At 36.2% G+C, this 72089-nt stretch overlaps 3 protein-coding genes and 1 long non-coding RNA gene across 4 annotated transcripts; all 4 read right to left on the reverse strand.

Annotated features, from left to right (window-relative positions):
• Positions 1–27995: 27995 nt before the first annotated feature.
• Positions 27996–30200, reverse strand: LOC133882458 (L-type lectin-domain containing receptor kinase IX.1-like). Its single transcript, XM_062321643.1, has one exon. The coding sequence runs from the start codon at positions 30159–30161 to the stop codon at positions 28119–28121; it is 2043 nt and encodes a 680-aa protein (XP_062177627.1). The 5' UTR covers positions 30162–30200; the 3' UTR covers positions 27996–28118.
• A 1992-nt stretch (positions 30201–32192) lies between these two features.
• Positions 32193–40213, reverse strand: LOC133881192 (uncharacterized). The gene is made up of 3 exons (XM_062320138.1): positions 39829–40213; positions 33488–34117; positions 32193–33298 (listed from the first exon to the last, which is right to left on the reverse strand). The coding sequence occupies exons 1-3, from the start codon at positions 40211–40213 to the stop codon at positions 32193–32195; spliced, it is 2121 nt and encodes a 706-aa protein (XP_062176122.1).
• A 4611-nt stretch (positions 40214–44824) lies between these two features.
• LOC133881434 (uncharacterized) lies at positions 44825–48619 on the reverse strand. The gene is made up of 3 exons (XR_009902511.1): positions 48404–48619; positions 48124–48231; positions 44825–45083 (listed from the first exon to the last, which is right to left on the reverse strand). It is a non-coding gene; the product is annotated as an uncharacterized LOC133881434 (long non-coding RNA).
• Positions 48620–65910: 17291 nt separating this feature from the next.
• On the reverse strand, positions 65911–68571 carry LOC133882113 (L-type lectin-domain containing receptor kinase IX.1-like). The gene has a single exon (XM_062321215.1). The coding sequence runs from the start codon at positions 68354–68356 to the stop codon at positions 66239–66241; it is 2118 nt and encodes a 705-aa protein (XP_062177199.1). The 5' UTR covers positions 68357–68571; the 3' UTR covers positions 65911–66238.
• Between the last annotated feature and the right edge of the window lie 3518 nt (positions 68572–72089).

Here is a 72089-nt window from a genome sequence, read left to right on the forward strand (position 1 = left end):
TTTTTTTTTTTGACATGTCCACACAAGAGGGGGAGGGGGGATTCTAACTACTGAGCTCCGCTTCATGAAGTATGATCCCCAACTGATTGAATTACCCCTTGGAGACTGCTTTATATCACATCTATCACTTCTTACTACTACTCCCAACTAACACTCCCTTACCAAACAATGCCATATCTTTTTTCTTTTTCTTTTTTTATCACAAATTCAATATGGGTGTTTCTTGATTTCACACAAGGGTTTTAAATAATATTAATTATAGTAATAGTAATAACTTAAATCCTAGAATTTTAATGTAGTAGCAAGCCAAATAAATGAAAATATCTCAATGAGTTATTGTTCATAAAGAAATTAAATGATTATATGGTTTTGTAAGAAATATAAGCGGTAGGTCACTTGTAGGTATATATATATATATCGTAGTATATTTTTTGCATTAATTTCCAAACGTTTTGCATTATAAATATTTTACAGTTTCATATGAGATAATTTGACTATCTAGCAAGAATTTCTAAAGGACTGAAATTTATAAGTTAATAATATGGCAGATTGATTTCAAATATCTCATGAGTCCATTCTCAACTAACTAGTAAGCCTAACTCGTAGTTGTACTAGTATGCTTTCTTAGTTGTGAGTACGAGGGTAGTAATTTGTTTAAACATATACTCAGATGACTAGCTAGCTATCAAGGATTTGTCATAGCTAGCTGCATTCAAAGAAGTAAGTAGATCATCTGCCCCTTCTAAAATTATTTCATGTCATATTATTTTATCCCCTATTGTTTCTAGTGCTATAGGTATTTTGATGTGAATAATTGTTTATTTAATGTAGTGCGAAGTTACCTTGCTTTCATAAAAGGTCTCCAAACAGATTTTGAAAATATAAGGTTGTTTATGGAAAAATTATATCATCGAAAAATAAATATTTGTTTTAGAAAGTTATTACCGAGAAATACTTTCTAAACATATTAAACTTCTAATTTTGTTAAGTTCCTGATTTGGGAAAGTTTTATTTTAGAAATTGATAATTATGAGAAGTATAAGATGAGAAACACTACACGTCGCCCTAAAGATACCGAGAGAAGTAAAAGAGATGAAAAAAGTTTATAAGATGAGGGCATGTGTGGAGGGGATACTTTTGGCCCAAGAGAATTAATTGAAAACACGGCTCTGTAACGCTGGGATGGAGGCGCAACCACTAAAGGAGGCTTCGCCAGAAGGTGTTATTCTATCAACAGTCACGCTAAGTGCACTTTGATTGATTAGTTGCCAGACAGGTCTGCGGCCACAGTCATTGTCATGGCCGGTTACAAGGACCACGCAACCATAGTGCACAGGACGTAACTGTGTACATAAACCCTATTATGAAAAATTAGTTATAAACATATATGTATATTTATATGTTTCAAATAAAAGAATATGCTTAATTAACTTAGCTTTATTGAAAACTATATCTTATTTAATTAATAATATGAGATAAAGATGTCTTGAAGGGATTTCAAGAAATTAAGTTTTAAAAGAAAGATTTTAAAGAAAAACAAATTTAACCCAACTGTTTTATGGTTGAGGATTTACTTATTGGACTTTTCGGTTCATTCAGTTTACTTTTTGCTTTCAGGTCTTGAGCAATGACTAGGTGGCCGGGATGTAGGGCAAGGATTTCCATAGGGAGCATATCATGAACGATTTTTCTTCAAATCAAATAAGTGCAGTGGCACATGAACATTTTAATTATGAACTTGTTACTATAATTTTAGAAGTTTTGGTCAAACATTTCTGCACTTAAATAAATTTTTAATTACTATCATGTTTTTTCTTATTTTACCATGCATTTATTATCTTATTTAGTTAATTAATTGTTATGGTATGCCTTATAATTCTTTGTGCCTCTGAATGGAGAAGTTAACGAACCTACCCCTTTTCGAGCTGTTAATGTTACAGATAACTTCGACCCCCTTCCTGTCGAGTATTTCTAGAAGTCCCTCATGTGTCACTCTTATATCCCCTAAAAAATGAAGTGATTTTTTAAATCACCATTTGATCAAACTTCAATAGTGATAATTAATCACAAGTCCAACGGTGATTTTGAAAGCCACCTCATTTTTTAAGGGGCATAAAAGTAATACAAGAGAGACTTCTAGCATTACTCTTTTCTGCCACATAAGTGTCATGCTAGAAACTTAGAAATGGTTGGTCACTTACTCTTTTTTTTTTTTTTTTTTTTGAAGAAAATGAAAAAATTTAGGACGGCCAAACTTTTTTTAAAAACCTAGTTTTTAGTTTTTTAATTTTTTTTTAATTCTATCTTTTTAAATTAATGAATTTATTTTTGTCTTATTAAAAAATTTAAAATTGTTTTGATCTTTTCGTTAACTTCGAGAACAAATTAACAATTTTTAATGATATAAAGGGGACATCAATATATATATGGACGTCATCGAGATCAACACTATGTGTGAGAGCCCATATAACAGTTTATTAAATAGCATTACTCTTTCTAATTAATAAATTTTGCATTGCAATTACATGGGTTTCTATAGAAAATACCTTCAAATTAACATCAATAACCAATGAATGAATAGTAAAAGTAAAACACCATATTACAATTCTCCCATAATTCAATTCGCACAAAACACTCTGAAGATTCGGACCAGACCTCACATTTACTAAGGAATCGAAGTCCAAATAAAACTCTAATGGCACTCTTAGGTTAAGAAGAAGTAGGAAACCAAATTCAAGTTGACCTCTACCTCTTTGGCTATAAATAAGCTCATACACCTAGTATAAACGATAGACATAATATATTATGCATAAAACATACTTTTGTCTTAGAAGCTATTTAGGCATCGAAGGGAGACCCCGTAAAGGTCTCTTAATTTTAGTAATTTTGCAGTATTCTAGGAGAGCGTGAAAAACATAAAAAAACGCACCGTTCATACCGTATTGAAAACTATCCTAACAATATATATGAACTCGAGATTGAATTGTCTAAAATCATGTTAATTTATTTAATTAAATCAAATGACAAAATCTTAAAAATAATTAATTAACTATGGATTAGTATTAAAAAAAAAAAAAAAAAAAACCCTTGAAACTTAAACATTCAATATTTATCTCCACTCAATTCCATGAAAGCCCTATCCAAAAAACCAACCTACCATATTGACTACCGACAAGCCCTATCGTTGTCGAGGTTGATCCACAGTATGAGTCAGAGTTGCGGTCGCCCTTTTGGTCTTATTTTATGGTTTTTTTTGTTGGTAACATATTTTTATGGTTTTTGTGTTGTCGCATTAGAGAAATATAGGGCACTCAGGAGCAAAATCGTTTTTTTTGTTTTTTCTTTTTATCCATTACCGTGGTTGTCTGGTTGACCGGCCAGCCTGAACCGACAAAAGTTACGGACTGTTGATTTACTCCTTTAACTATCATCTTTTTTTTTTTTTTTTTTTTTTTTTTTTTTCATTAAGATACATGAAGAAATTACACTAGGAAAAGAAAACAAACAACAAAATAACGTGTGGACAACTTAAAATTAAACTAGAAATAGAAATACGCGAAAGCAATGCTTCCAAAGATGCAGACCTACAGATTCATAACATAGATGTCAAGAATCGGGGCCAATTAAAGTGGTTCGGTATTGGTAAAGAGCCCAGAGGACCCAAACACAATAACAGAGATGAACAAGGGGAAGGAATAAAGAAGCACATAAATAAATAAGAAATAACAAAAACAGAAAGATAAACAGTAGTTATTCGACTGAACGAGATGGAGTGGGAGCCTTCCCTGATGGCGCATGGGTCCCACACGCTATCAAGGGGAGGCCTCTCAGCAACAGGAATTGTTGGTTTTGCCCGGCTCCACCGGTGGCCGAAGCGGAGGAAGGCAGGGGGAGCGAGCGCCGGTGAGAGCGAAGAACTCTTGGGCGTGTGCGGGCTACACGCTGGTGAGCAGGCGGTGGTGGAGAGAACGGCGACCGTCAGTGGAAGCCGGGGATGCCGAAGAACCCATTGGTGAGGTGCATGTCTCGTAATAGTTGGTGGAGGAGCGTAGATCTACATCCAAAAATTTCAGTTATAACATCTTGCCAAAAATTACAAAGAACTCAGTGGAGGATGCATTAAAATGGTGAGAAAACCTCATAAGAGGTGAAATAGATTATGGGAGTTTATGGCTTATCTTCCAAGACCGTAGAAGCTGTGAAGGAAGTGGTTGGATGAGTAGGTAGAAAACGGAAGGTGGGACGAAGTTCGGTGAGGAGATCTCATAAGTTAGCTTCCCTCCCATGTCGGTATACACAAGAGAAGATTCAGGGGTTAGAGGAGAGAGAACGGAGAAAAAAAAGAAAAGAAAAGAGAAAATGATGATTTTAATCACTTACTCCTTTAACTATCATCATTTATATATTGTTTAGAAAGAAAAAAAATCATATGTAGAACTTAAATTTTCATATTTCAAAAATAAGGTTTTTATATTTTGCCCAAGTTTTAAATTGATCATTTTATTACATTACCGTCAAAATTAACGATTTTTCATTTGTTACATGTGTTTTATTTGATACTCTAGGGTTCATAGTAGCACCCAATAGGCCAATACAATGTCAATGTCCTTGCATCAAAGTTAACGATCTTTCATCTAATATTACAAATCTAAAAGATTAAGATGATGAAGAAGATAGTTTTTGTTTTTAGAGTTTGATCTTCTTCTTCTTCTTCTTTTTCCTTTGAATGACTAGGCGCTTAATGATGTGGTATTGATATTAGGTGTTGATATGGACACTGATGTGTTAATTGAGACACACATAAAATATAACAAACTACTAATTTTGAGGAAAAAAATGACAAAGAAACCTATTTAAAATTTGTGCAAAACTTAAGGAGTATATTCTTGAAATTAAAAATTCAAAGGCTAAATTCGAATAAGATAAAAATCTAAGGACTAAATATGATTTTTCTCTATTTATTAACAACCCGTTGAAGTACTAATGTTGACCAAAACCCTTCTATTAGCCCACCGTGTTAAATCAAATAGAAAAAGACATATGTGACATGCATGAGCTTATGTTTACCTGAAATAATGAAAATGCCGTTCTAGTAAAAAAAAAAGGGGGCTGACTCAATTTTTTTTAAGAAAAATCTTCTAAAAAACTTGTCAAGGTGAAGGTATTTTCAGAAGATTTTGGACAAATTTGATTTTTTCTATCCATTTTATCGTTCAATCCTAACAGAGTGACCTTTTTGCCACAAAATTATAGTTTGATGTATCTAAGTGTCAGATGTGTCGGTTTGTGGGGCTTTTATAAAAATAATTAATAGTTTAGAGGACTTAAGTGTATTTAACCCTAATAGGAAAATGAGGCAATTTTGGCATTTTGAGAGAAGGATTTTTAATCAAGGAAAAAAAATTAAATTAGGTTGAAAAATATTGGTGTCCAAACAAGCCCTAAGCGGTTCATATATATATATATATATATATTGAATAAGGCAAGGGAATCACGGCTCATTTATAACAAAAGGTCATCTAGTCACCTATGGGTACAATCGGAGCGGTTATTAACTACTAATGATCGGATAACCACATACTAGATTATAATGAGCTAAATGATCTTGCAATTAGGCGCTTATTCAAACTTGATAGTATAAGAAATTGCTAAAAGAGACCCAAATTGGCCTATTACTTAAAAGCAATGGCGGTTAATAACTAGCATTCAATAACTATATAATCGTGCATTACGATTAACCGCTAACCAGCCTAGCAGTTGTTATATTTATTTAAAAATTATAATCGCCTAAACTAATTACGGTTGCAGTTAGTAGCGAGCAATCATAACTGCTTGTACACTCCCTATGGCCACCTAAGTTTTTTCAAAACTAAAAATAAAATAAAATAAAAACAAAAACACTTGTCCTTGCTATGCATAAAAATAGGATATTCCAACTTGTAAAAGAAAAAGAGAAATGATCCCTACACTCATTTCTTACAACAACCACACAACAAGCTGACGTGGCTGGTAATATTTTATTATTTTTTTGTTTTGTTTTCATTTCTTTTTGTAAAAAAATAATAAAATATTACCATCCACATCAACTTGTTGTGGGGCTATTGTGAGAAATGAGTGTAGGGATCATTTCTCTAAGAAAAAAGAAAAAAGGGAGTTGCATAAAGTAGTGTTTCACGCACATCTCCTCTCCCATTTATTTTCAGGATTAAATGCTTTGTAATTCTTTATTAATACCAATGATTTGAGTCGAAATTAAACGAATTCCTCAGTTTCAAAAAATGTGTTTCGTTCAATATCTTAATTGCGTTCCATGCCAAGCTAATAATTAACTTGTCAGATGACTTATAAGTCTCATTAATATTATTAAAAAAATTAAAACAAAAACAAACACAAAAAAAAAAAAAAAAAAAAATTAAAAATCTGAAGTGGCTCGAGCCACCCCTATTTATGGAAAGGGACACCTGTCACATTGTAAGTGAATTTGAAGTGACAGCCGCTAAATAATTGGAGGGAACTTAAACAAAAGTACCAACTGTGTTTATATAACCCTTCACAATAGTTTTTAAAATTGAGACATATGTTTGATTTCAAGTCATTAAAACAAAAGAAAGGCAGTTGTGGTTTAATGACCTTAAACCTTGATATGGAAAAGGCATTCAACTTTATAGAATGACATTTTCTCTTCAAAATTTTGAAATTGCTCGGTTTTAACTCAATTTGGATACATTGGATTCGATAATGTTTATCCACGATTTCTTTCTCTATTTTGATGGAAGGTTCCCATTTGGAAAATTCTCTCCAAATTGTGGTTGAAGGAAAGATGATCCTTTACCACCTTACCTTTTTATCATAGGATCGGAAACACTCTCTAGGCTCATCCTTAGAGAAGAAAAACGGGGAAAGAAATCATAACATAAAAATTTCAAGGTTTGATAGAGGAAGCTTAACTTTTATCAAGAGTTGTCCTAATACCTATTGTATTTGGTGAGGGAAAAGGTCAATTTTGCAAAATTTGGTATCTTGTTGAGCAAAAATTGCAACCCCTCAATTCAAGCATCCATTATTTCTACCATCTTTTTATCCATAGAAAAAAAAAAAAAAAAAAAAAAGTGTTGCATTTGAGGATCTAAAATCCAAGATATCTAACCGCATTTCTGGTTGGAAATCTAAGTTGCTTTCTCAAGCTGGGTAGAACCGTAGAACAACATTGATCAAAACTGTGGCTAATGCAATTCCTACATACACAAATTACAATGACCTTGTTCTTTTTCCTAAATCCTTTTGTCTTGAGCTTGATTGGAAATTTTGGTGGGACTTCCCACCAAAAAAAGAATAAGAATCTCACTCTCGTCTTAGAAAAGCATTCACTACAGAAAATTTTGGATTTCTAGACGGTTTCAAACGGTCTAGAAATGGAAAAAAAACCGTCTGGAACAATGTCCAGACGGTTTTTTCTTGACTGTTTTAAACCGTCCAGGACAATCTGTTGCTAATTCGGGTTGTGGACCAAACCGTTCGGAATTCTAGACGGACGATTTAGGCAAAACCGTCCTGAATTAATAATATATATATATATATATCCATGCCATTAATTTATTTTTCAGTCTCGATTTTTCTGTCCAGATAATGAAACGTCGATGGCCAGCGGAGAGGACAGTGTGTCCTTAGGGGCACCGAACTTGTTGACTGAATCGTTCAATCTAGGGTTTTCGAAGCCCGATGGGACCGTTGATTTCTTGTCCATGGCCATCGGATCAGTGGCTAGGGTTCGCCAAGTCGTCGACCTCGCTCGCCATTACTCTAGCTGCTACTGGGAGCTCTCCAAGGCTCGGCTCAGGTACTGATTCCTCAAAGTTTTCCATTTTTTTGTTTCCTCAAGGCTCGGCGACGGAGAGGATGACGTCGATGGCCAACGGAGCGAGGAGAGTGGAGTATTGACTGACAACCTTGCTGTTAAGGGAGGTGCTAGCAGACTTGACGTGAGAGTCGCAGTCAGAGAGCTTGATGGGGACGACCATGGTCTTGAGGACCTCAACGACCTTGGTGGTTGCCTTGTGGAGTTGCCATCGCCGGCGGCGGAGTCTTGGGACTTGGATAGCTCGACGAGCATCTTGGCGGCCGGCTGGATCGAGGACATCCATCTTGTTGTGCAAATGGACCTCCATATTCCATTTAATTAATTTTGGCTGGGAAATTTTTTTGGCTGTCAAAAGAAATGGATGGTTGTGATTTTGGTTGGGAAAAAAATCAGATGGATGTGGTGAAATCTGGGGGCATCACGCAGATTGATGACATGGTGTAGGTAAAAAAAAATTCAGATGGTTTCAAAAGAAACCGTTTGGAACTGAAATTTTATGGGCTGTTTGATAAAAACCGTCCATAAAATTACAGATGGTTTTTATAAAACCGTATGGAATTTTATGGACAGTTTAATCAAACCATCCATAATAAATCTTTTACAGACGGTTTAGAAAAAAAGGCATTTAAAGTTTTTTGGATTCCCCCATCAAAATTGGTTCCTCTTGGCTTTGGAAGGGCATTCTCAAAAATTGGCCTGTGATTGAGAAAGAGGAATATTGTTGGGCTGTTTCCAGGGGTTTAGGTCTCAAAATTTGGTATTCCCGTTGTGTCAGAACTTTAAATGGTTTTATATAAGCCCTCCCCAGTCCCTAAACACTTGCTTTTCTCCCACTCCTGATCTCAATGTTTCGGATCTCATTGAAGATAATTCGATTTCTTGGAATTCATCTCTCATCCATAACATTTTTTACCCCATTTCTGCCACCCAAATCCTTAACATCCACCTACCTCTCTTCCCAAGAGATGATAGATTAGTTTGGGCCCCTTCCCATGAATTGTTTATCCAATCCTAAAACTACACAACTTCTCCTTTAGACAACTCGGATTGGACCCTTCTTTGGACCTAAACACTCCAACATGGACACAAGCAGCTCCTTTGGAAAATCAGTTGAAATTATTTTTCAGCTATTTGCTCATTTAAAAAAAAAAAAACATTAAAAATTGCACATGCAATTGATTTTTAATTATTAGTCAATAAAATATTTTATTTTTTTTACTGTTTGTGTTTAACACAATATAGTTTTCATACGTTTAGGACCCTCTGAATTTAAGACAAGTTACCATTTGACTAAAAGGAAATCTTGTTTCATAATTACTTTTATTACCGTTTGACTTTATGGTCATGTGCCTAATTAGAAGGAAAATTAACTTGCTTTAACCCCTTTTACGGCTCTGAAAGTTGGACCTTATCAAGCTTTCTAGTATTTTATATATGGTTTGATCTTCTAACCATTTGGTCATTGTAACTTCTTTGTGGTAGTTAGAAAACCATTGTATGAAAAAAGAAAAGAAAAGTAGTAGTTAGAATTGTGCAAAAATTGTGTAAGAGTTGTGCAAGAAACATTACTCTTCACACAATAAACAAAAAAAGTGAGTATATTATAGCACACCAAAAATAGCACTATAATGAGATATATTTTCATATATATATATATATATATATTCCATTCAATTTTTGTTTTTTTTTTTGGTATGGTTATTCAGTTTTACTTAATTCTATTCACCTTATTTATCTTTAGTGCGGTTAAAAGCTTCTCGTATATACCACATCGTTCCATACTTTCTCTCTTCTTCTTTTTTATTTTTTCTTTTTTATTTTAACATTATTATAGTTTTTGTAATATGTGGGGATTGTTATTGTGTGTTACAAACTATTGCTTCAAGAATGGTTTGGTCGTTCCTCAAAATCAGAAGCAACATGGGACATTGAGAGTTACATTGAATTTCTATTCACCAGGACAATATTCAATGGGGCTTCGAAATCGGAAACAATAATTTTTTGCCTCAGATAAATCAGGACTACTCGAATTATCGCAAATCATTACACATAGCAAATCTATATTGTCTCTATTTTTTTTTTTAGGAAAAATTGCACTATTAGTCTCTATGGTTTGCTTAAATTACAAATCACTTCTTGTAATATCAAAATTAATTCTGATATCCATGTGGTTTACCTAATTTACAAATCGCTATTTGGAGTCTAATTCCGTTAAAATTTTTAAAAGATTCCGTTAGGCGCCACATCAACACCACTAAGATGGCGACACGTGTCACTCTTAATAAAAAATAAAAAAATATAAATAAAACTTAAAAAATTATTTTTTTAAAAATAAAATAAAAACTGGAAAAGGAAAGAATGGCCACGCACCACTCCAGAGGTGGCCGGCTATGGGTGGTGTGCAGCCATCCCTTACGCCACACCTTTGATGATGTTGAACCTTTGCTCCCAGATTAGGATTGCTTTAGGCTCTTCAAAGAGGTACTTCTCCAAGCTTCGATCCATTCTTCAAGTCCGCTTCAGTTGGCCGGGGCCATGGGGCTTACTTGATGTGAACAGTATATGCTCAGACCCTCAAACAATTAACTCTTCGTCTTTCTTCTGATTTTTCTAAAACAAACGCTGTTTATTTTGTCCCGCGCGTCATGTCATTTGAATAAAATTAAATCTTGACCGTTCAAATTTTTAACAGCAGATGCCCGGTTATTTATTTACCGCATACAAGCTGAAATTAGGATTCCTTACAAATTCATTGAAATCGTAGACTTTCAAATTACGTTAATTTATATCCTTCTTTTTTTCTTTTTTCTTTTTTTGCATCGAATGGCTATTAAAAATTGGACACGTTACCAAGGCATTCAAAAAAAAAAAAATCATTTCAAAAGGTTTTTTTTCTTCACTTTTGAAGAGACGCTTCTTTAGTAAATCAAAAGACAATTTTTTGCTCAAAACTGCTCTACGACGTAAAGTGCAATAACCTAATAAAAATATATAATTAGTAATATTTCTCATTTTTAATAAGTAGCATTTTTACATTATTCGATGCAAAAAATGGCATGAATTTACGTAATTTGAAAATTTACAATTTCTATGGGAGATCCTGAGCCAATCAACTTACTATTGGCTGGCTGTTATATGTAGCATATGATATTCTTATGATTATGATGTTCAATCTATCACAAGGTTCACAATTTGGGACTGTTATGTTGTGTATATACGTATAGTACGAAATTTATATTTAAGGTAGAAAACACATTAAAATGTATATCATTTACACTTTAAAACATTTTGAGCATTGCTTAAACATAAAAGTGATAATGTAGGAGAAAAATTGAATACCTAATCAAACAATAAGAATCTCGAGTTAAGTGTACCTCTGACAAATTTGGCAAGTATGCAAAAGCGATGCGGATGGAGGAGCTACATCGTATGGGGTAGACAAGGAAGAATTGGTGTAACTATTTCTTAAATATGGATTCTTTAAAGAGAGTAATCTATCCGAGCTCGTCAAGATCATTAGGGCCCAACCTATTCAACCGACCCGGATAGCCAGTGGCACCCACGCCTGCATATATCTCGAAAGTACCTAGGATCTATAGGACACGACGCACGATACAAAACTAGATCGTGCGCCTAGAGATGCACCCATGATATGACACATAAGATCATGCGCTCGGGATAAGCGGTCGTGAAGCTCGAAATATCCGTGCCCCCAACACCAGGCTTCCTTCAACTACCGATTCCCGAATATTCAGGGAATCAATTGATTGCTCCTCAAACTCTATAAATACCAGAGACCCTTCAGATATTAAGGTACGCTGATTAATCTCTCTAACATAACTCTGCACATTTACTCTCAAACAATACACTTACTTAAGCATCGAAGAGGGATTGTCGGCATCACCCTGACGCAGCTTACTCTTGCAGGGACTTGAATAAGGAGCATACGGGCGAAATACTGATCGACACATTACCTACCAGAATCTGTCTCAACAGATTGGCGTCGTCTGTGGGAACGACTTGTATCGTTTTTATACTAAAAATCCGCTATGGTGAACACTAGATCATAAGCGAACAGAGTGTCCCGAGATGACTGAAATGCCTAGGAGGAAGGAAACTCCAACAACCCCTAACTTACTCACCTGAATGAACGAATGGAACAGATGGCCAAAAGCATAGAGGATTTGGCTACTATGAATGCCATCCTCTAGGCTTGGGTTTCGGAACTTCATCGGATAGTCACAAATCCAGAAAATCGAGAGGTCCGCAATAGTCACATCGGAGAGCATCGGGAGGAAGGAAGAAATGAAGGCAGCCGAGTTGAGGGGTCCGGAGAGCGAAATGACCGTGAGGAAGAAATCCCCGGAAATCTTCCCCCTCCTCAAACCGAGGCCGAAAGGGTGGTGCAAGGCATGATCGCCCGGTTAGAAAGAGGTGCAACATTCTAACCACAGCTATCCAACGAAACGACAAGGGAAAAACTTCCCTAGTCGAAAATCTTTTACAAAAAACTACCTCTCCAGTCACCGAGGATGTGGCCAACATTCTACTTCCCGAGAAGTTCAAAATTCTGAAGATTTCGTTCTATACAGGCCTTGAAGATCCTGCGGAGCATCTGGATAATTTTCGTGCCCACATGGACCTACACCGAACACCCAAGATGGTGGCCTGCCGAGCCTTCCCACTTACACTCTCGAGCAATGCTCGTGATTGGTTTAGGAAACTTCCACCAAACTCCATCTGTCACTTCAAAGACCTCGAAAGGACACAATTCATGGCCAGGAGGGTCAGAAGGAAGCCGTCTGGATCCTTGATGTCATTGCACCAAGGACCCGAGGAGTCTCTCAGAAACTTTTTCATGAGATTCAACCAGGCGAGGCTCGAAGCTGAGACAGCAACCGACGACTTCATATATGGAGCCCTCTTCCAGGAAATTCGAAAAGATGATGCTCTTATGGCTGATATAGCCCGAAAGCCTCCACAGAATCTAGACGGCTTCATAAATAAAGCCGAGAAGTACATCAACCAAGAGGAGACGCTTTGAGCCTTGCTAGGATCCGAGCAAACTCACCCATCCACCTCCGAAAACAAAAAAAAAAAGAAGAAAAAGGATCCTCGAAAAGAAGAACGTAAGCACGTTCCAGAAGAAGAGGAGGCCAGGCCAAAGCGAGATCGGGAGTCGCTCAGAGGTCACAACTGGACCCCCGTCAATGCTCCCATCATGGATGTTCTCCTGGAGATAAAGCGAGACCCTATGTACTGAAAGCCCAGGCCAGTACTCGTAAACCCGAACTCACCATATGCAGACCAGTATTATGCTTTCTATGATACCACCAGGCATCACACCGAAGCTTGTATTTCCTTGAGAATCCTGATAGAACGTTTCATAGAGATTGGAAAGCTTGTCCGATTCCTTGCAAATCAAAGAATTCTACCGGACCAAGGGCACGGTAACCGCCCCCAGGAAAATTACAATCGGATCCACCAAAATCAAAATAATCCCTGGAATGACCGAGGAAGAGATCAGGAAAGGGGCAGGGAACCAGAATGCAGGCTAGATCCTCAGGTCTCACGAGAAAGGAGTAGGAACCGAGCTAGACCAGCACCACAGGAAAACCTTCCGGAGATACAGACGATTTCGGGGGATTTTAGAGGAGGAGGAAAGTCCAGTTCGGCTCGGAAGGCATATGCAAGGCAGATAAGGGATTTTGAGGTATACTCGGTGTAGAACCTCCAAAATCCCAAAAACAAGTCGCCCAGATGATCGGGTTCTCGGATGATGATTATGCAGGGGTATCTCTCCCGCATGCTGACGCTTTGGTATTAAGCTTAGCTATTGCCAACCACAAGATTCACCGCATCCTACGACACTGGAAGCTCAGCTGACATCCTCTATAGGTCAGCCTTTGAGCTCATGAAGATCGATCGAAGAAAAGTGATCCTAGTTAGGCATTCGCTAGTGGGATTCACAGGAGAACAGGTGCTCCCGCTCGGGTCGATCGAGCTCACGGTCATGGCCGAATCATACCCAAGGCAAATGACTATAATGGTCCGGTTCTTAATAATAGATCGACCCACAGCTTACAATGCCGTTCTCGGAAGAACGACACTCAATGATCTCCAAGCCGTAACCTCAACCCCCACCTGTGCATGAAATTCCCCACCGAGGAAGGGGTCGGCATTGAAAAGGGAAATCAACGGATGGCCCGAGAATGCTACCACATAAGCTTAAAAAAGCTCCTTGAAGCCATGGGACTCGGAGAGAAGACCAAAGACGATGGAAAGTAGCAATCACAGTTGGGGGAGCCGGTTGAGGAATTGGAAAATTTCGAGCTCGGCGACTCGAAGAAGAAGATCCGAGTAGGCTCGCAGCTTTCCCCTGAAATAAAGAAGGCCTTGGTAGCATTCCTGAGACAAAATGAAGACGTTTTTGCATGGAGCCATGAGGATATGCCAAGGATACCTCCTTCTGTGATTGTCCACAGGCTAATGGTCGACCCGAGTCATCAACCGGTCAAACAGCGAAGAAGAAGTTTTGCTCCTGAGCGAAATCAGGCCGTAGCCGAGGAGGTGCAGAAGCTCTTGGAGGCCGGGTTCATCCGAGAAGTAGACTACCCGGAGTGGTTGGCCAACGTGGTTTTAGTCAAAAAAGCTACCAGAAAATGGAGAATGTGCGTTGATTTCACCGACCTCAATAGAGAGTGCCCCAAAGATAGCTTCCCCTTGCCTCAAATCGATATGTAGGTAGATTCTACATCCGGTCATGAACTCCTCACATTCATGGACGCCTTCTGGGGATACAACCAGATACACATGGACGAAACCGACCAAGAGAAAACATCCTTCATCACCGACCGGGGCTTATATTGTTATAAGATGATGCCATTCGGTCTAAAAATGGCTGGGGCCACATATCAGAGGTTAGTTAACAAAATGGTCCGAGGTCAGATCGAACGAAACGTTGAAGTTTATGTTGACGATATGCTTGTCAAGAGCATCCGAGCCGCCGGCCACATAGCAGATCTGAAGGAGACCTTCGAGACGCTGAGGAGTCACAAGATGAAGCTCAATCCGACCAAGTGCGCTTTCGGCGTCTCCTCCGGGAAGTTCTTGAGATTTATGGTCTCCCAAAAAGGAATCGAGGCAAATCCCGAGAAGGTGAGTGCAGTCCTAAGCATGCAATCGCCTCAGACCACCAAGCAACAACAGTAGCTTACCGGGAGAATAGAGGCCTTAAATCGATTCATCTCCCGATCCACAGATAAATGTCTCCCATTTTTCAAGATTTTGAAAAAAGCATTCGAATGGACTAGCGAGTGTGAGGAAGCCTTTGGGAAATTAAAAGAATATTTAACTAATCCGCCACTCTTGAGCCGCCCGGATGAAGGGGAAATACTCTATCTCTACCTAGCAGTATCTCCTTCGGTTGTCAGCTCAGCTTTAGTCCGAGAAGACTCTAGTATCCAAAAACCAGTGTATTATACCAGCAAAGCACTCCATGGAGCCGAGGAGAGGTACCCTCGGATTGAAAAATTGGCCTTCGTTTTAATCGTCTCGGCACAGAGACTAAGGCCATACTTTCAAGCACATGCTATACTGGTGTTGACCGAGTATCCCATGAAGAAGATATTACAAAAGCCAGACCTCTCTGGTAGGTTGGTAAACTGGTCGGTAAAGCTGGGGCAATTTGTCGTAGAATTCCATCCTCAAACTTCCATTAAGGGTCAGGTCCTACTTGACTTTCTCCTGGAGTTCAGTGATATACCCGAGAGCGAAGAACTGCCCAAGAATGAGACTTTGGTGGCATATGTAGACAGTTTCTCAACTAACCGAAAAAGTTGAGTCGGTGTCGTCCTTGCAAGGCCGGATGGTGAAAAATTTCAATATGCGATCAAGTTGAACTTCGTTACCACCAACAATGAAGTCAAATATGAGGTCGTGTTGGCCGGGCTCTCTATAGCCCGGGAGATGGAGCAAAGAACGTAGAAGTCAGAAGCGATTCTCAAGTAGTGGTAAGCCATGTTCAGGGACTTGCCGAGGCTTAAGGTGAAAAGATGATCCAATATCTCAGCAAGGTACGTGAATATCAGTCTAACTTTGACAGGACTGCTATGACAAAAATTCCACGGAAGGAAAATGTCCAAGCTGATGCCCTTTCCAAGATGGTCTTTGGGACCGGGCCCGATGTCAAAACATCTACCAACGAAGTGGTGGTGCAGACCGAACCTTCAATCATCCCGAAGTTAGATATGATGGAAGTTGGAGAAAGATCAACCAACCCCGAGTGGGCCACTGATGTTGTTCAGTACCTCCGGAATGGATCCTTACCCGAGGACAAGCTGTTGTCTCGTAAGGTAAAAATGCACTCAGCTCGATATGTGCTTGTTGGAGGAGTACTCTACCGGAGAGGGTATACTGAGCCACTTCTCAAATGTCTCACAAACTCGAAGGTGGAATATGTGCTCAAGAAAATACACGAAGGGGTCTACGAGAACCATTCAGGCTCTCGGATGCTAGCACACAAGGCAATGAGAGCCGGGTATTACTGGCCAAAAATGAACAAGGACTCAGTCAGGCTGGTCCAGCAATGCGACAAGTGTCAAAGGTTTGCTCAGGTAATGAGGAACCCCCCTGAAAAACTCAGTCCGATCACTTCGCCCTGGCCATTCGCAAAATGGGGTGTTGACATAGTCGGGCCCATGCCTTCGAGTAAGGGAAAGCGGAAATTCCTTCTTGTCGCAGTAGACTATTTCACCAAGTGGGCTGAAGCCGAGGCATTCACCACCATCACCACCGACAACGTGATAAAATTTCTTTGGAGCTCGGTCATATGTCAATTCAGCATCCCACATGCTTTTGTTACTGACAACGGAAAGCAGTTTGACTACGGACCCCATTTCGTAAATGGTGCGCTGAACTTCGGATTCGAAATTATTATTCCACTCCGATTCACCACCCGGCAAATGGGCAAGTGGAAGCCACGAACAAAACACTCCTCAAAACACTGAAGAAGAAGCTCGGCAGGAAGAAGGGAGTTTGGGCCGAGTATGTCCCCGAGGTACTTTGGGCCTACCATACCACGACACGCACTCCCACTGGTGCTACTCCATTCTCTTTAACATACAGTTCCGAGGTGGTCATTCCTGCTGAAGTCGGATCACCAAGCTTCCGGGTATCACACTACAATCTGGAACTTAATGATGAAGGAATGAAGCTCAATATGGACTTGTTACAAGAAAGAAGAGATGAAGCACAGGTCACATGGGCAACATACCAGGACTGAGCTGCCCGATACTTCAATAAGACGGTAAACCCATGGAAGTTCCAACTCGGTGATTGGGTCTTGAGGAAGGTAAGCCCGATTACCAAAGATCCAACTAAAGGAAAACTCGGAGCTCAATGGGAAGGACCCTACGAAGTGATACGGTGTCATGAAAAAGGGGCATACCACCTGATCGATACATCCGACAAAAAACTATCGAGGGCATGGAATGCCAAGTATCTGAAGAAATACTTTATGTGAATCACCTGTAACAGTTTATGCTTTCAGTAAATTCAATTATTCCAGAATTTGTACAGATTGTATTATTAAAACTATTGTCTCGGTTCAAATCAAACCGGCTCAAATCAAGTCAAATCAAATCAGGTGGTGTTCCTCAGTTTGAAACACAACCAACTCGGAGCACACAAATCGGTCATATTCCTTGGTAATGACTCAAACATTTTTAAATTTGTCTAAGTCATTAGGGGATGAATCGATTCAAGTTGAACCAGATCAAATCAAACCAGCTCAAATCAAATCAAGTGTTGTGTTCCTCGGTTTGGAACACAACCGACTCGGAGCACGCGCACCAGTCATGTTTCTCGGTAATGACTCAGACAAATTCGGCAATTTGCCTAAGTCATTAGGGGTGACTCGGTTCAAGTCAAACCAACTCAAATCAAATCAAATCAAATCAAATCAAGTATTGTGTTCCTCGGTTTGAAACACAACCGACTCGGAGCACGCGTAGCAATCATGTTCCTCGGTAATGACTCAGAAAAATTCGGCAATTTGTCTAAGTCATTAGGGGGTGACTCGGTTCAAGTCAAACCAGATCAAATCAAACCGGCTCAAATCAAATCAAATCAAAATCAAGTGTTGTGTTTCTCGCTTTGAAACGCAATTGACTCGGAGCACGCACACCGGTCATTGGTGATCTTGACACATTTAAAGTCAGACTAGATCAAATCAACTCAACTCGACAGTTATTCAACAAGCAACTATTCAACACATTAAATTAAAACAGTAATTTTAATTGCACAATAGTAACTTTGGTTACAAGTTAATTGGGTTGTAAAACTTTGAAATCTTACTTCAAATTACAAAAAAATAATAATAAAAAAAATTACAAAATAGGGCTCCCAGCTGAGTCCCTTTCATCCTCAGCTTCAACCTCCCCGGTTTCTTCATTCCCGGGAGTACATTCAGAGACTGAAGGCCCAAATGTCAAATCATCTAAAAAAGGATTTGGAGCGTCCTCGATCCAATCCGTCACGTCCGGAAAGAACTCCATGCCCAAGGTTTGAAGCTTGTTGGTAGTAGTCTCCGGCATCCCGATAAGATTGGGAGTCACAGTCTCCGGATCGACCTTGAAAACTTCCGGGTGAAGAAGCATAGTCCTCAAGCTCTCAAATCCCCAGTTTGATCCTTGGCCCTAGCTGAGGCCTCGGAGCCAGGGAACCAAGTCGAGTTGCTTCTTCAAGCTCTTGGATTTGGACTTGTAATGATGGCTCTTCTTCCGAAGCTTCTTGTGCCTGGCATGAGCCTCATTTTGCTTCTCAGTTAGAGCCTGCTTATCGGATGCTAGTGAGTCCCTCTCCATCTGCACCTCTTGTACCCAAGCAGTCAGAGCTGTCTTCGCTTCATTAGCCTCGGTCAGGTTGGTCAACACCTGATCGAGGGTCTTTTCAGTTTCTAGAGCTTGGGCACGAGCCTCTTCTACCTACTTCCGAGCTAAAACCAGATCCTGGTCCCGAGCCTCAATAGTCCGATCTCGGATCTGAATTTCCTTTTTTAAGGCCTCAATCTCAAACTCTAAATCCTCAATCTAAGAGATCTCAAATTCCAGCTCCTGAATCCAGAACTGCATCTCGGCAACCTTGGCCTTCAAAGAAAGTTGACTCTCGGTGATCTCGCCACAAAGCAACCGACCTTATTATGCCCTAAAGAAAAAAAAAAATGTGGGTGTGTAAGCAGAAAAATAATAAGTGTAAAGTTATTTTCGCCTCATGAAGCTTACTTGAAGTTGGGCATGAAGGAGTGCCTCCGCAAGTTCCCCCGAGGACTCGGTCCCGGACATAGATGAAGACTCCTCCGGGAGTATCTCCAGCAGGGCCTCTAAGGGACAGGCCAGTAAGCCCTCCCTCAATGAAGCTATCAATGCTCCCTGTCGGGACGTGCTGGCTTCCCCGCGGCTGGGCAAGGGGTTTTGATCCTCAGGCTGAGGTTCCTCAAGGTCCTCGGCTCTTGGGGGGTCTATCACCAGGTTGGGATCAAAGCTTTCTCTGATCGGCTCCTACAAATCTGCCACCCCGGATTCTAGATGATCTTCGGGTTCCATCACCATACAGTCCCCGGATGTCAATGCCGCCTCAAGCTCCAAGAGAGTCTTGATGTCTCCAATCGTGGATTGACTTAAAGGCTCCCCAGTGTTTGGCGCCGCTAAAGTAGAGGAGTCCAGAAGAAAGCATTTTGTCGGGATCTCCTGTATGGCCAAAACGGTTGGCAGTATAAAGCGTGTGGGACAGAAGAGGAGTTCCACTTCACTTGCTAGAGTAAGCGCATACAGTTCTGGATCCGAGGCGAAGTGGTTCCTCTTCAGTGACTCATGCACCTTTTCCTTTCCTTTGCGCTTGACCGACTCTCGAACCTCCTCCTCTGATTCTTCGTGTTCATCTTCTATTTGGATCACATTAAGGGCGGGTGCCTGAGTAATCCCTGTCGAGCGATCCCCGGGTGAATCAGCCCGAGTCTCCTCCTCTGCCAAGGCGGGGGCAGTGGGAGGCTCTTCCTCGAAAGCCTCAGTCGATTCTTTCCCAGGTTCAATTACTTTGGCAAGGGTGGCCAAAGCAGAAGTTGTGGAAATCTCCTTCTCGGAAGACTCCGTTAGCTCGGTCGCAAGTTCACTCACTTTGTAAGAAATGGCCATGGTAGAAACCCTGACCGGTCGACCCTCAGATATAACCACCCCTTTTGGGATGGTTGCTGATTTGTTGACCATCTTCAGCTTAGAAGAACCTATCATCGGTTTCGTGCTCCTCTTCGGCCCAGGAGCAACTTCCGAGGCCTTGGCCCGGGGGGTAGCTGCTGCTTCGTTCCCGGATTTCCTCACCATAGTTTTTCCTTTCTGGTCATACCAAACTTTGCCGGTGGGGATTTGGTATTTGAGAACTTTCTGCATGTTCTCTTTAGTGACAATATTGTCGTAGTCTATCTTCACAGCATTCCCCGGGGTTTGGGAGAACGTCAACATAGTTGCAACCCTCCTCCTCCCAGTTACATTCAAGGTTGGAGCCTCCCTCAAATCGGCTTGGATGGGTCTCCATTCTCGAGGCATCCTCTGGTTGTCTAGCAGGGGTACGACCGACTCCCAGTCACCCGAGACCCTGAAGAACTCGGATCTCCACCCTCGGTTGTTGGAGTAATTTGGGAAAGGGTAGATAAAGATTGGGTTGTTCCTAACGGTGAACTCTACGACCCCCTCTCTTTTGTAAGTAACCCTGTACACATTGAAGAATTTCGGAATCGTCATCCGAGCTTCAAGTACCGAGTGCCATAGAATGAAGGATGCGAAGAGATATCTCCACGCATTCGGTTTTATCTGACTCGGGCAAATGCCAAGGAACAACACCAACTCCCGGGTGATATCTAGAAATGGGAACTGAACTCCCGCCAGCAGCATCCGTTCGTAAAGAACAACGTCACCACCTTGGATCTCCTTACTAACCGGATTCTGAAAATATAGCAGAACCGAGGGGAGGATGTCATAGTTATTCCGAAGACGGAACTCGTCCCCAACCGAAACCTTGACGACCCCGTGGTGGTCAAGAGGCACTAGAGCCCGAGGAGCCGCATCGCCGGGAGCCGGTTCATCGTCTTGATCGGCGACGTCTTCGTTTTAAGAGAAGACCTCCTCTTCTTCAAGTTCCCGAACGTCGACCCTTTGAAACTCTTCCATGTCAAAAATTTTGTAAGAAAGTGAAGAAAGAATGTTGGGAAAAGTCTAAAAGGAATCGAGAGAAAGAGTTTCGAAAATTCAAGAAAAGTTCAGTGAGAAACACTAAATGCGGAGGAATAGGTATTTATACAGGGGAATGACCCGGGACAGCCGGTTACCAATAACCGAGAGCTCGAGGGACTAGCACTATTTCCATCCTTCAAAACCGGCAGCCGAAAGGACTCCAGTTTCTCGCCTGACAGCCTTAGTGCACCTCAAAAGCTGAATCGGCGTCGAGTCGCATTAAATGCGCCTGTCGCCTGCGTCAGCAAGCTCTGACACCCGAGATCTTTGATATGAAGTTTAAAATTCAAATTTCAAAAAGTACGGGATTGTCCTGAAAAGCGCGGGATTTTCAAAAATGACGCCAAAGGCTTTCGGGTCAATATTACTCGGTTGAAGCAGCAAATAAAGTGAACGTCCAGTTACACCACCGGCTCAGTGTAGAAATATATAAAAGGCCCGTCGACTATTCTCGGCGGTATGCTTCTGGCCTAGTCTCGAAATATAAAGCAAGTTACGATTGGTTGATGGTTCTTAAATGCTATTAAAGCACAAAATATAAGAGAATTGGGGGGTAACTGTTGGGGATAGTATAGGCCTTCTCGGGTGTCAAGCCCAACCCGAATGCCAGGCCCAGTGGGTCCACCCGACCAAGTTAATACAGTTCAAGAGAGTAATATATCCGAGCCCGTCAAGATCATTAGGGCCCAACCTGTTCAACCGACCCGGTTATCCGACTCGGATAGCCAGTGGCACCCACGTCCGCGTATATCTCGAAAGTACCCGGGATATGACACATAAGATCATGCACTCGGGATAAGCAGTCGTGAAGCCCGAAATATCCGTGCCCCCGAAACCACGCTTCCTTCAACTACCGATTCCCGAATATTTAGGGAATCAATTAACTGCTCCTCAAACTCTATAAATACCAGAGACCTTTCAGATATTAAGGTACACTATTAAATCTCTCTAACATTACTTTGCACATTTACTACCAAACAATACACTTACTTAAGCATCGGAGCGGGATTGTCAGCATCCCCCCGACACAGCTTACTCTTACAGGGACTTGAATAAGGAGCATACGGGCGAATTACTGATCGACACATCACCTACCGGAATCTGTCTCAACAACAATGTCAATGTCCCCCCCAAACTACTAATTGTGTCAATATCCACCTAATGACAAAAACACCCTTCATAAAATTATTAAAATAAAATAAAAAATAAAAAAAAAATTATTAAAAAAAAAATTAACAAAAATTTATTCAGAAATAATAAAAATTAAAATTGGTTTTTCTTTTTTCTTTTTCGTTTGTTTTTTTTTTTTTAAAATGTTTTTATAAAAAACAAATTAAAATTAAAATTGTCTTTTTTTAAAAAAAAAAAAAAAAAAAGGGTCGGGTGATCGTCTTTTGCCTCTCATCACTTTTCTTCCTTTTTTCGGTTCAAAGAGTGGTAGGGGTAGACTTTTCTTCCTTCTTTATCTTTTCATTTTACTTTATTTTATTTTTTATTTTTTAAACATAAAGCTCTACTTCTTCATTGATAGGATAAAAATTGATCCCAACATTACAACAAAATTAGGATCTAAGGACTTGAAGGTCCCTAGTAATAATCCCCAAAATACAAGGAGGAATTTCTTCTAACCAAACATCATCAACAACATTAGTCATTGCAGTCTTAGTCAAAATATGAGCAGCTTCATTCAATCCTCTACTACATAAACAAAAGAATATGTTCTAAAAAAACCCACCTCATTTCCAATGTCTTCAACCAAATGACCAACGCTAGAAAGAAAAGATGGATTAGAATTCACCTCTTTAATAACATTCAATGAATCTCCTTCAAAAATCACTTCAAAAAGTCCTACTTTCTTCCTAAATGTTACTGCATATGTTGCTGCGCGCCATTATTTCTGCTGTATGAGGATCCGTGGATATAGGATAGAAAAACGTTTAGCACCCAACAAGTGGCCCATGGAGTCCCTTCTTTGTCTTCCTAGTTGCATTAACGGAAATTGTTTGTCGAAATGCCTTTTACGCAGCTTATTTTAGACTTTCTGTTTCTCTTCCTCTTTTTTCCTTTTTTTTTTTTTTTTTGACCTTTTTGTAGTAATAATGCTTATTTCACCCGACCTTACCACTTTCTTTCGGGAAAATATTAGATTTACAACACCAATACAACAACTGTACAACAATCCCTCACATGAGGATGGGTCCCACATACTGGGGCCCACCCTCATGTGAGGGGTTGTTGTACAGTTGTTGTATTGGTGTTGTACAAGAATTAAATCTCTTTCTTTCGTCTTTTGTGATATGGTGGACCTTCATACCATGATGGGAATGCACACTTTTGAAAGCCAACATCCTTTGCTTTTTTTTCTTTTCTTTTAGCCATTGTTTTCTTTTCCTTTCTTTTTCTTTTACTAAAGCTCTATTTATTTACTAAATTTCAACTGATTGCACTATCACTAGCACACTGCCCCGGATTTTATTTTTATTTTTTTTAGAAAAATCCATTGGTATTTCATAAACATAACGTTTTGGTTGAAACATAATTTGTTTTTTCCATTTCTTTTGTATCATACGTTTTATCCATGCCCAAACATGTTTATAAAAGTGTAGTAATTAATTATATTGTTTTGATCACAAATTCAATATGGGTGTTTCTTGATTTCGCACAAGGGTTTTAAATAATATTAATAATAATAGTAATAACTTAAATCCTAGAATTTTAATGTAGTAGCAGGCCAAAAAAATGAAAATATCTCACAATGAGTTACTGTTCATAAAGACATTAAATGATTATAGGGCTTATTTGGCAACAGAATTAAAATTCTCCCTTCCCCTCTTCACTAATCCCAAAAACAATCAATTTCAAAACATTCTAACTTTATATCACATCAATAATTTTTTTTATTTAAATAAAAAAATTTACTACAATACAAAACTTTTTCACTTTTCTATATAAATTCTTTTTACTTTATATCGCATCTATCACTTTCAACTCCCACTACCAATTCCCTTTCCCTTACCAAACAAGGTCATATGGTTTTGTAAGAAATATAAGCGGTCATAAAACTGCATATGTATATATATATATATAATTTGGCTTTCTAAAAAGAATTTCTAAAGGACTAATATTTATAAGTTAATAACATGGCAGATTAATTTCAAATATCTTATCAATCCATTCTCAACTGACTAGTAAGCCTAACCCGTAGTTGTATTAGTATGCTTTCTTAGTTGTGGGTACGAGGGTAGTAATTTGTTTAAACCTATACTCAAATGATTAGCTAGCTATCAAGGATTTGTCTTAACTGCATTCAAAGATGAAGAAAGTGAATCTTCTGCCCCTTCTAAGATCATTTCATGTCATATTATTTTATATATTGTTTCTAGTGCTATAGATATTTTGATTTGAATAATTGTTTGTTTAATGTAGTGTGAAGTTACCTTGCTTTCATAAAAGGTCTCCAAAGAGATTTTTAAAATATAAAGTTGTTTATGAAAAAATTATAACATGTGTTGGCTTTGCAACACATCATCGTGCCACTATGAGGATTTATTTGTATTTTTAAGAGATTAATGTTTATGCAAATGATTTGTATAAAAAAAAAAAAAAAAAAAATGGGTCATTACAGCAAATGGTACAATCGGGGCAGTTATTAATCAATAATGACCAGATAACTACATACCAGATTATAATAAGTGAAATGATCTTTCAATTAGGCACTTATTCAAACTTGATAGTATAAGAAATTGCTAAAAGATGCTCAAACTGACCTATTACTTAAAAGCGATTGGCGGTTAATAACCAACATTCAATAACCGCATAACCATCCATTACGATTAATTGCTAACCAGCCTAGCAATTGTCATAATTATTTAAAAGTTATTACCACCTAAACTGATTGCGGTTGTGGTTAGGAGTGAGCAACCGCAATCGCTTGTACACTCCTATGGCCACCTATTAAAAATAAAAAAAAAAATACTTGTCCTTGATATTCATAAAAATAGGATAGGCCAACTTGTAAAAGAAAAAAGAAAAAAAAGGGAGTTGCGTAAAGTAGTGTTTCACGCACATCCCCTCTCCCATTTCTTTTCAGGATTAAATGCTTTATAATGCTTTGTTAATACCAGTGATTTAAGTCAAAATTAAACGAATTCCTGAGTTTCAAAAAATGTGTTTCATTCAATATCTTAATTGCGTTCCATGTCAAGCTAATAAGTAACTTATCACATATCTTATATGTCTCATTAATATTATTAAAAAATTTAAAACAAAAACAAACTAATATATATATATATATATATTAAAAATCTGGAGTGGCTCGAGCAACCCCTATATATGAGAAGGGACACCTGTCACATTGTAAGTGAATTTGAAGTGGCAGTCGTTAAATAATTGGACGGAATGTAAACAAAAGTACTAACTAGGTTTATATAATCATTTGCAATAGTTTTTAAAACCGTGATATATTTTTGATTTCAAGTCATTAAAACAAAAGAAAGGCAATTGTGGTTTAATGACCTTAAACCTTAATATGGAAAAGGCATTCGACTTTATAGAATGACATTTTCTCTTCAAAATTTTGAAATTGCTCGGTTTTAACTCAATTTGGATACGTTGGATTCAACAATGTTTATCCACGATTTCTTTCTCTCTTTTGATGGATGGTTCCCCATTTGAAAAATTCTCTCCATTTTGCGGTTGAAGGCAAGACGATCCTTTAACACCTTACCTTTTTATCATGGGATCGGAAATACTCTCTAGGCTCATCCTTAGAGAAGAAAAACGGGGAAAGAAATCATGGCATCAAAATTTTAAAGCTTGATAGAAGAAGCTTAACCTCTATCAAGAATTGTCCCAATACCTACTGTATTTGGTGAGGGAAAAGGTCAATTTTGCAAAATTTGGTATCTTGTTTAGCAAAAATTGCAACCCCTCAATTCAAGGATCCATTATATCTACCCTCTTTCTATCCATAGAAAAAAAAAAAAAAAAAAAAAAAAAAAAAAAAAAAAAAAAATTGCCTTTGAGGATCTAAAAACCAAGATATCTAACCGCATTTCTGGTTGGAAATCTAAGTTGCCCTCTCAAGCTGGGTAGGACAACATTGATCCAAACTGTGGCTAATGCAATTCCTACATACACAAATTACAATGACCTTGTTCTTTTTCCTAAATCCTTTTTGTCTTGAGCTTGATTTGAAATTTTGGTGGGACTCCCCACCAAAAAAAGAATAAGAATCTCACTCTCTTGTCTTAGAAAAGCATTTATACTCTTAAATCTGTTTGGGGTCTTGGTATTAGAACTATGAAATTTCAAATCAAAGCACTCTTGTCCAAGTTAAGTTGGAAAATTCATTCAAATCATGATCTTTTTTGGGTTCGGGCTCTTAGAGCTAAATATTTGAGAAATGTAAAGCTTTTTGGAATATTCCCCCATCAAAATTGGTTCCTCTTGGCTTTGGAAGGGCATTCTCAAAAATAGGCCTGTGATTGAGAAAGGGGCATGTTGGGCTGTCTCTAGGGGTTTAGGTCTCAACATTTGGTATTCCCGTTGGGTTAGAACTTCCTTTTCTGCCCTCCTAATCTCAATGTTTCGGATCTCATTGAAGATAATTCCATTTCTTGGAATTCATCTCTTATCCATAACATTTTTTACCCCATTTCTGCCACCCAAATCCTTAACATCCACCTACCTCTCTTCCCAAGAGATGATAGATTAGTTTGGGCCCCTTCCCATGAGTTGCTTATCCAATCCTAAAACTACACAACTTCTCCTTTAGACAACACGGATTGGACCCTTCTTTGGACCTAAACACTCCCACATGGACACAAGCAGCTCCTTCGGAAAATCAGTTGAAATTATTTTTCAGCTATTTGCTCATTTAAACAAAAAAAAAAATTTAAAAATTGCACAAGCAATTGATTTTTAATTATTAGTCAATAAAATATCTTACCATCCATTGATTTTTTATTTATTTTTACTGTTTGTGTTTAACACAATATAGTTTTCATACGTTTAGGACCCTCTGAATTTAAGACAAGTTACCATTTGACTAAAAGGAAATCTTGTTTCATAATTGCTTTTATTACCGTTTGACTTTATGGTCATGTGCCTAATTAGAAGGAAAATTAACTTGCTTTAACCCCTTTTACGGCTCTGAAAGTTGGACATAATCAAGCTTTCTAGTATTTTATATATGGTTTGATCTTCTAACCATTTGGTCATTGTAACTTCTTTGTGGTAGTTAGAAAACCATTGTACGAATATTCACACGATGAGTAATGTTTTTTTGCATAACTTTATGCAATTCTAATAATTTTTTTTTTAAGATTAATTATTGAATATTTAAGGCCTACATGTAAGAAAACAAATCTGATGATCGATCATAAAAAAAATAAAAATAAAAAGTAATTATAGTTGTACAAGAAACATTATTCTTCAAGCAATAAGCAAAAAAGTGAGTATAATATAGCACACCAAATAGCACTATAATGAGATATATTTTCATATGTATGTGTATATATATTCATTCAATTTTTGGTTTTTTTTTTGGTATGGTTATTCAGTTTTACTTAATTCTAGTCACTTATTTATCTTCAGTGCGGTTAAAAGCTTCTCGTACCACATCGATCGTTCCATACTTTCTCATTTTTTTTTTTTTTTATAACATTATTATAGTTTTTGTAATACTTGGGGATTGTTATTGTGTGTTACAAACTATTGCTTCAAGAATGGTACGTTTGGTCGTTCCTCAAAATCAGAAGCAACATGGGACATTGAGAGTTCCATTGCATGTCTATTCACTAGGAGAATAGTCAATGGGGCTTCAAAATTAGAAACAATAATTTTTTGCCTCAGAAAATAGGACTACTCGAATTATCGCAAATCATTATACACAGAGAAAATGCGATGAAGATGGAGGAGCTACATTGTGTGAATTAGATAAATGAAGAATTGGTGTAACTATTGCTTGAATATGGCTACCGTCCCTCCACATAGTTAGTAGAAATATTGGCAATAGAGAGTGACATTGCATGTCTATTCACTGGTGGAGCAGGATGTGTTGGCCCCGGCATATTTGATGGGAGAATAGGCAATGGAGTCTCAAAATTGAGAACATGAATTGTTTCCCGTATTGAAGGCCTAAGGTTGCGATCGGGGTGAGCGCACCAAAGCCCAATAATCATCAAACGCTCCATTTGCTGGTCATCAAAATCTCCATCCAGCCTTGGGTCAGCTGCTTCAAGTACCTTTCCTATTCCATACAGCTCCCAAACCCACTCCACCATGACTACTTGATCTTCAGGGGCGTTGTGCTTGATTGGTTTTCTTCCGCAAGCAATTTCCAGAGAGACAATTCCAAAACTATAGACGTCTGACTCCTTACTAGCCTTCCCAATTGTGACACATTCAGGAGCCATGTAGCCCATGGTGCCTGCCAAAACAGTAGTTTGTGACCCTTTCACATGGTCCACAAGCCTAGCTAGCCCAAAATCTCCAAGCTTAGCATTAAAGTTTGAATCGAGCATAATGTTGCTCGATTTTATATCCCTGTGCACCACACATTGTTCCCACTCCTCGTGCAAGTAAAGCAATGCTGATGCCAACCCTTGAGCAACTTTGTACCTCGTTGCCCATATCATTAGGCTTTCTTCTTTAAAAAGATGTGAATCTAAGCTTCCATTGAGCATTAACTCATAGACGAGTAACAGTTCTCCTCTTTCATGGCACCAGCCAATGAGTTGCACCAAATTCCTATGTCTCAATCGAGAAATAATTTTTACTTCTGATGCATACTCTTTTATCCCCTGTGTAGACCCTTTTGACACCCTCTTAATAGCAACAAAAGAGTTTGAGTCCCTTAAAAATCCTCTATAAACCCCACCAAATCCACCCTGGCCTAGCTTCTCTTCCTCATTGAAATTATTGGTGGCATGAGCCAATTCTTGAAATGACAACCTCTTTGGTCCTGTTCCCCTTTGAAATTCATCATCCATGCAACTATCAAGGGCAAGATCCTCTTCGGTCTGACTCCTACTCCTCTTCCACATGCAAAATAGAATTAAAGCCAACCCACCAAACACAAACGATCCACCAACACCCAACCCCATGGCTAATCCAAGCTTGTTGTTTTTCCTTCTTTTGGGGGCCGGACTCGGACTCGGACTGTCTGCCACTGTTGGTCCGGTTACAATATCTTCCAAAGTTGAAGTAAAATTCCACGTGAGGATGTTATGCATTGCAAAAGAACTTCCTGTTGCGGCTGAGAATCCAAAAGTTACCCATTCAGGCAAGTGATTTCTCAAATCAACTTTATAAGAAAGGGACTGCTCTACAATAGCATTGTTTCTCCTATCAATGAGGATAACACTCAAATTATGAGAAGTAGAATTATAACTAATCCGAGCTTCATTGGTCCCGCCTTCAAGAATAGAAATATTACCCCCCAACCATGGGACATTATCAACAGATTCCAGGGAGATTATATCAATACCTACATGTACGCCGGGCGGATCCAATCCTTGGTTAAAAAAGATGTCAAACTCCACAGCAACAAAAGGATTGTCCCTCGAGTTTAGTTCCTGGCCACGGCTAGCGAGACCCAGAGCGCCACCTCCACTGGCTTCAGGAATCGTTGAACCATTAGGTGCTAGGAAGAACGCAAGCCCATCTCCATAATTAGTATTATTTTGCGAGTCAATGACAAAGGAAAAATTGGTAGTGAAATCTGTGAGGTTTCCAGAAGCCTTGTCCCACAGGTGCATGGGACTAACATACGTGGCTCGACCAACATTAACCCTTTGGACCTGGTTGCCGGTGAGTTGGATGACTTGGTAATGAGCGAAAGCTCCCTCACATCTTAGAGGGGAGCCACAAGAATCGAAACTGGTGAAGTTGAAGGATAAAGCACTCGTAAATGGGCATAGTAGTGAGAAGAAATCAGTGACCATTAATAAGAGATAAAAGAGGATTAGGGGCTTTGGAAATGGGAAATGTTTGATTTTGTAGCTGTAACAAGCCATGATTGGAACTTGGAAGGAAGGTTTGGTTTGATGAGAAGAAATTGCAGATTGTGATAAGAAAAGCTAAAAAAAGGATTATATAAAGCAGGTTTGAATAGGCAGACCGATAGGCTGAAACAGAAGGGAGCGCGTGTGAGAAAATTCTCCAGGACTTGGTCATGATATGAACTTGGAAGGGAGGTTGGGTGAGAATAATTGCAGATTGTAACATGAAAAGCTAAAATAAAGTGGAAGTGCTATAATAAGAGAAAAGCCAACCATTATACGTCTTCAAACTAACACGGTAAACATTAGCGGATTTAATTGGCTTACGCTGCTCTAAATAAAAACAACAGTATTAATTTATGCTCTAATTATTTTTAGAGTTCTGATTTAATTTCACTTATTTTCTGTTTTTCATGAAACTCTTGAAATTAAATCTAAATCTTTAAAACAATTACAACATAGACGTGTAATTTTTTTTTTATAGCACTTAAATCAAATTCAAATTTATCTAAAGAAAAAAGGAAAAGAAATCTTAAATTGTTACTTTTGATACTCCTATGTCACATATTCATATATGTTACATACCGTATAAAAGAGAGTATTGTACGCGAAAACAGCAATACATTTTTGTCTGCCGAAAAGAAATAAATATTTGCGTTGGTAGGTAGACATGCATACCTATACCTTTGATCAATTGGATGTGATAGATATAAATGTAGAAACAAGTTGGGATTTGATAGATATAAATTTTCACGATCAAATTCAATGGAAAAAACATAGAGTTTTTTTTTTTATTATTATTATTTTATATATATATATATAGAAAAAACGTAGAGTTGATTGTCAGTTAATGTCAAAACTGACAAGCAACTCTCCGTTTTTTCCAAACCAAAAGAGCACGCCAAGCTTTGCTTGCCCAAAAGTAGCTCATATAATTAATTATATTGAAATGTGATAGAAATAGTCAAGTCACCCTTGCAGGGTCTTCAGCGGAAAGGATCCACCAGTTTTAGTGTTTTTATTTTATGTTTTTATTTATTTATTTATTTATTTATTTTTACTTCATGTACTTATATGAAAGAAAAAGGAAAACATATAAAATAATAATAATAATAATAAAAAAGTATATCAGACACACCTTAAATTTTCTCGCTCGAATTCAATGCAAGGTGCAGCAATCAATTCCTCTTTAATTTGACGAATGACAAGCAAGTCTCTGTTTTTTTCAAACCAACAAACACGCCAAGCTTTTTTCAAAAGCAGTTCATATTGAAATGTCCACGTAAATTGCCAAGTCTCTTTCTTTTTCTCTCTCTTTTTATTTTTTTTATAAGCAGTTCATATTGAAATGTACACGTAAATTGCCAAGTCTCTTTCTTTTTCTCTCTTTTTTATTTTTATTTTTATTTTTTTAACATAGGAACAAAAAAAACACAAAGAGATATATGATTCTTTACCTCCTAAATATATAAATTTTTACCACCTTGACTATGTGGCAAGGTAGTTCCCCACTTTATTTTATTTTTTAAAAATTAAAAAAAAAAAAAAAAAAAAAACTCTAAAGCTAGTGGGAGACCACCTTGCCACATAGATAAGGTGGTGAAAAGTTGTATATTCAGGTGGTGGAGAATCATATCTTAAATAAGAAAAATCAAATTAAGCAGGTGAGCTCCGTAACCATAAAACCCAAACGAAAAAAAAAAAGAAAAAGAAAGAAAAAGCAATACAAATAGAAACACGATCAGTAGGTAAATTGCCAAGTCTGTTCCCTTGCAGTGGGCTTTTTTTGGTCCTGAATAAATTTAGACTCCTAAGTAACCTCAACTAAATATGTAAAGCGGTAAAAAGAATTAACACATATATTTTTGTTGCGAAGTGAAAACTCTTTGCAGCAAAGAGAAAAATCATTTTGGGCAGGGACGGAGCCAGAAAGTATTTTGAGCAGGGGCCAAGGCATTTTGGAACCAAAAAAAAAAATTTATTAAACAAAAGTAATTATAGAAAATAAGGGTTTCATAATACATCAAATTTCATCCAAAACACCAATTAAAATGGAACCCGCCGTTTTTTTGAATCCCGAAAATCATCTATGATTGAATCTATGCTAATTGTAGCAGCAACTTCTCTTTCGATATACACCATTAAAGAATCCGTTAGAAACTCATCTTCAATTTTGTTGCGAAGCCTAGTTTTGACAATATTCATAGCTGAAAATGATCGTTCTGTAGTTGCGGTAGAAACAGGAAGAGTAAGCACAAGTACAATAACTCGAAAAACAAGTTGGTAGATAGCTGATTTTCCGGTACTAACCAACCATTGGCACAATTCAGAAATATTTGACAGTGCTTGGAAACTCGAATGTTGAACTACATTATGCTTATAATGGTTAAGTTCTATTTCCAACTGTTCCTTTTCAAGATCAGTAAAATCTTGCGGATAAAACTTGTTTACTAACTGACAAATATCATCAATTCTAAAAGATTCACGTGCGGCTCGAGGATCAAGAGCTGAGCCGAGAATAAGCAACTCCACTGCATGCTCACTAAATCGGCAATTTAATTCTTGCAATTGAGAATCTATAGAGGCACAAAAAATATCCACTCGATAATGTTGTTCAATTGTAAAGTCGGCTTGTTGATGGCGAGCTCGACCTCGCCTCTCAACATAACGGGCATTCATATCTGGGACATCTATATTGCGTTTCTCGCAAAATGACTTTACATTGGTAAGTAAATCATCCCATTTATCATCTCTATATTGTTGGATATATGCTTTAGTTGATGAAACAAGATTCATAGCACTTAAAATGTCTTGAGATTTTGATTGCAATTCTTGACATAGATGATCCGTAATCTGCATCGTTTCTTTCATGAGATGCAATATGAAGACAAATTCAAATGAAGTCATTACCTGATAAACTGAATCTGCTTCTGCTCGTTGGGAAGAAGTAGTTTCCACATCAATGATTTTAAGAATAACTTCACAAGCTGGACTAAAAATTTTGATCAAGCTAGAAACTGATCTCAAGTGAGAACTCCAACGAGTATCTCCAGCCCGTTGTAAAGTACTAATTTGATTAAGTCCCCTTCCACTCTCAATCTCATTAATTTCCATCAGGTAAGCAATTTCAGCAGTTTGAGAAATCCGCAATTCTTCAAATCGATTGCATGAGGCACAAACAATATTGACAATAGAATTCAAATTAGTGAAAAATTGATGAACAAGAATAACTTCTTTTGATGCTGCCACTAATGCCAATTGCAAACGATGTGCGAAACAATGAATATAGTAGGCATATGGACAATCATTTGAAATCAAAGCTTGCAACCCATTCCACTCACCTCGCATGTTACTTGCACCGTCATATCCTTGCCCTCGAATATTTTCAATGGCTAACTTATGTTGAGACAATACAAAATATATACCCTTTTGTAGGGTTGGTGCCGCGGTATTAGCGACATGAACAAGCCCAAAAAAACGTTCCCGCACAAAACCATCTTTGTCGACAAATCTTAAAACTATAGCCATTTGCTCTTTCATTGACTCATCACGAGCTTCATCAACCATTATGCAAAACTTTGCATTACCAATTTCTTTGCAAATTGTCTCCTTCACTTTGGTTGAAAAAATATGTAAAATTTCTTTCTGTATCATTGGTGATGTATAAGAGGCATTTTTTGGAGCTTTAGCTATTACTTCAGCAATCTGTTCATTATATGAAACCATTAAATTCAATATTTCAAGAAAATTTCCACGATTCGTTGAATCCACACTTTCATCCCGACCTCTAAAAGCAACACCTTGAAATGCAAGCACTCGAACAACATCAATTGAGGCTTTTAACTGCAATCGATTGTTTGCAATTTGTTCAGAAGTGAAATTTTCAAACACATTTTGGATGTGTTGAGACTGGTTCTTCAAGTCTTCGTATGACCTCTCAGCAATTCTGTGAAATGAATTAGGATCTTTTCCTATATGATTGAGAAAAGCACAATTTTTTCCATCTCTAACTTTCTTCCAACTCTTGAATCCATCTATAGTGAATACACGTTGCGTAGGATGCCCAGATGGCTTATTAAAGAGAAAGCATGGTAGACAAAATGCTGCATCTTTTTCGCACGAATATTCAAGCCATGAAGGAAATAGATTGTACCACGAAGGTTGAAAGCTACGAAGATGATTTTTATCTCCAGATTTTGGGTAATGTGGGAGGATTATTTGGTACGGACCAGCTTTAATGTAAGCTCATCGAATTTCATCCCGTTGATTAACATTATACTCCCATATCTGACGACGCAATCCAGGATCAAACTCCAATGAACTAATATCAAATTCATTTACATCAACTCTTCGAGATTTTTTAGAAGAATTTTCAGAAACTATGATATCAGGAGTTGGCGATGATGCATCACTAACATTGGCATTTGAACTTTGTGCATTTTTTCTTTTGAAAAAGTCAAGTATTGTATTTGGCTTTCCCATCATCTACAAATAAATTTACATGGTTATATTGGAGTCTTTAAAAAAGCAAGAAAAAATATTTATAAGTTAGCAATTAACAAATTCACATAAAAAAAACAATAGAATATAATAGCTTTCACATGTCAAATTATCCGATTAATTGTTTAGACTTATAAACTATAATAACTAATATTTTCAATATTTAATAACCATAATATCCAAATTACAATACCACTTATATTAAGAATTGAGCTTTGAAAACTAACCTCAAAAAGCGTGACTTGCGTCGAGTGATTTTGCACCGCTTCTGTGTTGCGATATAAATGATGTACTGTGTCATAAAAATCAAATTAAATCAACAATTTCCAAAATTAAAATTTTATAATATTGTAAAGTAAAAACTGAAAAAAATAATAAACAAAATCGTCAACAAGACATTCAATAATCACTAAACAAACCATTTAAGCTATTTAATAATTCTCGCTCTTACCCAATTTTTCTTTTTTAATTAACCCATTAACTCTACTTAGACTACTCTTCCGATCCACAACTTCTAAGTCATCATTCACAAATATCAAGATTCAATAAGACAAAGCTCACTTTTTTTAAAGGATTAAAATTTTCTCAAATTTCAAATACCACTTTAAACATTATTATAATTTATCACTAATACAAATAATCATTCTCACTTTTTTCAACTTCTCCCGTTTCCGGAGGAAAAGTTGGTGGTTTTGAACTTTAAATTTTTCTCAATTTTAAACTAAGTCTTTTATTTAGAAGAGGCTAGAGAAGAAGACAAATTTCTTCTTAAACGGTGCAAATATGAGAAAAGAAAAGAAGAATTTGTCTTACTTTTTGTTTTTGACTTCTTGTCTTTTATTTGGACTTTTCTTGGTTCTACATTCTACGAGTTGGCTAATGGCTAGGCTAGTTAAATACTTATTTAATTTTTTCTTCAATTTGTATGACTCTTGTCTTCTTCTCTAGCCCCTTTTGACTTTTCTTGGTTTCTACATTCTACGATTTGGCCAGGCTAGTTAAAGACTTCTTTGATTTTTTCTTCAATTTGTCTGACTCTTGTCTTCTTCTCTAGCCCCTTCTTCTTCCCTTCTTGGCTTCTCTTTTCTCTAGACTTTCAAGTTCTTCCAAACAGTGAGTCTTCCGACTCTTCCCCTTCCCGTTTTCAGTTCTCCCCAATTCATGTTTCAGTTTTCTTCTTCTTTCTTAAGTTCTTCACCATATGACTGAAAAAATTGAAGAAAAAATTAGGGATTTGAGAACTTACAGTGATATTGCGCTGGCTACGTTACAGAAGAAGCACAAATCGGTTGTTTTCCCAGACTCTACGCATTGATGGGCGATAGATCTATTCTCCCACCCGGTGCTGTGCTTGGCCGTGGAGTTTGATTTAGCGTGCAGTGAGTTTAGGATTTGGAGGAGAGTACTGAGTAGTGGAGAAGGTATTCTTGTTTTAGTTTTTTTTTTTTTTTATTAAATATTAAAAATTCTTGATTCAGTTGTTTGGCTAGAAAATTGCTTGACGGCGGCATTTGATATTTATGGCAAATCTGTAGATTGAAGAGGGCCTATTTTTTTTTTTTTTTTTTTTTTTTTTTTTTTTTTTTTTTTAGGGTTATTTGGTTAGGCAAAAAAATTAATTGGGTAAGGGCCAACATCATTTGAGAAGGGGCCAATGGGCTAGAATTGTTTTTTTTTTTTTTTTTATCATCCTTATAAAAAAAAATTTTCAAGAAATTGGGGGGGGCATGGCCCCTGCCGGCCCCCCCCCTCCTCCGTCTCTGATTTTGGGACAGCCAACTCCAGGAAATCAATCATCAAAAGAAATGACTAATTACAAGAAGTACGTATTCACAACCCTTTACAGCAGTCATTCTCTTAAATTCTAACAAGTGTCTATTTGTTTGTCTCTCTCCCAAACCCGTCTGGAGAGTTTTTCTATTAATCCCTTAACTGGATCTCATCTTCAGTTAGACTTCAACGGTTGAACGGTTACAATAATAACAAACATAAACTCTAAGAGAGATACATGTAAATGTTTATGTTTAATAAACCTTCTTTTAGCACAATGAAATTCTTTACAGGAATTCTTGATCAAACATTGCCTAGACGCCCTAAACAGGCTCTGGAAACCCTCAAATAAGTCATGAACGATTTCCTAGGCGGTGGTGTCCGGACGGGTCAACGCATGTCCAGACATCTATTGGTAAGTGAATATTTTAGTGAAGCCGGACAGGCAACCTTAGTATTCGGACCTTTGCATGAAAAACTCTTTTCGCAGTTCTTCACTTCTGTCCAAACATCTTGCAAACGTTTTGACAGTTGGTATGTTTAGTAAGTTTTTTTTAATGGTCTGATGCCCAGTACTCTTGATTTACATTGTGTTTTATTGTTTAAAGCTTTGAGCCTTAAAAGGAAAAGGAAAATGTTTTTACCATTTGAGCCTTAAAAAATTCTTATACGTTTTGACCATTGCTTGTTAATGTTTTGTCATGGTCTTTAAGAAAAAATCTGATGCTCACTCTTACTTACTCTTCTATAAATTGAGTTTTCCAATGAGCTTGTATAAATGACTTCTTCTTGGCTCAAAATTCAGTACGTACAGTGTCCAATATATTCCATCGTGAATAATTTTTCAGCCATTACTATATTTTAGTCATTTAAGTGTGGCTTGTAGTCCTTCATCATCTTTTATCAAATGGTTGTTTTATTTGAATTTCGTTTTTGAAAGTGTGTCATTAACGAAGATAAACGCTATAATCTAATCTTAGGAGGTTGCGTATCAAGGGATCCGATCACACCGAATTATAGACTCCGAGAAACACAAATCAATCTTTAAAGACAATACTCTTGCGTGATTCTATAGCATTGTGAGATTTTCTTTTGCTTTAATTTTAATCTCTTGTATTGTGTTTATTTTATTATTATTATTTCAGATTAATATGGTCTAGCATCAATAATAATATTTTTAACCAATTATTTGTTTAATTGTTAATTTTTAGATTGATATTATTTTATTTCAACATAAATTTTGTGTGCCATCTAAAATTTATTTTCAACAATTTGATCAATTGGATGTGATAGCTATAAACAATCAACATTTCAAAACAATCAACATTTTCACATTTTTTAATAATAATCAACATTAAAACATTTCAATTTTTTTTTACTTTTTATATCACATAAATAATTTTTTATTACTATTCAAATAAAAAAAATTTACTACAATACAAAATTTTCATTTTCATTTTTCTATACAATTTTTTTTTATATCACATCTATCACTTTTTACTGATTCTAAAATTAACAATTCATTACTCTATTATGCACAATTGCCAAACATACCCATTATGTAATACATTAAGCCGCATTCAAATATTTTCCTGACTGCATTTTCATTGTTCTTCCCATGCTCCCTTTGTCGCTATTGTCAGTTGAAAGGATCCACCTCCTTTCTCTGTTTATGCTTGATTTTAGTGTTTTTCTATTCTTTTGTTTGTTCTTGGTTCATGTGCCTTTATATATATATATTTTTTTTTAAAAAAAAAAACGTTCACCCACCTTCGGTCACATGGGTGTCATCTTGGAAGTGGTTCCATCACGTGCTCATTTTTTTAAAGTAAAAAAAATAAAAATTGGGATTGGCCAAACTATTTTTGATAACTTGTTTAAAGTAATGTTTAAAATTTGCAATTTGTAAATTATATTCGAACAGTATTAAATTTTAAGCACAAAATTGTTATATTCTATTTTACAAAATTTATTTTATAAGTAAGAATGAATATTTGTTTAAGAGACATACTCATAATCGCTTTAATTTAGAAGAGTGCAGTCATACCATGCACTTTTTATTCTGCTTAATTTCATAAATTCAATCTGTATTTTTCACATCTTTATTTTCTAACAAATCGTACATGCTAGCATCGTAAATTTGAATGTATGGTGATGCATGGAGACTGGGGTATGGAGTGAGAATCAATCATAAATTAAAAAATTTGTTTTTTACAATTGCTAATAAAAAGGTTGGTTCTCAATGCCATATTATTTCAGTTGTTTATAAATTCTATAAAAGTTTACTAAATAATATTATTCTTTTCAATTAATAATTGAATTGTTGGTTGACATCAAGATTGTGTGATAATTGTAAGATAAAAATATAATTTCTAACATTACTCTTGTCACAAATCATTACACTATTACATATAGCAAATCTTCCTTGTCTATGCTGCTTCAAATTAAAATAGGATCTTCCTTACTTTTTTAAATGTTGTGGCATTATGTATATTGTTAGATGCATCAACTTTAAAAGATGTGTCGAGATTAATTTCATATAAAGTATAAACTCACTTAAAAAAAAAAAAAAAAAAAAAAAAAAAAGGTCCATAGTCTACATGAGATAATTCTGAGAGCCCATATAGACCCTAGGGTTACTTATAGACTACCACATTTAAAAAGATTAAAAAGTCTTCGGAGTTGTTGAAAACCACTGCATTGAAGGTGAATTTTCACGCGCTTTTGAGACAACCGGATACAAACAGAGACCAACATATTCTTTAGTAGTAAATATATGTGCAAGTAGTCACAAGATAATATTAATAATTTATAATTAAATAGGGATTATATTTTATTTAATCTGAATAACTCACATGTGCGACATTTTAATATGTCAAATTATTATTTTCTTGCATTTAAACTCTTTCCATTAGAGTCAGCCGCCACTTTAGATGAAAAAGTGGTCACGTGTATGCATATGATCACTTTTTTAACAGCTTTCTTATAATACCTCTCATTTTTTTTAAAAAAAAAAAAACCAAAATAATAAACTTAATTTATTTTTTTTTGTGTCAAATTCACCATGCCTTTTCTGATGAAAATCCAACCGATTGATATAGATTCTCAAGCATAGAGGGATCCAATAGTTCGGGCCGATGCCACCAAACCAGTTTTGAAATTGCGGCTCAAGTGTCTCTTTGACCAGCAATTATTTGGCATACTCAAAATCTTGTCGGCGACTTATATAAAAAAAAAAAAAAATCTTGTCGGCGAAGAAGTTGAGTGGTGGCGAATGTAAAAAGTACAAAAGGGGTGAGTGTAAATGCAATTCTTTATAAGGCTGATTGAGGGAATCGTGGCTTGACATGTGAGGATCTTCGGTTTTCTTTCCTTTCTATTAATGCGCATGATATGGTGAAGGACAATTTGCCTTGTGGATGACTTGGTTTCCTATCATAGATTGCTGCATTAGTTGTGAGTCCATAATGAGAGGCATGATATGTGGTATCTTGTCTGATTGTAGAGCCATGAGCTATATTCGGAATGTAATCAATGGCTGTATCATTATTGGCCTTGTCTATTGATGGAAATTGACAAATGGATGCTGTAGAATTAACTTGAGCTGAAGTGGAGATTGTAGTAAAATCATTGTTCGGCATTATGGGTGAAGTGGCAGCCAAAGGGGCTGCATGTGGTGAGGCTTTGGTGGCCACATGAGAAGCTGCCAAGATGGCTGTGGCAGCCAACAATACATGTGTTGGAGAGGAAGATTCTCTAACAGCCCCCCTCAAGCTAATGGGGGAGGAGACCACCATGAGCTTGGAACGAAGAAGCAAGAATCTGGCAGATGATAATCTTTTGGTAAATACATCGGCAAATTGGTCATGTGTGGAAATGAACTTGAGCATAATGTCACGATTTATAACCTTTTCTCGCACAAAATGGTAGTCGATTTCTATATATTTGATGTGAGCATGGTAGATAAGATTAGAAGCAAGAGCCAAGACACTGATGTTGTCACATCAAATGATGGGAGCTTATGAAAGAGCAAACTGAATTTCACAGAAAAGCATTCTCAACCAGTAGACTTCAGCAGTGGTGATAGCAAGGGATCTGTACTCGGCTTCGGTGCTACTTGGAGAGACAACCAGCTGCTTTTTAGCACACCACGTGTAGCGTGCTCATCACAATAATAGTAGACGTAAGGCCCATTAAATGTGATCCATGCAGACATGCAGTGACATAACTAAGCCATTGACATGTTCCTAGAAACACATTTTATTGGTTATATCACGTGCGTTAAAAGGGTGGGGGCTAAATCTATATGTAATTAAAGACCAGTTTAAAGGCCCCCTTTAAATTCCATTTTATATGTGGGGTTGATGTCCCAACTCCAAAATGTAGCACTCACTCATCCACACCCAAGCAAAATACTACTTAATATACATTTGTACTATTATTATAAAAGGAGTAGTCCATATTATAATTAGAATTCTCTGAAGTCATTTATAAAACATAATCTTATTTAGTAATATTTAAGAAATTAACCAATGTTAAACTTACACTAATATATAATACCTTTACAATCTTCTCAGTTCTCATCAAATATGTGACATAACTTTGGGGGTATCACATACTTTAGTGAGCTTGCAAGTTTCTTTTTTCATAAATCTTGAAAAAGATTAGATGTTTTTATTTGACTTCCTATATTATTCTTTGGTGTGAATCACATTTTCTTAGATTTAATTAAACTCACTTTTTTCTTTTACTTTCTTGAGATAGTTATATATGTAATGACCCACCATACAATACATTATTGTCCGCTTTTGGTTTTTCAGAATAAAACTTCTTATGATGATATCCATCATAGTACTACTATCGCATAAGCACGCTTAACTGCAAAGTTATAATAGGTTCATGGTCATCATAATTCTGCTTTGATTACATATTGAAAAATTTAATAACCTACCTCGAGCTCTAGTTGAGCCAAGCTTATTCAGTAACCCAGCTCAGCTTGAATGGCATTTTTAACAGCTTGAGCTCGAGTTCGCCCGAATTTTAAACAAGCCGAACTTGAATACACATTTCATAGTTCGGCTCGAATTCGAAATTGACTATTTAAGCTCAATTCATAAACGAGCCAGTTTTGAAATCTTAAAGCTCAGCTCGTCTCGATTACGGCCTTAAATACAACTTATGTAGTGCTATATATATATATATATATATATATAAGGTTAACAAAAGTGGAGTCATTTTTGTTAAAAGCGACATAGGTTAGTGTCGTTTTGTTAAAACGAGACTAACAAAAAAGGACTCAAAAACCTCAATTTTTTGTAGTAATATCTAGTGTTTTTGTTGATCACATATTTCTAGTTTGTTTCCTATTCCATTTATTATCCTTACTTAGTTGGTCAGTTGTTGGTCACCATTCTTCTGCTCGTGATTACTGTGAAATTTAGATTATGTTTGTGTTATTTAAGAGTAATGCTATAAGGAGGGCATGAAGAAAATTGACGTGCCTTTTAAAATTGATATTAAATGTGTGTTAAATTATTATTAAATTTTGATTTAATGGTAATTTTAAATGCCACATTAATCTTAGAATGACTCGAGAACAACAAGAGTCTTGCTCATAACATTACTCGTTATCTAATGAGATATATTTGGTGTCATTCTACTGCACATTTCTTGCGCAAATTTACTATTGAATGAAAATGTGGGTCACACATATTCATTAATAGATTTGGATATCTCTTATACTTAGATGGACAAACGATATGAAATAGAATGAAACTAAATATTTCTCGTATCTAATAATGTTGGTACATTATATAAGGTGTTGTATGGTAAACGAAAATGATTAATGAAGAAAGTTATATTTTTACTCCAAGTTCGCACTACAAAAAATTAGGGATTTAGTGTTGTTTGGATTAGAGTGGTTTCACTTACAAAAACGACTTTAATTTTTTTTTAAAAAAATATATATATATAAAACCCTTCTTTCCTCTGAAATTCCTCTCACTTTCTCTCTTCTCCCTCATTTTGCTTCTCATTCTTGTTTCTTGTGCACAACTCGAGAAATCCAGCCTGAGAGAGAGAAGAAGAAGAAGAAGAAAAAAAAAATGGGTTTTCAGCCATGGGTTACATGAGGCAAAATTCATAGCTTCCCCTTGGCATTTTTTTGGCACCCATTGTTAATAGAGCACGAAAATCATGCGATTAGTTTGGGTTGTAGGTTAAAATGTGAATGTTTAAATTCATTATGCTTGAAATTAGCTTTCCCACATAATTAATGTTCTAAGTTTTTATTGTTTCATAGATTTTTAACCTTTTTTTTTAAGCTTTCCCACATAATTCCTGTGTACTCAACGCAGGAGACTCCTACGCTGGAGAGCAAGAGCCCTATGAAATTCTTGTAAATGTTTTAATTATTTTATTTACATTGGAATCGTTTACTGTGTTACTATCCAAACAACTCCAAATGAATAGTATTTTTATTTTTTCTCCAAAAATGATTCAAAACAACGATTTTTTTTAGTGTGCTGCGTCAGATATACTACCGATTGCCATGACACATTACCTCATTCAACTACCAATTGTACGCAGAAGGCCATTTTATTAGACTAGCGTGTTAAGTATGACAGGAAAATTCACACATGGCATGCAGGTGCTAATTTTTACTTGAAATAATTAAAATTTATTTTAAGTAAAAAATATTAAAATAAAATTTAAAAACTAGCCCAAAAAAACTTAAAAATAAAAAATAAAAAATTAACCATCCTTGGGGCGGATCGGTAACCCTCTAATTGACTAATCACATAAGGTGGCCAAACAACCTAAGCATATTTGAAAGAGCGCCGGGGGGTGGGGTAGGCTAGGGTGCCTTGGGAGGTGCTTCAAATCATATAAACTCAATTATGTTTGGGAGTGGATCGGCTACCCTGAATAGTACAGTGGATCGCCCACTCACCCTTGAAACACATGGGGTGGCATGGCTAATCACCATTTTTTTTTTTAATGATTCTATGTCTATACTTATCACTTTAAAATTACCACTTAATTTGTATTGTTCCCTTAAAATGTTAATTTTTACAATCTATTATGCTTAACTACAAAAGGGTTGCAATGTCCTCTTCCATGATCCAAAATGACAAAAGTACCCTGCATAAAACTTTAGAAAAATGAAAAAAAAAAAAAATGGAAGAAGAAGAAGAATTCAAACAATTCAAAAAAAAAGGAGAAAAAAAATTGGAAAAAGCAAAATTTTAGATAAAAATGAAAAACGAAAAAAAAAAATCTGAAAAGCCAAAAAAACACCATGACCCATGGTTGGCCATGGGTCATTTTCAAAACTTTTCGCTTATTTCGGTTTTTTTTTTTCTTCTTCCTATCCTTTTTTGTTTTTGTTTTTTTTATTGCTTTACCTTTTTCCATTCTTTCTAGATTTTATTTTATTTTTTACTTTCATTTTGTTTTTTTTTCAAAATTTTTTAATTTATACATATTCTATTCTTCTTCTTCTTCTTCTTCTTTTATTTATTTATTTATTTTTATTGTGATTTGGAGGCAAAAGGGGGACATTGAAACTGGCCTATATATTAAGAGGGTACATTACAAAAATTGAAAGCTTGGGGAGAGGAGGACATTGCAAATTTTAGTAATTTGGGGCTAAAATGTAGTTTTCCTTTCTTAATTTCTTTCTTTCTTTTTTCTCTTCTATTTTTTTTTTCTTCTTTTATTTAGATTCTCAACTTAAATCATTTTCATCAGTTAATGTTAAAATTGAAATGTGCATGTCACATGTTCATTTTTTGGACTGATTTAACACACTCGGCTAATGAAATGATTTTTTTTTGCCAACTACTGATAGCTAATGAGAGTATGTGTCACGGTTGGTACCTCGTGGTAGCAATTTGTAAATGATATGTAGTTGAGGGGTAGTATATGTAATTTACCCAAAACATTTTTTTTCTTTTTTTATTATTTCTAACGTATGGTTATATTTGTAATGATATCTTTCTATTAAATATATGTTATTATGATTATGATGTTTTTTTTTTTTTTTTTTGACATGTCCACACAAGAGTGGGATGAAAGATTCGAATTAGTGACCTCCGCTTTATGAGGCGTGATCTCCGGCCAATTGAGTTATTCCTTAGAGACTATTATGATTATAATGTTCAATCCATCACAAGTTCACAATTTGGGACTGTGACGAACCGTTTTTTTTTTTTTTTACAAAACATTTCATAATCATTAATCCTTTAAAATATAAACGGATCTTCACAGTGGCACGACGATATGTCGCAAAGCCAACATATGTACATACCCCATAATATGTACCTGATAATCTGAGTATAACATCTATCCATCGATGCAGCGGAAAACATAAACCTAAATAGCGGAAATCATAACGTAAACCTCTATTACAAATAATCATAAACAAATAGCCATATTACATCTATCTGTTTAAGTATTTTCTCATAATAAATACATAACATAAATGGCTTTATACAATAACAAGTGACACAAACGTCACAAGCCATGAACAAACCAATAGAATAGTGGACAACCCATGGTCTGACAATTACAACCGTCGTGGCCAGGTTCAGTCATAATATCTCAAGTATACTTCTACAACATCATCAACTACGACCAGAATATCTGCAACCAAAGAAACTACATCTATACGGTTGTGGGGGTTTGCCACATCCGTATAGGTGGCATTATGAGCCCACCACCTTAGCATAAATAATACACTAAGACCTCAGAGGTATACTATTCACTGAGTTTTCACAAAAAACCAACTTTTCATTTTTAGTCTCGTGTACACTATAACAGCTACCAATTTATAAACTTTTGTTTGAAAATCCCCATAGCTGATTTAGCAAACACTGACTAATAAAAAACATTTAAAGCATACTACGTAGCTGCGAACACATATAGAAGTTCCAGTCATCCCACCTTGGAAACAACTATATATCTTCTCACCTACTATAAAACTATTGTATTTGTGGCTCAAATGTACAAAGAAACAGCATTGCCAGATGTGATAACTTCATGTCAAAAGACACTTACATTACCCAATCCAGTAGCGTACAGTCTAGGTACATCAAGCATAAAACAATGGTGGCTCAAATTAATGTACAAAGAAACAGCATTGCCAGATGTGATAACTTCATGTCAAAAGACACTTACATTACCCAATCCAATAGCGTACAATTTAGGTACATTAAGCATAAAACAATGGCATCTTACTCAGCAATACAAAGAAACAGCATTGCCAGATGTAGGTAACTTCATGTCAAACGACATTTACATCACCCAATCCAGTAGCGTACAATCTAGGCATACTAAAGCTCGATGCCTTTAAGTCATGCAACAAGAAATATATATATATATATATATATATATATATATATATATATATATATATATATATATCATAAAAACATTACTCACTGACACACTATACTATATGTATGCACATGCTTGTATCATGAGCCGAGGCTCGGGTAACATAGAGTTGAAATTCACATTAACATTGAATCATCACTTCCTTTAACATAGGGTCGTCACCTACATTATCATAGAATCTTCATCTCCATTAACATAGAGTCGTAACTCAAGACTGTGCAATTAAGCACGCAATGCATCATGTCCCCCCTTTATAACTCACTAAAAACTCAATCATTTACAATGCAATCCTAGTCTACAAAAATTCCCATCCACATCCTAGAGTCACACCATTTATTCAAACTCCATATATCATATACATACTTCAACATCATCATAATTTCAAGATATTCAAAAGTACTCAAATCATCCAAAACAATTATAGTCAACATACAGTTGGTTCAAGTTTATAAAACAATATATATTATGCAATTCATCATATATGAAAATAATACTTCTCAGTGAGTAGAATACTCACCTTGGCTGCATTAGACACATGACTCGAACTCTACATTGGAGAACCCATTAAAGTCTCCAATCCGGACACTATCCTATAAACATTAGTAACATTAGACTATGTTATTGAACTCTATACTCTATGACACGTACACTACCCACGTGCTCACAAGTCGCGTAATCCGCTTCTAAGGCTAGTTAGGTATCCTAAACTATTATTAGGTTATCATTTAGGTTTAGGTTCTAATGATATCTTTGATTATTAATACAAAGATGTATTTACTATATTCATTAGTTTATCTTTTATTGTTATTAACTATAAATCTTATAGTTGTTTACTTACTATTATTAAGTCACATTATCATAAGGTTCCGATACTATTTGACTTTAATACTTAATCTTTATCCTTTACTATCATCCAAGTAGTTTAGGTTTAGGACTTAACCTTATTTAACATTTTATAATCTTTGTGTATTCCATCGATCTCCTATACGCTTTCATTTACATTCCTCATTTTCACCAAGTACCAAGATTATGATCTATTTATCTCACTTATAACTACCATCACTACCCGAGGATCTTATTAGGACTATAACATGAGACTAATCAAAACAACCCAACTCTATAAAGGATATTATCTAAAATCTTATTATTACATAACCTAAACACCTATTTAAACTATAGCAAGGAATTCAATTATTTATCATAATCAACCTTAATCAATTCAACTTCATCAACACCTAGAATATCCAACTCATATATGTAACATAGAACATATTTTAGCCTTATCCAACAAACCATAAACAAGATGTCATCACTAAAATATCATTTCACATTAACACATACATACTCGGCCCATAACAACCAAACATCCAAACCCATGCCAAATTTCAACTCATTTACATAACAAGATCAATCTCCTCCCACCAAACCTTCAATATCCATAGCCTTACATCAAGATCAATCAAAACCCCTCCTTTACATACAATGAGCCATAGCCATTAAGGACTACCAAGGATCAACCACAAACATTAGACGCCACATAAAACTAAATCCATAAATCCATCACAAGCATTAACCTTAATCCTCAACAATTAATCATAAACTAACATCATCAAATTACCAATCCAAAAATCCATATTTGAATCCATTAAAACACAACATCAAATATAGCAAGGTTTTCCCTCACATCAACTCACCAAAATTCCAATAATCATAAGCCACTATCATCTACCAAATTTCTTCCAAAACTAAACCCAATTCAATCAAACATTCTACCATCAACATAAGGGAGCAATAACCATCAACAAAAATCCAAAATTTCATCAATAAACCTCAAGAAAGCATCATAAAAGAATTATAACATAAACCATTTAAGTTTTCAACAATTCTAACAAATCAACCTAGCCATTAACAATTCATCTTTAGAGATCAAAATCAACTCCTACACTAAATCTAAACTCAAAGTATAATCTAAGTCAACAACAATTTTATAATTAACATACCCATACAAGCATGACAAGAAATCCAACCATTAATCATAACTCACTTTTGGCTATAACAATCTCAAGCAATAGGGAATCCAACCAATGAATTACACCAATTGAAATAACCCAATCCATCAAATTTAGGGTTTATGCTCATACTTCAACAATTAACAAAATTGGAGTCTTAATCCCTTAATTCAACAATCCATGGCTAAAATAATGTATAGAAATTCACTATATATAAAAGCCCCAAGCTAATTTTAGGGATTCATTCTAACACCCAAAAATTGACCTAACTTAGGCAAAATTAGGGATTGCGAATTTACCTTAGAATAATCGGTATATTGAACCCCTTTGAAGTTGATAATCACTACTCTAGTCTAGTAGATGATGGAACTTTCACTTGGAAGCAAAACCCATGATCCAAGCTCAAGCTTCACGTGAATGGGGAAAGAAAAGTGAGAAATTCCAGAATTTAAATCCACCAAATCAGCCCCAATGCTCTCTAATACGTGCTGTTTTTTGCTAATCTAAAGTTTGCAATTCATGCTCAAACCATAACCCATGTGAAAGAGAATGAGAAAGAAAGAGGGTTTGAGAAATTACCTACTATTTTCAGCCCTTGAAACTCTTCCTCTTGGTCTTCCACACGAGCTCAACCCATTCCCATGCTAATCCGAGCTTGTGTGAAGAAGAGATGAGAGTTGAGAGGGGGTGGAGCTCACGGTTTGGTGGGGAGGAAGAGAGACCAAGAGCTGCTGTGTTTTAGGGAGAAAGAAGAGTGAAAATCTGATTTGGGAGAGGGGAGTGTCGTGAGCCACATATGGGAGATAAGGTGTTTTAGTGGAAGTTCCGAAATGCCCCCAACTTAAGTGAAAGACATGGGCATTTGTGGGCTTTAGTGGAAACTTATGATTTGGGCTTCAAAAATGTCACTTATATTTTCTTTTCTTGGGCTAGCACTTTCAAGCTCATAGGATAAAATAAAACACTTGTTTTATTTTACCACACTAAATAGACTTATTTTTATTTAATCCTAAAACCCATTAATAATATTCTACCATTGTCTCTTCCCTTTTCTTAATTAAATCCACAAGTGTAATTTTTATCACACTAAGTGGGCTTACTTTAATTTAATTCCTAATAAACTTATTAAATAATTTCTTGGATATTACATCCCTCAGTCCTTATAAAAATTTCGTCCTTGAAATTCGCAAACACCATTTTTGATCTCATATGCTTACATGAAGCTACCCTATTGGTCCTCAAGGATAATTTGCTAACCCATACCTCCTTCATTTGTACTTTACTTCATTATTTACAATCATCAATCACTTCGACTTTTGCATCACTGTAATATACAAAACTCTACAAGTATCACTTGTCTCGTTGGTATATATTCATCACCAATCCAAGTCATTTCACTAAGTCTCCCTCCTTAGTTCAAAACTTATTATCCAACTATGTCTTAAAAGCGAATCATTATCATTCCTCTATACCATATATTCTAATTTATCCGTAGTGCCTCAAACTCTTAATCATTGTGGCAACCTATCCTCAAGACTTTAACCATTGAACTTATTCCTTAAGCGACCTCAATAATGATTTGATTGCATCATTGCGACACAAGGGAAAGTAACTACCTTTAATTTGTATAATTTGGTTGTTTCACACAAATTTCCTCTATCGTTTACCTTATCCACTCCTAAAATCATATTGGAACGACTCCAATTGTCCTCAACTTTGACTATTAAGACACCAAAGGTCAAGTGTGGGCTCACTATGTGTCTCCAATTTTCAAAAATTTACTCAACTGCATGTGGTTTTATGATCTATTTCTCTTTAAATCATAGGTACTACCATCCTCAAATAGGTAAACCATTTAGATTTTCATATTTAACCAAACATTTCTATGCCTCAACTTGCTCCCTATTCATAATTGGTGGCTTATCTTCAACATTTTATCGATCCGATCCGTAAATTCTTTATTATTCCACCATCATCCATACTTTCAAAACATAAATTTTCCTTAAATATTGGTCTCACCACCGAAAATGTGTTATGACACCATTATTTCCTCAAAGGTAAGCCATCTAGTAGCTCATTCTAACTCTAGAACCCATCTCAAACAACATTCCTTAACACATTCAACTCTATTGAAAGTTCATATTTGAACTATCTCTTTTACTTAAGAGTCATTTGTATTAAATTTTTATGTCTTACACCAAGCATGTTTAAACTTCAAGCTTCCAAGATAATTCTTGTGTTTGAAATTGTGTTTTGAAAACATTTTGGCTTAGCCCGTAAATTTTAATTAACGATCTTACTCAACTCTTTATTCTTAAATCATTCTTTAACTTATGGTTTGTTAAAGTAAGATATTTTGAAATCTATCATTTTTAGTTATTTACTAGTTCAGTTTGTTTCAAATTAACATTTTATTATCCTAACTCGTACCTAGAGGTCAAATCCCTAGAGGATGCATCTCTCGTCATTTGAGTAGTTATCTCGGTTGATGGTCGTCTCCTCACTATGGTGTCATCCTCATAGTTGTAGTTAGGCAGCTTCCTTGAATTGATCTCGTACTCTTCAAGATTCGAGTCTCCTTCGATGCGTCTTAAGAATACGTAGTTACCTCTAAAGAGATTGGTCATTAGTTTACTCACACGAGAAGCTCTCTTACATCGCATATAGCCTAACATAACCTTGCTAGACTCCTCTAAAAGTCTAAGTGACCCAACACTTAAGATCTTCCCATTACAGCATCACCAACGAGGGGCCACGCATGTTCAACCTAAGGATTTGTACCCTACCTACACAACTCCACATACTGATGGGACAAAGGGAGGTGTTGCACTTAAATCTATCAGGACGCATGCAACACTCTGAACAAGGAAGAGGTGATTGTCTAAGTGGCATAGCCTGTCTACCACGAGCTATGCTACATAGACAACACAGATCCGAACATATGTATTACAATAATTATGCAATGCACACAAAGATCTTAATTTAAATCTTTTGTTTTTGTTGAAGCTTTTAAATTCCTAGGGCTCATTTGTTATCCTAGACTCTAACACAAACCTAGATTTCCGCTTCTCTAACAAACCCTAGAGCTAACTGCTCTGATACCATTTGCTGTGACGACTCTTTTTTTTTTTTTTTTCTTTTTTTTTTTTTTTTTTTTTTTTTTTTTATAAAAAAAATTTCATAATTATTAATCCTTTAAAATATAAACAGATCTTCACAGTGGCACGACGATATGTCGCAAAGCCAACATATGTACATACCCCATAATATGTACCTGATAATCAGAGTATAACATCTATCCATCGATGCAGCGGAAAACATAAACCTAAATAGCGGAAATCATAACATAAACCTCTATTACAAATAATCATAAACAAAGAGCCATATTACATGCGGAAATCATAACATAAACCTCTATTACAAATAATCATAAACAAAGAGCCATATTACATCTATCTGTTTAAGTCTTTTCTCATAATAAATACATAACATAAATGGCTTTATACAATAACAAGTGACACAAACGTTACAAGCCATGAACAAACCAATAGAATAGTGGACAACCCATGGTCTGACAATTACAACCGTCGCAGCGAGGTTCAGTCATAATATCTCAAGTATACTTCTACAACATCATCAACTACGACCAGAATACCTGCAGCCAAAGAAACTACATCTATACGGTTGTGGGGGTTTGCCACATCCGTATAGGTGGCATTATGAGCCCACCGCCTTAGCATAAATAATACACTAAGACCTCAGAGGTATACTATTCACTGAGTTTTCACAAAGAACCAACTTTTCATTTTTAGTCTCGTATACACTATAACAGCTACCAATTTATAAACTTTTGTTTGAAAATCCCCATAGCTGATTTAGCAAACACTGACTAATAGAAAACATTTAAAGCATACTACGTAGCTGCGAACACATATAGAAGTTCCAGTCATCCCACCTTAGAAACAACTATATATCTTCTCACCTACTATAAAACTATTGTATTTGTGGCTCAAATGTACAAAGAAACAGCATTGCCAGATGTGATAACTTCATGTCAAAAGACACTTACATTACCCAATCCAGTAGCGTACAGTCTAGGTACATCAAGCATAAAATAATTGTGGCTCAAATTAATGTACAAAGAAACAGCATTGCCAGATGTGATAACTTCATGTCAAAAGACACTTACATTACCCAATCCAGTAGCGTACAATCTAGGTACATTAAGCATAAAACAATGTACCTGTGGGACAGGGCATCCGGAAATGAGAGATAAAAGAGGATTAGGGGCTTTGAAAGTGGGAGGCATTTGATTTTGAAGATGTAGAAAGCCCTGATTGGAACTTGGAAGGAAGGTTGGGTTTGATGAGAAGAAATTGGAGATTGTAATAAGAAGAGCTAAAAAAGTGATTATATAAGCTGTGGTTTGAGTAGGGAGACCGATTGCGTGGGAAAAACTTCTCCAGGACCAGTGAAAAAGATAAATGTTCAATTCAAAGTGTTAGAAAAACTAACCATCATCTTCAAGGGATAGCTCAATTGGCTGAGGACTACGCCTAAAGAAGTGGAGGTCACTAGTTCGAATCCTCCCTCTTATGTGGACATGTAAAAAAAAAAAAAAACTAACCAATCTACACATAAAATTTTTCTTTTCTTTTTTGTTTTTGTTTTTTTAATAAAAACGACTAGCAATCTAAAAGTAATAAATTGCTATTTTAACATATACTTAATTATGACCATCGGATCAAATAATTGGTTCCACTTGACTTTGGAAGGGCATTCTCAAAAATAGGACTGTGAGGTTTAGGTCTCAACATTTGGTATTCCCGTTGGGTTCGAACTTTAAATGGTTTTAAGCCCTACCCAAACACTTCCTTTTCTCCCCCTCCTAATCTCGATGTTTCGGATCTCATTGAAGATAATTCCATTTCTTGGAATTCATCTCTCATCCATAACATTTTTGAAGAGTGATTGGTGCACAACAGTTGTGTACTACTCTAGAGATATGGGGTGGATTCCACGTGGAACCAATGTGGTAGAACCTACCCCATATCTCTAAGACCCTGCACAACAATTGTGCAACAATTACGTACACAACTGTTGTGCAGGAGTCATTTCTCAACAGTTTTTACCCCATTTCTACATTGTCTTTAACAAATGGTCATGGGGTTTAAAATCATAAGAGCATTCATAGCAGTTTCTTTATTGGGGACTTGTTTCTTAAATTTTAAGAATCGCAGGAAAAGGGTCCTTGTGGTCCTTCTGTTTCTCTTTTAATTTCAGCAAGATCAATCTCTCAAAACTCACTGTTTTTTTCTCTCTCGGTTGCAGTAGAGAAGAACTCTCAAAGAAATCCCCACTCTTTCTCTGCTTCGGTTTGTAACAGAAAAAGGAAAAGGGAAAGTTCTCTTAAACTTTCTTTTCCTCTTCTCTTTTTCTGTTTGCAGAAAAACAGCAGGCCACCCTTTCTTTTAAAACAGCAAAGCAAAGAAGAAAAGAATATCCTCTCCATTTCCTCTTCTGCTCTCCCTACAGCAAACAGGTTGCAGAAACTATGTCTCAACCCTCTCTGTCTTCACGGTAGCAAGACCCAAATAGCAGCAGCAGAAACTCTTACTCCCTAACTTTCACCCACTCGGCCAATCAGCACAAGAAGAACGTCAACGCTCTCTTATATCCCTCTTAAACTCTCTGTTTTTCCTATGGACAACAGCTCCTTTTCTTTAAAACAAAAAATAGAAAGAACCACTCACTTCCCCTCTTTTGGGTCTCTCGGCCAAAATTTTAAAAAAGTCATAAAAACCATCCCACATCAACTTCCCTAAAATTATCTGTTTCCAAGCATTATTTTATAATTAAAAAAAAATGACTCTCTCTCCTAGCACAACTCTCCATACACGTTTCTCCTCTTCTACACGCTATGTTCCTCTCATTTCTGCTCTTCTTCCAGAAAAATCTTCAGAGCATTCCCACAAAACTCTCATCTTTTTCTGCACGGCGTTTGCAAAAGAGATGATATTGAAGAGAGAGAGACAGAACGAGATTGAGAGAGATGATGAGCGTGCTGTTCAAGCTGAGAGAGAGAGAGAGAGAGAGAGAGAGAGAGAGAGAGAGAGAGAGAGAGAGATTGAAGCACTTGAATCAGTTGAAGTAGGTCCATTGCGAAAGTTCTTCCCCTTACTCTGTTCTTCCCCAATAAAGGCATGTGCTTGTCAGATACAGACTTTAATAAGTCTTGCATGTGATATTTGAAAACAGTGAAAAGTAATGATAAAATAATAAAGAATAAAAAAGTATAAATAAAAAGTAAGGAAATAATATTTAATTGATATAGGAAAAGGTAAAGGGAAGTTATTGTGGGGTATTTTTTTATAGGGAAGTAAAAGGTAGTTTTGTTTTCTATATTTAGGGAAAATGAATGGGAAGGAAATGGAAGCTGCTAAAAATGCTCTAATTGCTTTGATTACCGTTTGACTTTATGGTCATGTGCCTTAAAAGGAAAATTAACTTGCTTTAAACCGTTTTATGGTTATGACCGTTGGACATTATCAAGCTTTCTAGTATTTTATGCTTTGATCTTTTGACCGTTTGCTAATTTTAACTTCCTTATGGTGGTTAGAAACAGGGCTGGAATTAGGATTTGAGATTTGGAGGGCTAAATTTTTTTTTTTTTTTTATAAAAAAAAAAAAAAAAAAGGGGATAAAATTTAGTTTTTTTTTTTTTTTTTTTTTTTAAGAATGTTTTTTTTTGGGAATTACCTTGGGGCTTGAGGGGGTGGTCAGCCCCCGAGGCACAAGTGGTTCCACCCCTGGTTATAAAACCATCATTGTATATTCACGCAATAGGCAAAAAAAGGTGAGTGTATATAGTACACCAAACAGCACTAAAATGAGATGTATATAGCCATTCAGTTTTAATTTATTATTATTATTATTTATCATGGTTATTCAGTTTTACTTAATTTTAGTCACTTACTTATTTACCTTTAGTGCGGTTAAAAGTTCTAATATCACATCGTTGCATACTTTCTCATTTTTTTTTTATTTTTTTTTTTAACATTATTATAGTTTTTGTAATATGGGGGGATTGTTGTTGTGGGTTACAAACTATGAGCACTGCTACTCTCAAGTATTACCCACAAACTATTGCTTCAATAATGGTTTGGTCCTTCCTCAAAGTCAGAAGCAACATCGGACATAAAGAGTTACATTGCATGTCTATTCACTAATAAATAGTCAATGGGGCTTCAAAATTGGAAACAATAAATTTTTGCCTTAGTGAAGGCCAAAGTTTGAGATCAGGGTGAGCTCACCAAAACTTATGCTTTTAATTATGAAATTTAGAGATTCGGACCTTATTTGTCAAAAGAGAAATCAGGAACAATCGAATTGTCGCAGATCATTACACATAGCAAATCTCTCTTGCACATTATGTATACCATTAAATGAATCAATTTTAAAAAACGTGTCAATATTAACTTTATATACGCGGTTAAATGCACAAACTTAAAATTAATGCCATTTATTTCAATTGAAATTGGAGCTAAAAACCAATTGAAAACTGTTGCAGAGAAATAAATAAAAGATAGCACAGCAAATTAAATTAAATAATAAAAAAAAAAGAATAGGTCTTCTGATTAATGAAGAAATAAACGAAAAAAAACAAGAAAGAATGAAAAAGAAAAAAGGGCCCGTAGTCTACATGGGTCTTTCTTGTCTAATGACCGACTCTTGGATTACTTATTTACAACCACCCGAAATCACCCAATTGATTTTTTCCAGCGAGCTTTCAGGTAGAGGCTACTGGTGGCAAGCACTAGGGGTAATATGTTACAACAGTATCAGGAGAAACAGAGTTTGCCTAAACAGAGTTTAACTTCTGTAGAGAGAGATCGAAATAGGAGAAAATTAAAGAGGTGATGCAATCAAAAGATCGAGTGCTGAATCGCTATTTTGAAATATTTATGCTAAATCATTATGTTGAAATTTAATGATCCAGACAAATCTTAGGTGTAGCATTTGTAAGAAATTTAAATCTAAAAGAAATAAAATGCGGAATAATAAAATAAAAGAGACAAGAGATTTACGTGGTTCGGTCTATGACCTACATCCACAAGATAAAGCCCAAAGGGCTACATTATGCTCTTTTATTGAATGATTTGAATACAATGAGTGCTCCCTTATTTATAGAGACTAGAGTAGAGATGGGTCTTCTATTTTAGCAATGTGGGACAAGATGATGAAGCTTTTATATAAGCCAATGGCCAAAGCTTCTCCTCACTTAGGCAATGTGGGACAACCTAACATATTGGAGCTGTTTGGTAAGTTGTGGGAAATGGATGTTTTATTTGAATAGTAGTAATAAATGATTGATGTGATATAGAATTTGAGAATGTTTTTATAGAAAAGTGAAAAAGTTTTGTTTTGTAGTGAGTTTTTTTATTTGAATAGTAATAAAAAATTATTGATGTGATGTAAAAAGTGTAAAAAAGTTGAAATGTTTTTGATTTGATTTTTTTTGGAGAAGTGAAATGGAAATTGAAATTGTTTGGTTGGGTTACCAAACAAGCTCATTATCTCTAACATTCCCCCTCAAACTCAAGGTGGAAACTTGTAAAATCTTGAGTTTACTTCTTGATGACATTAGATTTGGAAGCATCGGCAGCTCTTGAATAGCAGCAACTTTTGGGCCGGAACGGGCTAACTATGACCTTACATGGAAGCCAACTAAGGGCTGAAATGGCATAGGTTTAATACAATACCACAAATGCCAAATTACAAATAGTAGGCCAACTATGGGCGAAATATGAAAGCCAACGATGGGCTGAAATAGGCCTCGGTTTGAAACAATACCGCAAAGGCCAAATACAAATAATGGGCCAACAAAGGGCCAACAGAGTGAAAGGAGAAGAAAGATGGGGCCAACTATGGGCCAAAAAGAAGTGAGCCAACAATGGGCTAAATAAGGCATGAGTTTTAAAGAGTACCTCAAATGCCAAAAGAAAAGAGAGATGGGGCCAACTATGGGCAAGAATAATATGGGCAACTTGGCCTCTTTTGATTTTTATTTTTTTTTTAATTTTTTTTTTTGTTGAAAGAAAACATGGGCAACTTGGCCTCTTTTGATTTTTTATTTTTTGATAAACTTCTAGCAGCTTCTTATGCTTCTGGACCAAAACAAAAATGAAGAAAAGTCTAGCATCTTCTAGACACGTAGATCAAAACAAAGCAAATAAAAAGTCTGCATCTTCAAGGATAGAGACGGTATACAGATAAAGAGTACTTTATACCATGAAGGAATAAAGAGAAGGAGAAGAGAAAGCGCAACACTCTGAGTTGACATGGCCGCCGGAGTTTTTGGCACCGACGGAGACGGCGACGAAGAGGCTGAAAAAGTGCGCCAGGGATTCTGCCAGTAAGCAATTTTTTTTTTTTTTTTTGAGTGGAAGACTTCAAGCATTTTTTTTGTGCTTCTGAACTAAAACAAAAAACAAAGAAAGAAAAAGACGAAAAGAAAATTCAAGAGGCTTATAGAAGTTCGGGAAAGCAAAAGAAAAAGAAGAACCTTGGAGAAAGTGGCTCAAGAGAGAGAGAGATCGTGGGATTGAGTGAGTCTGAGAGAGGAATTGAGAGAGAGAGTGAGAGAAGAGATAGAAGACGGCAGACGAGAGAAGAAGACGGCAATTTTTGTTGGCTTCCAGAAGACGGCAAACGAGAGAAGAAGGTGACGTGTTTGATAAAAGGCCCGAAAGAGAGTAATTTTTTATTTTTTATTTTTTTTGTGAAGAGAAGGGAGATGGTAAGTATCAGACTTGTTGTTTGAAGGAAGACTTGATGAGACAAGGGTTGACAGTTGACGTGGGTGATGAGTAGGGAGATTTGGGAGAAACTGTGACGAATTTTTTTTTTTTTTTTTTTTTTTTTGGTTCCTTGTGTAGGGACAGTGTGTGATAAAAGGTTGATGAGAAGACCATGTGAAGAGACCATGTGAAAAGAGGAAGAAGAAGAGGACGAGAGAAGGAAGTTTTTAAGTGGAGGTTGGCGTTGGCCTTGGAGCACAGTAAACATGGTTTAATGAGAAAAGAGATATTAGAGAGGAAGACACAACATTGGATAAGCAGGAGGACAGAAACAGAGGTGTTTGATAGAATGCCTCAAAGAGAGGTTGGGCTTTTTGGGAAAAGAAAGAATTTGGGAAAGGAGATGATCTGAAGTGGCGTTAGCCTTGAAGAGACGTGAAGGGGAAGGAGGGCAGGAGGACAGAAACAGAGGTGTTTGATAGAATGCCTCAAAGATGCTCTGAAATACAGTACTAAAAAAAAATCCAAAAAGAAAGAAATAAATAAAAGAAATTACAGAAAAATAAAAGAAAATGAGGGTTTCATGATTGTAAAACAATCTGAACCAAAACAAAAGAAAAAGAAAAAGAAAATAAAAGAGAATAAAAGAAATGAGGGTTTCATGATTGTAAAACAATCTGAACCAAAACAAAAGAAAAATAAAAATAAAAGAACTAAAGAAAAGTAAATAAATTACAAAAAAAAAAATATAAAGGAAGAAAAAGACTTAACCCAGAATCTAATAATTGGCGTTAGCCTATTAGCTCTGATACCATGTAAGAAATCTAAATCTAAAAGAAATAAAATGCGGAATAATAAAATAAAAGAGACAAGAGATTTACGTGGTTCGGTCTATGACCTACATCCACAAGATAAAGCCCAAAGGGCTACATTATGCTCTTTTATTGAATGATTTGAATACAATGAGTGCTCCCTTATTTATAGAGACTAGAGTAGAGATGGGTCTTCTATTTTAGCAATGTGGGACAAGAGGATGAAGCTTTTATATAAGTCAATGGCCAAAGCTTCTCCTCACTTAGGCAATTTGGGACAACCTAACATATTATCTCTAACAGCATTTAATGGTGGGCGCACGGCACCCATTGCCATTGGGTCAAGTGGGAGTAACGTTTTGAAAGTTATTCAACGGGACCATGAATAAGTGCATGATTATGCACCAAGTATTGTCAAAAAAAAGGAAGCTTAATTTAATTTAGAAAGTTTTTGAGTGTGTGCGCGAATCACGTTTTTGTTGCATTACAGCGTTTAATCATTGTTTTGATTCAAGGTTACTGCTACGGAGTAGGGATATCGAAGCAGTTGCAAGAAGAAATCAGCTGAAAGGAATAGGACGAAATCAGATTGGATTATTGAGATATGGAAACCTTGCTATCTTTTATTAATTATAACTACAACTAACTACTGTTTGTAATTCAAATGATGACAACTAGTGACTAGTGATTACAACAGAAACAGAGAATTAAACATTCAGTAGGAGTGTGAATGACTAAGATCACGTACATGTGGATAATCAAGACTGCTCCTGCTTTCTAGTTTCTAACATTGTGGTCTGATTTCTCTATTTTGACCATAATACTATCAACATATTCAAGGAGAGAATTTTGTTCTTAGTAGGTTTGCAATAAAATAACTTTTTCTTTGAAGGATGGATGTCCGGTGTGAATTCATTTTGATATAAGATTTATAAGAGTAGAGGTACGTAAAACTTCAACTACGGAATCACCCACGACAAGGAAGCTAGGGAACCCTCTGTTGTCCCCTGTTTTATTGTGTGCGAACAGAGGACCATTTCTCAGCTTCTAATAACCCACTCTTTCCATAACTGTCAGCCAATTCTACCTTTCCATAACTGCCATTGTGGGAGAAAAAGATATGTAAAGTAGTGATTATCTGCCATTTCCCAGCTTCTATGCTTGAATTTTCTTGTTATGTGATTAATCAGTAAAATATATTTAGGAAAAGTAGCACAGAGTTCGATCCTTCATGTTCGAGGTTGTGTTTTCATCAGTCTCATTGGTTGTTTCTATGATCTAACAGGCAGTCAGGCACTTAAGAAATTAGTTGTCATCACCGCAACACCACTCTAGCAACAAAGCACGAAAGGCAAACACATCATAGCTGGTTGTGGGCATTAAACTCCAAATCCTATAAGAGATTTCCTGCATGCCTTGATATCTCTGTGAACTACAGTTTGCTCCCACTCCTCATGTAAATATAAAAGCCCTTATGCCACACCTTTGATGATGCTGAACCTTTGCGCCCAGATCAGGATTGCTTTAGGCTCATCAAAGAGGTACCTCTCCAAGCTTCCATTCTTCAAGTCCGCTTCAGTTGGGGCCATGGGGCTTACTCAATGCGAACAGTATATGCTCAGACCCTCAAACAACAAACTCTTCGTCTTTCTTCTGATTTTTCTAAAACAAACGCTGTTTATTTTGTCCCGCGCGTCATGTCGTCTGAATAAAAGCAAATCTTGACCGTTGAAATGTTTAACAGCAGATGTCAGGTTATTTATTTACAGCATACAAGCCGGAATCAGGAATCCTTAACAAATATTTTGAAATTGTAGATTTTCAAATTATGTGAATTTATATAATTTTTTTCCATCGAATGACTTAAAAAATTATACCTATTTGTCGGTGAGTTGGATGACTTCGTATTCAGCGAAAGCTCTCTCACATCTTAGAGGGGAGTCGCAAGAATCAAAACTGGTGAAGTTGAAGGATAAAGCACTCGTAAATGGGCGTAGTGGTGAGAAGAAATCGGTGAAGAGATAAAAGAGGATTAGGGGCTTTGGAAATGGGAAATGTTTGATTTTGTAGCTGTAACAAGCCATGATTGGAACTTGGAAGGAAGGTTGGATTTGATGAGAAGAAATTGCAGATTGTAATAAGAAAAGCTAAAAACTGATTAAATGAGCAGGTTTGTACAGGGAGACCGATAGGCTGAAACGGGGGGGAGTGCGTGTGAGAAAATTCTCCAGGACTTGGTCATGATATGAACTTGGAAGGGAGGTTGGGTGAGAAAAACTGGAGCTTGTAACATGAAAAGCTAAAATAAAGTGGAAGTACTATAAGAACAATCTCAATGACTTATGTATTTGTAACTTTAAGTTACAATAAATAATAAAAATACTAAAAAGATACTCCACCAGTTTATGTATTCTATCTCTAGAGTACATTTTCTCTAATTTTGTAAATAGTGCAATGCTACTTGCAGCGTTGCATGACTAACGCTACAGGGGCGAAAATGGGCGTTGCATTTTCACCTGTGTTTTCCTTTCCCTCCACCTTTCCTTTTCCTTCATCTTCTTTCCCGCTTCTTTTTTCTCCTCTCTGCGTCTCTCTGTCTCTATCTGATTCATCTGAAGTTTTGAGCTCATTTTCATTAATTCCCCACCTTCTCTCTCTCTCTCTCTCTCTCTCTCTCTCTCTCTCTCTCTCTCCTATTCTCTCTCTCTCGCTCGTTACTGATTTCTCACTCTCTATGGTCTCTCTTCTCTGTTTTGATGCAGGAATCTTAGTGTTTGGTGCTTTGGAAGTTTGGATGATGGGTAGTTGAAGCATAAGACCTCAACGTCTGGGCTATCGGGCGTATACGTGAGTTATTCTCTTTTTCCTGATTAATGTTTGATTAAATTATTGTAATTAGTTTTGTTTAGGAGCTGATTGAAGGATGAATTTTGGATTCTAATGTGGTTTATGTGATTTTTAGCAACTGGATGATTTATGTGGCCGATCTTTGAGTTCTAGCATGGTTTTGATTTTACATTTGTTTTGGGTTTTCTGGGTTGGACAAGCAGTGACGGGAAATGAGGATTTAGAGCTGTTCATTTCAAGCCTTTAGATTGAGTTAGGTAGACCTGACCACTTGCTTCAAGAGGAACTGTGAACTACGTTTGGAAGATTAATTTGCATTGGATTTATTGGTAGTTTGAATTTTAGCACTTGCAAATGAAATGAAGCCTGATACATGCTTTTGATTGTTGAATAGTGGCACTTGCGAAGTATAGTGTGTTTCTGCTATTATTTGCTTTTTCTGTCAAATTATTTTTTTCCCCTTTTTTTCTGTAACTGTTGAGCTATTTATTGGTTTGTGATGGAGCTGAGTTTTCATTTCTTTAGTTTTTTATATTTGTATAAGCTTCTTGAAAGTGCACTTATCATATGATGACAAGAGGACCAAAAAAAAAACCCTTGAAAATGCCTAAATGTATACCTCAGTTTCTTGTTTCTGTTTCAAACAGAGTCCCGCAGGTCTTCTTCGCTTCATATCAGAATAAATGCTCAATGAGGTCCGCTTGCAGCTCAGAATGAGTCCCTCTATCTCTAATGCGATGATGACGTTCAATGAGGTCCATAAGTTGTTGATTCGTAGTGTGTGGCACTGGTTCGTAAAGACTTCCATCCATTTGATCGTAAACAAAATCATCTGCTCCAAGGTATAGATGTCGCTCATCTTCAACAATCATGTTATGCAATATTATGCACGTTATCATGATGTTTTTAAGCATTTCATGATCAAAAGAACGCTCAAGTCCTCACACAATTACAAATCGTGTTTGAAGCACTCCAAATGCACGTTCTACATCTTTCTTTGCTGATTCTTGAGTTTTTGCAAAATGTTTTCTCTTATTTTCTTGCGGAGCATGAATTGTTTTTACAAATATTGACCATAAAGGATATATACCATCAGCGAGATGATATCCCATTGTGTAGTCATTATTGTTGATTGAGTAGTTCACCCGAGGAGCACGCCCTCCAGCAAACTCGGTAAATAAAGAAGAATGTTCTAGCACGTTGATATCATTATGAGATTCTGGCAACCCAAAATATGCGTGCCATATCCAAAGATCGTATGACGCCATAGCTTCCAAAATAATTGTTGGTTCATGAATATGACAAAAAATAAACCAGCCCATGGTCTTGGACAATTCTTCCATTTCCAATGCATACAATCGATGCTCCCTAACATCCCTCGAAATTCACGTCTTGAATTCACCTCTAGCAATCTAGATATATTATTGCTGTTTGGTGACCTCAAGTACTTGTCAGAATAAGTTGAAAATACTGATTGAACAAAATATTGTAAACACTGTGTTGCAGTATTTTCAGCAATCTCAAGTATTCATCCATAAAATCACCTAATATTTCATAAGCAAGCATCCTAAGTGCGACATTTATCTTTTGAAGGGAAGAATGTCTGAATTTTTTAGCAGCATTTTTGCTTTGGACGAAATATGGTTCGTGAGCTTCTATCGCAATTTGAATAAGATTAAACAGAGAACGTTGCATTCGAAATCTTCTTCGAAATTTCGTAGTAGGATAGATTGACAATTCTGCAAAATAGTTTAAGAAAAGACGTTGGTGGCCTTCCAAAGAATTACGCTGGATGAACCTACGGCGTTGAACAGAACTAAGGCGCGATGTTGCACCTCTTTCATCACACAATTGTTTTTCTTCAATAGAAAAAGCCAAAACAATATCCAACTCGTGTTTGGAGGATGAAGAGTCAAAAATTGTAAAAGAAAAATCGGTAAAGAGAGTAGAAAAAGAAAAGTTTAGAGAATTGTGAAAAAGAAGCTTGTATTTTTTATGTGTGAAACTTTACAATAACTTGGACGCTATGCTGTTCGTAGGGCCCTTCCTTTAGCCTCCATTGAAGTTGAGGTCGTTAATTTCAGTAGTTGAAGTGACCCGTTCCACTAACTACTGTGCGCAAAAAATGCGAGGCAATATTGAACGATTAACAGAGGAAACTTATGGATCACGGCTTTCTCCGGCATGCCAAACTTTAATTGGCTGGGTAATTTATAGTTAAAATTGGAAATTTTAACCAAATCTGAAATGAAGACTATCTTTCCCCTTCAAATTGGAGTTAAAAACCAATTGAAAACTGTTGCAGAGAAATAAATAAAAAAGAAAAAAAGAAATAGGTCTTCTGATTAATGTATAAATAAACGAAAAAAAAAAAAAAAAAAAACAAGAAAGAAAGAAAAAGAAAAAAGGGCCTGTAGTTTACACGGGTCTTTCTTGTACAATGACCGACTCTAGGATTACTTTACAACCACCCCAAATCACCCAATTGATTTTTTCCAGCGAGCTAACCAAACCTGGTGATCGAAGTGGTGAAACAAAGAATATGGCTGGAAGTCGAGGTTTCAGGTTGAGGCTACTGGTGGTAGTGCTTGGCTTCAATGCGGGGGGGGGGGGGGGGGGGGGGGGGGCGGGGGGGGGGTGATATGTTACAACCGTGTTAGGATAAACAGAGTTTGCCTATACATCAGAGGCTAAGTTGCAAAATATACAGATAATTATAACTACAACTAACTACTGTTTGTAATTCAAATGATGAAAACTAGTGACTAGTGATTACAACAGAAACAGAGAATTAAACATTCAGTAGGAGTGTGAATGACTAAGAGCACGTACATGTGGATAATCAAGACTGCTCCTCCTTTCTAGTTTCTAACATTGTGGTCTGATTTCTCTATTTTGACCATAATACTCTCAACATATTCAAGGGAGCTAGAGAACCCTCTGTTCTCCCATGTTTTATTGTGTGCGAACATAGGACCATTTCTCAGTTTCTAATGACCCACTCTTTCCAAAACTATCAGCAAATTCTACCTTTCCATAACTGCCACTGTAGGAGAAAAAGAAATGTAAATTAGTGATTATTTGCCATTTTTCAGCTTCTGTGCTGGAATTTTCTTGTTATGTGATTAATCAGGAAAACATGTTTAGGAAAAGTAGGACAGAGTTAACCCCAACGGTGTGGCTCAATTGGTCAGAGCATGGGACAATATAGCATTTCTCCCTTCTGAATCAAGGTTTGAATCTTGCTGGGTACTACTTCCTTCTTGGGGCCAGCTATCCAGGCACACCCCGCGTTTCAAGGCTCCATTCCTACAGTGGTTTTAGGGATGGAGCATGGTATCTTGGGTGAGCCTCTATGCTCGATTATGCTACCACTGTATGTGGACCAGCATATTCTAATGTACTATTCGGTTAAAGGTGAACTGGGATACCAATATCTCAAAAAAAAAAAAAAAATGGTAGGACAGAGCTCGATCCTTCTTGTTCTATGTTGTGTTTTCATCGGTCTCATTGGTTTCTTTCTATGATCTAATTCTAACAGGCACTTAAGAAGTTAGATGTCATCATGACCGCAATACCACTTCCAGCAACAAAGCACGAAAGGCAAACACATCATATAAAGCTGGTTATAGGTACGTATTAAACTCCGAATCCAGTAAGAGATTTCTTGCCTTGATGTCTACATGATCTACAGTTTGTTCCCACTCCTCAAGTGTTATGAGCCTGGATATTTGGTGGTGGGATTTGTAATTAAATAATAATAAAAAACAATAAAAGCAATAATTTGACACTTCAAGGGGGTCAATCCCTCATTTTCACTCTAACACACGGTCAAGAGATGAACCTTTGAATAATTTTCTGAATACTTCATTAATCTGAAATGCTCGTTTAAATACAACAAAGACAAGTAAAATAACTAACAGCCCACTAACTTAGTTACTGACTCAATTATCCACTACTGGCATAAAGATAAGTAACCCACTACATTTACTAACCTACTTTTACTGACCCGTTACAGATGTAGTTAACCCAGTTCGTGGCTCACAAAGTTAGCCCATTTCTTTACCGACACCCACACGTTTACTCCTATGCTTATGAAGGTAGCGTTGAAACATAAAGATACACAAACAACTAACTCTTCTCCTTTCTTTTGATTTTTCTAAAACAAACGCTGTTTATTTTATCCCATGTGTCATGTCGTTTGAATAAAATTAAATCTTTACCGTTGAAATTTTTAACCGCATTTATCCGATTATTTATTTACAGCATGTAAGTTGGATCCAGATTCCTTACAATTTTATTAAAATAGTAAATTTTCAAATTACATGAATTTACGCCCTTTTTTGCATTGAACGGATTAAAAAATTATGCCTATTAAAAATTTGGACATATTACCAAAGCATTTAAAAAAAAAAAAAAATCAATTCAAAAGGTTTTTTCTTCACTTTTGAAGAGATACTTCTTCTTTAGTAAATTAAAAGACAATTTTTTGTTCAAAACTTTTCTACGACGTAACAAGAACCTGTTAAAAATATACTCAATTCTTATTAGTAACAATTCACATTTTTAATAGGTAGCATTTTTTACATTATCCGATAACAAAAAGGCCTGAATTCATAGAATTTGAAAATTTACAATTTCAATGAGGAACTGATCCAATCAACTTACCATTGGCTGGCTGTTATATGTAGCATATGAAATTGTTATGATTATGATGTTCAATCCATCATAAGGTTTACAATTTGGGACTCTTATGTTGTCTATATATGTAATGTACGAAATTTATATTTAAGGTAGAAAACACATTAACATGTATATCATTTACACTCTAAAACATTTTGAGCGTTGCTTAAACAAAAATGCAAAATGAAAAACAAAAAGGTGATAACGTAGGAAAAAAATTGAACACCAAATCAAACAATAAGAATCTCAAGTTAAGTGTACCTCTTACCAATTTAGCACGTATGCAAAAGCGATGCAGATGGAGGAGCTACATCGTATGACATAGACAATGAAGAATTGGTGTGACTATTGCTTGAATGTTGATTCCGTCCTCCCTCATTGGTACTAAAAGCACTGGAAATAGAAAGTGACATTGCTTGTCTATTCACTGCTGGAGCAAGATGTGTTGGCCCCGGCATATCTGATGGGAGAATAGGCAATGGAGTCTCAAAATTGAGAACATGAATTGTTTCCCTTATTGAAGGCCTAAGGTTTCGATCAGGGTGAGCGCACCAAAGCCCAACAATCATCAAGCGCTCCATTTGCTGCTCATCAAAATCTCCATTCAGCCTCGGGTCAGCTGCATCAAGTACCTTTCCTATTCCATAGAGCTTCCAAACCCACTCCACCAAGACTACTTGATCTTGAGGGGCATTGATCTTGATTGGTTTTCTTCCACAAGCAATCTCCAAAGCGACAATTCCAAAACTATAGACATCTGACTCCTTGCTAGCATTACCGGTTGTGACACATTCAGGAGCCATGTAGCCCATGGTGCCTGCCAAAACAGTGGTTTGTGACCCTTTCACATGGTCCACAAGCCTAGCTAGCCCAAAATCTCCAAGCTTAGCATTAAAGTTTGAATCAAGCATAATGTTGCTCGATTTTATATCCCTGTGTACCACGCATTGTTCCCACTCCTCGTGCAAGTAAACTAACGCTAACGCCAATCCTTGAGCAACTTTGTACCTCGTTTCCCATATCAATAAGCTTTCTTCTGTAAAAAGATGTGAATCTAGGCTTCCATTGGGCATGAACTCATAGATGAGTAAGAGTTCTCCTCTTTCATGGCACCAGCCAATGAGTTGCACCAAATTCCTGTGTCTCAATCGACTAATGATTTTAACTTCTGATGCATACTCTTTTATCCCTTGTTTAGACTGTTTTGACACCCTCTTAACAGCAACGAAGGAGTTTGAGTCTAGTAAAAATCCTTTATAAACCCCACCAAATCCACCCTGACCCAGCTTCTCTTCATCATTGAAATTATTCGTGGCACGAGCCAATTCTTTAAATGAGAACCTCTTCGATCCTGTTCCCCTTTCAAATTCTTCATCCATGCACCTGTCAAAGGCAAGATCCTCTACTGTATAACTATTTTTCCTCTTCCACAAGCAAAACAGAATTAAAGCAAACCCACCAACTAAAAAAGACCCGCCAACACCCAACCCAATGGCTAATCCCAACCTGTTGTTTTTCCTTGGTTTGGTTACAATATCTTCCAAAGTTGAACTAAAATTCCATGTGTGAATGCTATGCATTGTACTTAAACCTGCTATTCCGGCTGAGAATCCAAAAGTTACCATTTCGGGTAGGTTATGATTTCTAAAATCGATATTATAAGAAAGGGATTGCCATACAATAGCATTGTTTACGAGACCAGTGAAGAGAACACTCAAATTATGAGAAGTAGAATTATAATTAATCCGAGCTTTATTAATTCTCCCTTCCGTAATAGAAATTTTAGCCCCCAACCATGAGACATTAGCAACAGATTTGATGGAGTTTATATCAATACCTACATGTTCGGTGCCGTCGGGCGGATCCCATTCCCGTTCACCAATGTTTGGATAGATGTCAAACTCCACTGCGACAAAAGGGTTGTTCGTCGAGTTAAATATCTCTCCGTCTCTCGTGAGACCCAAAGCGCTACCATATGTGGCACTAGGAATTGTTGAACCATTAGGTGCTAGGAAGAACGTAAGCCCATCTCCATAATATGTTCTATTTGCAGAATCAATTACAAACGAAAAATTGGTGGTGAAATCTGTGAGGTTTCCGGATGCCTTGTCCCACAGGTGCATAGGACGGAAATACGTGGCTCGAGCTACTGCATTCGTGTCTGAACTGCTGGTGAGTTGGATGGTTTGGTTGTAAATGACAGCTCTGTCACATGTTAGGTGGGAGTTACCATTACAAAAATCAGAATCGAAAGCGGTGAAGTTGAAGGATAAAGCACTTGTAAATGGGCGTAGTGGTGAGAACAAACTGGTGAACATTAATAAGAGATAAAAGAGGATTAGGAGCTTTGGAAATTGGAGGTGTTTGATTTTGAAGTTGTAGAAAGCCATGATTCGAACTTGGAAGGAAGGTTGGGTTTGATGAGAAGAAATTGGAGATTGTAATAAGAAGAGCTAAACAAGTGATTATATAAGCTGTGGTTTGAGTAGGGAGACCGATAGGCTGAATTAAGTCGTAGATTATGTATTCAGTCGGGAGGGAGTGCGCGTGTGAAAATTCTCCAGGACTCGGTCATGATTTGAACTTGGGAGAGAAGTTGGGTCAGAATAATTGCAGATTGTAACATGAAAAGCTAAAATAAAGTGGAAGTACTTAATAAGAGAGAAGCCAACCATTATACGTCTTCAAACTAACACGGTAAACATTAGCGGATTTAATTGGCTTACAGTGCTCTAAAAAAAAAAAAAACACAACAGTATTTATGCTCTAATTATTTTTAGAGTTCTGATTTAATTTGACTTATTTTCTTTTTTTCATGAAACTCTTGAAATTAAATCTAGATCTTTAAAATAATTACAACATAGACGTGTAATTTTTTTTACGACACTTAAACCAAATTTAAATTTATCTAAAGAAAAAAAAGAAAAAAAGATCTTAAATTGTTACTTTTGATACTCCGATATCACATATTCATACATGTTACAGACCATATAAAAGAGGGTATTGTACGCGAAAACAACAATTCATTTTTGTCTGCATAAATTTGCGTTGGTAGGTAGACCTGCATACCCATACCTTTAATTTGATCAATTGGATGTGATAGACATGCATACCCATACCCATAAATTTGGGTTGGTAGGTAGACATGCATACCCATACCTTCAAATTCAATGAAGGATGAAGGAATAGGTGTAGCCTAACTTATCTGGGTCAGTCGTTCCTCTTTATTTCCACGATCAAATGTAGAAACAAGTTGGGATGTGATAGATATAAATTTCCACGATCAAATTCAATGGAAAAAACGTAGAGTTGATTGTTAATTAAGGGAGAAGATTGGAGTACAACCCCTTTGTACAACTTTGGCACAATCCACTCACAATGAGGTGGGATCTATACATGTGGGCTCCACCTCATTATAAGTGGGAGTTGTACCAAAGTTGTGATGGAGTTGTATATTTATCATTTCCCGTTAATTAATGTCAGTTCCTCTTTATTTTGACAACTGACAAGCAATTGTCCGTTTTTTCCAAACCAATGGGCACGCCAACCTTTGCTTGCGCAAAAGTAGCTCATATAATTAATTATATTGAAATGTCCAGGTACAGAAATAGTCAAGCCACCCTTGCATGGTCTTCAGTGGAAAGGACCCACTGGTTCTAGTGTTTTTATTTTTTATGTTGTTTTGTTAGATCTTACTTCATGTACGTAAAAAAAAAAAGAAAAAACTCTCCAAAGAGTTTACCAAACACACCTTAAATTTCCACGCTCGAATTCAATGCAAGGTGAAGCAATCAGTTCCTCTTTAATTTGACGACTGGCAAGCAAGTCTCTGTTTTTTCCAAACCAACAAACACGCCAAGCTTTTTTCAAAAGCAGTTCATATTGAAATGTCCACGTAAATTGCCAAGTGTTTTTTCTTTTTTTCATTTTTCTTTTTGCTTTTTTTTTTTTTTTTTTTAACAAAGGGACAAAAAAAAACACTAAAATATATGATTATCTACCACCTAAATATACAACTTTTCATCACTTTGTCAATATGACAAAGTGATGAAAAGTTGTATATTTAGGTGGTGAAAAATCATATCTCAAACAAAAAAAAATCAAATTAAGTGGGTGAGCTCTGTAACCATAAAACCCAAAACGAGAAAAAAAGAAAAAAAAAAAAAAAAAGAAAAAAAAAAAGAAGCAATCCAAATAAAAACACGATCGGTAGGTAAATTGACAAGTCTATATATTCCCTTGCAGTGGGCTTTTTTTGGTCCTGAAAATAAATTTTGACTCCTAAGTAACCTCAACTAAATATGTAAAGCATTAAAAAGAATTAACATAGCTATTTAGTTATGAAGTGAAAACTCTTTACAGCAAAAATAAAAATCACTTTGGAACAACCAAACCCAGGAAATCAATTATAAAAATAAAAAAAATAAAAAAAATAAAAAAAAAAAACTAATTACAAAAAGTTCGTACTTACAACCCTTTGCAGCAGTCATTCTCTTAAATTCTAACAAGTGTCTATTTGTATGTCTCTCTCCCAAACCCGTTTGGAGAGTTCTTCTATTGATCCCTTAACTAGAGTTCCTCTCCAGTTAGAGTTCATAGATTGAACGGTTACAATAATAACAAACAAAAACTCTAAGAGAGATACATGTAAACGTTTAAGTTTAATAAACCTTCTCTTAGCACAATGAAATTCTTTACAGGAATTCTTGATGAAACATTGCCTAGAAACCCCTTTAAATAGGTTTTGGAAATCCTAAAATAAGTTATGAACAGTTTCTTAGGCGGCGGTGTCCAGACAGGTCAACGCATGTCCGGACATCAATCGGTAAGTGAATATTTTGTTGAAGCGTGTCCGGACAGGCAACCCTAGTGTTCGGACATTTGCATGAAAAATCTTCTCTATCCGTAGTTCTTCACTTCTGGCCGGACATATTGCAAACATGAACTTTCTAAACACCCCCAATCAGCCATGGGTGGCTGATTTTTTTTTATTTTTTTTTCAATTGTTGTTATGTTACAAATATCGTCCTTTGATTTTTTTATTTTTTTTTATTTTTTTTTCAGTTTGACATTAAGTCATCTTCAAGATTTTTTATTCAAAAAAAAATATATCTTAAGTTTTGTTTGAGCCTCATAGAAAACAACAAACGTTTTGATCGTTGGTATGTTTAATAAGTTTTTTTTAATGGTCTGATGTTCAAAACTCTTGATTTACATTGTGTTTTACCGTTTGAGGCTTTGAGCCTTAAAAGGAAAAAGAAAACATTTTTACCGTTGATTGTTAATGTTTTGTCATGTTCTTTAAGAAAAAAAAAAATCTGAGGCTCATTCTTCCTTACTCTTCTGTAAATTGAGTTTTTCAATGAGCTTAAATAAATGACTTCTTCTTGGCTCAAAATTCAATAATTATAGTGTCTAATATATTCCATCGTGAATAATTTTTCAGCCATTACAATATTTTAGTCATTTAAGTGTGGCTTATAGTCCTTTATCATCTTTTATCAAGAGGTTGTTTTATTTTATTTTAGTTCTTAAAAGTGCGTCATTAACAAAGATAAACGCTATAGTCTAACACCGAGAGATTGCGTGTTATAGATTTCGGGAGACACAAATCAACCTTTAAAAACAATACTCTTACGTGATTCTATAGCATTGTAAGATCTTTTCTTGCTTTAATTTTTATCTCTTGTACTATGTTTATTTTATTATTATTATTTCAAATTGATATGGTCTAGCATTAACAATAATATTTTAAACTAATTATTTATTTAATAATTACTTATTTAATTGTTAATTTTTAAATTGATATTATTTTATTTCAATAAAAATTTTGTGTAGTATCTAAAAATTATTTTCAACAATTTGATCAATTGGATGTGATCGCTATAAATTTTCATGATAAAAATTCAATGGAAAAAACGTAGAGTTGATTGTCAATTGTCAGTTCCTCTTTTTTCCAATCAACTCTCCGTTTTTTCCAAACCAACGAGCACTCCAAGCTTTGCTTGTGCAAAAGTAGTTCATATAATTAGTCATATTGAAATGATAGAAATATCCAGCCTGTCCAGGTACAGAAATCGCCAAGTCTAATCCCTTGCAGGGTCTTTAGCTTCCTCTCTCTTA

The sequence above is a fragment of the Alnus glutinosa genome, chromosome 11 (genome assembly GCF_958979055.1).
Source record: "Alnus glutinosa chromosome 11, dhAlnGlut1.1, whole genome shotgun sequence".
Classification (NCBI taxonomy): domain Eukaryota; kingdom Viridiplantae; phylum Streptophyta; class Magnoliopsida; order Fagales; family Betulaceae; genus Alnus; species Alnus glutinosa.

Coding starts and splice junctions, on each gene's coding strand:
- LOC133882458 (XM_062321643.1), bottom strand. CDS start 30,161: ATGGCTTGTTACAGCTACAAAATCAAACATTTCCCATTTCCAAAGCCC.
- LOC133881192 (XM_062320138.1), bottom strand. CDS start 40,213: ATGGTGGTCTCCTCCCCCATTAGCTTGAGGGGGGCTGTTAGAGAATCT. Junction 34,118..39,828: donor GAAACCAAGTCATCCACAAG/GCAAATTGTCCT, acceptor TCAATCATATAG/GAAAAGATCCTAATTCATTT. Junction 33,299..33,487: donor CGGTGCAAGTAACATGCGAG/GTGAGTGGAATG, acceptor ATCGATTTGAAG/AATTGCGGATTTCTCAAACT.
- LOC133882113 (XM_062321215.1), bottom strand. CDS start 68,356: ATGGCTTTCTACAACTTCAAAATCAAACACCTCCAATTTCCAAAGCTC.